Consider the following 72,089-nt stretch of genomic DNA (forward strand, 5'->3'; position numbering starts at 1 on the left):
GGAACACAGAGAGTAATGGCCAAACAGTTGTCATTCAAGTACGTTGTTTAGGAATGCGAATCTGAGGTAACTGTGATTGACGCATTTGTCAACTGGCTTTTTGTAGAATAACCTGGCACTTAATTGCTTATATATTTTCTGGTGGTTCAGGTTTGCTCTCTCTTTCACATGGATATATGGGATACATTTCTGCTAATTTTTTACCTAAACTTTATGTATATATTTATAATTGACCAGTCGCCAAATTATCGATCGCTCCCCCCACATAGTCACGTGGTCTAGTGATTAGAAAACTCCGACAAGCAGATCGCAATTATAGCGCATTACGTGAGTGAAATACTATACTTTTAACAATGTATCATGCTCTTTTTAAAGAGCACTAAACTAAACTGCTTTGTACTACTTTCATACAATCATAAATGCTTTAGAGAGAAATGGCGTAATCAAAATGAATGAGTTAACTATCAGAAACGTTTCTTATACATATTATAGGAAGTTGATGAAAAATCAGTGGTAAAAATATTTCATATTGATTTTGAACTTGTATTTAAACCGTCTGGCAGTGAATCCGGTTGCTATTCATATATAATTTTGAAAATATTTTTATTAAATGCAAATGACACATCCATATCATGATGGGTTTTTTGTTTATTAAAAATGTTTAGATCTTTGTTTATTGTGTTATTTTTAAAAAGACACCGATTTTTTTAAATTTAGATATAAATGAAATTTTGATTGTAACCATAATATAATACAGGCCTAATTTCGTGGTTTCATTAACAGATCTAATGTGCATTTTATTTCATTTATGTTTAATGGGAACCTGCTACATTTCACTATCGAAAAAATGAAATTTTGGTATTACGGTGCTGTTCACGAACATTCGAATTAAATACATTTAGCATATTATGCATTTGTTTATTTATAGCAAGATGGCCCATATATGTTAATTGCAATTTTCACATTTCTCCCCGTATCAATATATGTTGTATTAAAAATGTTGTTGTTGTTGTTGTATTATAAGCCTTACATTTTACACTTGAAGTCGCTTTAAGCTAGCTAAGCCTCGTTGAATTCACCTTTTTGTTGTTTTAACTTTAGTTTAAACAATATTTAAGTTAACAATTTATAATGATTTCCATTGTTTATGATCCATAGAAAATAAATATATAATTGGAAATCATTTAAGTAATTAAATATTTCTTTTCTTGTGTACAGTACCTAACAATGCCTTAATGTTCATTCATTCTGAGATCCACGCAACATACTGTCATTTATTAATCATCGACAATTACGCTGAGATTAATAAGCACGTGTGGCAATTATTATGTTGCCCAAATTGCTTAATAATATTGTGCATCAAACGGTATAACACGTTTTATAGAACACACAACTGGTGTGGTTACACTATTTATTGTGTTTGTTTTCTCATTACTCGTTCATATGTTCAAGAAATAAAGATAAAATAATAACCTTTTATAAAGTATGTATAGCACCTACAATTTTGAATAATGATCGAACAATAATGATCATGCATTTGATATAAAATCTGTGTAAACCCATAAAAATTACGTCCATTCCATATGTACAATACGCTTTGTTTGTCGGACAAAATGGCGGCCAGATAAGCGTTGCTGAGGGGTGTGCGAAAACTCGCGATCTGATTGGCTGATCGACAAAATGTGGGCGGAGTTGGCGACTGGTCAATTGTGATTTGATTGAAATCTGCGTGTGAAATTAATTTCTTCTTATTTCAGAATTGGAAAGAGACTGGCTTAGATGATTAGGAAGCTAACTTGGATGAGGATGAAATTAATAAGAGAGTTGTATTGTATTCTAAAGATTGAATAAATGAATGCTTCTTTGGATGTTTTATGTTATGTTTATATGCATTTTTAACAAAAATGTTTGGGCTAGTAAAATCTGACTCGGGCTTGTTCAAATTCCCATAGTACAAGCCCGACTTGCTTGTAGATTTAAATTTGAATTTCAATGACTGTCACTAGGTCAAAGGTCAAGGTCACAGTGTCTCGAAATAGTGCAATGGTTCCAGATGATAACTGAAGAATGCTTAGGCCTAGGATCATGAAACTTCATAGGTACATTGATCATGTCTGGCAGATGACCCCTTTAATTTTCAGGTCATTTGGTCAAAGGTCAAGGTCGCAATGATTCGAAAAAGGTAATTGGTTTCCAGATGATCACTTGAGAATGCTTCCGCCTATGATCATGCAACTAAATAGGTACGTTGATCATGACTGGCAGATGGCCACTATTAATTTTTAGGTCACTTGGTCAAAGGTCAAGGACACAGTGACTTAAAACAGTTAAATGGTTTCCTGATGATAACTCAAGTATAATTAGGCCTAGGATCATGAAGCTTCATAGGTACACAGTCAAGGTCACAGTGACAAAAACGTATTAACACAGTGGCTGCCACTACCACTGACAGCCCATATGGGAAGGGGGAATCATGTTTTACAAACAGACCTTGTTGACTTTAATTCTAACCTTTGGATTGTAGGTTTCTTTAATTTACACTTATTGTCAACTTGCTGCAAAACTGTACTAAATGTTTTGCAATTGTTTAGAGAACTTTCCAAAGTATTGTTCCAACCTGTTGACTTATTACTTTTTTAAAAATAAACTATTTTAAACTGATAACCCAGATTTTGTGTGACTTTTCTTCCCCTTTGTATACATTTGTCATCTTTGTCAAGTCGAGTTGAATATGTGATCACTCGTGGCGGGAGGGTGTTCAGCTGTTGACCACTCAATAACTAAAGTACCCTTGCATGTATGGACACCAAAATTGTGTCTAGATAGATGGTACAAAGAAAAAGGTCCCTACCTGCTGAATTTGGTCAGTCAGGTCAAAGTAGTTAATGCTATAATTAATGTCTGTTCAATTACTTCAGTCAAAGCATGTAAGTGCATTAAACATGTTGTATATGTTGTTTTGTAAATCATTATACCCCAAAAAAACTTGTGACAATTGGAAAAATTACACAGCATGAGGTTTTCGAGTATTGTTTTCAATTATACAAAGATGCATAAATGTGTCTGCAAATACCAGAGAGTTAAGTCATAAGCTACTTGTCCCTTTGAAACCGGTAGTCCTGTTTTCAAAACGAAAACAAACTCTTCATAACGAATTATGGTCTATTGGAAGTTAGAGCATGACTTTTGGTACTTAATCATCCCATAAAGGAATTAAATTTATATGCTTTTTTCCGTTAATATGATAACCATCAGTTCAAAAGCACGATCGAAAAGATTCCTGCATATGGGCAAACCAGTCTAAAGACGTTGTTTACATAATTAGTTCCAAGGTAACCAGTGATTTTTTTACATGCGAGGCCCGAGTCCTGGACTCACACAAATCAGGGAGGATGCAAAGTTTCAAATTATGCGAGTCCCAATGATGCATGGACATTTCTAACAAAATTTAATTTTAAAGATTGCAGAATATCTCAATATTAGTAATAATAATCAGTATGTGGGTTTTCAACAGCGTTAAGTGTAAAGAGGCCAGTTTTACACATTTCTGTAACAGGTTACTTTAATGTTGTTTTTTTTAAACTGTTTGGACTTGTTCTTTCAATTTTTGGACTCGTACATTTACCAGTCATTCAGTCCCAGGACTCGTTTATGGCAAAAAAATCATTAGACTATATTGGTCTACGTCATGAATAAATGGATTAAATTCATCAATGGACTTTGTGTGCCATGTGTCCCCACCCCACACCCACTATATATCTCAACGGGGGTAATTAAATTTGAAAAGATAAAATGGTTGAACATTCAAACAATATGTTTTTGTTTTTTTTGAGTGTCATTATTTTATGATTTATAAACAGATTGCAAACAATATTTGTTCAAGATAAACTTAACAACATTGAAATAAGTGATTTTAATATTCAGTAGCAAAAAAGTAAAAAATATTACTAGCATCCTATCAGAGAATAGATCAGATACCTTATTTCAATATATGACAATCCACAGGAGTTTGAAATTCTATCCATAAAGCTAATCTAATGGCTAAATAAAAAAATACCCCTATATAGTATAAAGACTACAGGAATAAAACGCAGCAGACGCCGGACCCGCCCATTTTCCAGTAAACAAGTAAAATTACTGGAAAAACAGGGTACCCTACAACGACCCATGGTATAATAATCAAAAGGCAGGTGAAAGAAACTACGAACACTGCTTACCGTGAACTACCTTCCTCTTAATTCACAATTATTCAACACTTTCCGCTCATCGTCGGATCCATTGCGTGTTGTTGTTGTTTTTTAGGCTAGATTGCACTCTATTGGTACGCAGTTGTTTACCACTATCGACAAAGCGGTGGTTTGGGGGCGGTAGCTCCCGATACTAAGGAAATATATAGGATAAAAAAGGATTATTAGGTGTTGCGTAAGGTGTAAGGTATTGGGCGCTTAGCAAGGATACAATTATACGCTTTTCCATTCTTTTTTACATACCGGTAACATGCAATCTTCCCATTTTTTATTCCCATCCTAATATTTATACATATATCACAGTGTGTTGTCATACATGTGTTAATCAACTCCATGTTGTCTGCTAAAATGTCTTAAGATTTATGTTTTAAGTTTTTTTCCAAGTTATCTAAATTCAGAAGAATTATTGTTAAATCTTCAAACTGCTTGGAACCTGACCAGATCCCAGTAAAGGCTATAATGATTGACCTCAGCAGTTAGTTATCAGTTTGTCTACGGCAGTTTAGATGTGTCGTTATTTTATGCATTTAAACATACATGTTGCTTAATCAATTAGTACAATGTCCGATGATGTAGACCTTACGATTGTGTCGTTACTTTATGCATTTAAACATACATGTTGCTTAATAAATTAGTACAATGTCCGATGATGTAGACCTTACGATTGTGACGTTACTTTATGCATTTAAACATACATGTTGCTTAATAAATTAGTACAATGTCCGATGATGTAGACCTTACGATTGTGTCGTTACTTTATGCATTTAAACATACATGTTGCTTAATCAATTAGTACAATGTCCGATGATGTAGACCTTACGATTGTGTCGTTACTTTATGCATTTAAACATACATGTTGCTTAATAAATTAGTACAATGTCCGATGATGTAGACCTTACGATTGTGTCGTTACTTTATGCATTTAAACATACATGTTGCTTAATAAATTAGTACAATGTCCGATGATGTAGACCTTACGATTGTGTCGTTGCTTTATGCATTTAAACATACATGTTGCTTAATAAATTAGTACAATGTCCGATGATGTAGACCTTACGATTGTGTCTATCTGGTTTAAGTACTGGTGTAACCAAGCTGAACGATCAGCGGTTCTAGGGAAATGTCCGATCGTGCTTGGAATTATATCCTCTGAAGACAATATATGCCAATAATAATATCACAGGAGTTAGCCTATATAGTCTATAGAGACTATATAGGAAGGGAGGGGTCTATTTTTATTATTTAGCCATTACATTAACTTTATGAATAGAATTTCAAACTCCTGCATCAATATACATGTACTGTTTAGTGGCTATAAACGCTTTGTTAGACAGGATATACTCTATATGTTGATGATGCATTATGTACACGAATACGAGTACTAGTATGGCCAACATTGTTTTATTAATTGATTTACGGGATTTTTTTTTAAAATGTAGGGTCGGGGGGTCGAAATAAAAATAAAAATAAAAGAACAAAAATCACAGAGTCGACAAAAAAAATAAAAATAAAAGTTTAAACTTGTCATTTTTTTTTTATTTTTATAAACCAACTTTTTATGTTACTTTTGTACTATATATCTTAATTTAGGCCTAAATTAAAATTGAGTTTGTTTGCCCTTTACCGACCGACCCACTTTTTACCCCCCGACCCAAAAATTTTTATTGCGATTTCTGAAAACGTATTTTTTTTTATTTTCTTTTTTTTCGACGATGATAAAAGAGCCGAAAGCAATATTTATTCATGCGCGTATTTATATCCCTGTCTATTATTATCGCCCCTGACCGATCTAGGTCGCTCCGATGGTTGGATTTTCATACGCCCCAGAATAGACAGTAATGCAAGCGTCTATAACCAGCATCGCGATCGGCGGTGTTCCGTGAAAATGGCCGAACGACATCATACTTAACTATTGGTTCGCGAAAGTAGTTGGACATATACGAGTTTACGTTCGTTGTACACATGTTGTTAACGTGATCCAAGATGGCGGACAATTAAAAGAAATAACGATGCTCAGCGAGGACAAATGACTATCGAATTAACGACGGAGATCATATAATTAGTATCGATTAATGAAAAGAGCGTGTCATTCTACGATGGAGCATAGGTTTTAGATACAAATAAAACTCTCTTTTATTTGGAAATGTATGAACTGAATGTCACAGAACAAGTGATGAAGTGTTTGAAAATTGGAATGCAGTCTACTCGCAAAGAAAAATACATCTAACAGTTACAGGATTATCTTTCGAAAATGCAAAATAAAAGACAAACATGATTTGATTTGTATGCAAGTGGATCTGTGTTTAATCAGATTCATGTGCATATTCTGTTTTATTATGTTTGCCACACATAACAGTTTACTGTAATGGCATGTTAGTGAAATGGATATGTAAAGGTAAACTTATTTAATTTATTAATGTCTCTTAGCTTAATACATCGACAACACTCAAGTATATATGTTCTAGGTTGGCGCTAAGGAAAAAAACTTAGTCGCCAAATCTAGGGGGGTCCGGCGGCATGCCCCCCCCCCCCCCCCCCCCCCGGATTATTTTTTGATCCTAGATTGTCTGTGGTGCGTTTTGGGGCTATTTTCTGAGCAAAATTAAGACTATTTGTTTCTGAAATTAGCTCTTTTTGCTTGAAAAGTTTTCTTTGCTGGTGAGCCACTTGCTGACATTTTGCAGCCAATTTATTTGTTTACATAGACACCAGTGGCGTAGTGATAATGATACACTAACACCGTTAAACAGTTTTCGGTACATGTGGTATTTAGGTTTTAAACCACTAAAGCAGCCCGCCCGTCTCGGAAATAATTATACGACATTTTATAAAATCCAAACATTTTTTTTTTGTTTTTGAAGAAATGCGTTAGAAATTACTAAGTCAGCATGAGACCGCCATTGCACGTCAAAAACCGTGAGACTCACGACGAAACCGTGAACCTTGACAGGTATAGACGTTTCTGATTCTGCATTCACGTCTGCACTATTTTAGACGTCCTCCGATCGCGAACCTAACATTTGGTCATTTCCTGAGTTTACATTATTCTGTCCGCTTTCTTTTCTAAAGAATTGTGTTAATTTTATGTTGCTTCGACTTTCCATTTTCGCTCGCAGCATCCATTTTTCCCAGAATCTGCAACTCACTTTCTAAATCGGTCTTTCAAGTCGCATAGCGACCGTAAAGGGAAGTAACTCTTATCTACTTTTTTAGCCAAACAAAATCGTTGTGTCTTGGGAAATTAGTTTATAGTGGCTATGTCAATGCCATAACTCCGCCCATCTGATTAAACGACAATTCCGTACTGGTCGATTCGATAACGTTGAATCATAAATTCATAACATCTATAGCATAGGTCATACACGGCACGCTTCAATGATTCAGTCATCGCGTAAATAGCCAAGTAACCCAAATGTTAAAAAAGTCTGGTCGCAGTGTAAAGCTTGACCAATTAAGACATTAGCCATGTGGATTATCGACCTAGGCGGTCGTCATTATCCCCTGGGGCCTTTCCGGTAAGGATGTTATCTGTGTAATCTTAGCGATGTTTCTGGCGATTGATACGGCCTGAAAACAGGCATTTAGAGTGTGCATTTGTAAAGCATAGGGTCTATTTTTTCTCAATCGCCAATTTCATGAAAATCTTATTTTTAATCGCCAGCTAGGAATTGTAATCGCCAATGGCGATTTCGGCGATCGGTAACGCTAACGTAGTATAATATATAATGTTTAAAGCGTTAGTATATCCACAAACTGAAACTAACACCCTTAATTTATTTCCCCAAATCAAGTTTTCATACTTATGTTAGTTGCAATAATACAACTCCCAGCTATTGACCCTCTGAGCTGTACGTATGTAATCATTAAAGCTCAGAGCATTCAAGAAGAAATAATGCTTTATAATAATGTTCAGTTTGCCCTTTTATGAATTTACTTTGCCATGCTGAGACTATGCACTAACCAGTCAAACACTTAAAATTGAGGCCTGTAACAATTTCAACTGGCCTGTGAATTGTTTCTCCTGGTAGGCAAGTCTGGCCTGTAAAATGTGACGGTCTTTCGCCATGTCTGAATTTTTCCATTAAAGGCTTTGGGCTGTCTTTCTACACTCCTTCAATGCTTGTTGCATGCTAATTAAGCCCAATTTAAGGGAAAGGTTTAAGTTAAAAATAAAAGCTGTCTGGCTGTTAAATAATTACAAATGCATTTGAGCAATTAACATCATATAATGAACAAATATTTGATGTAATAACACACAAGCATGCATTTGATATTAATATATGCAAGAAACAGCAAACAAGATAATGTTAAGCTACATAGGGCTTCGTACACTGCAACAGTGCTTTAATAAAAGAGTTTTAAATATTCATAGACTATTAGTGTATTACAAATATAATTTCTCATATAAAATAAAATAATTTTCCTACCTACCTACCCACCTGTAAAATTTAGGGTCGGTAAAGGGCAAACCAACAATATTTTAATTGTGGCCTTATATATAATATGAAAACAGTTAGTCACTAGAAGCAATAGAACTAGTGTTATTAATGCATTTTTCAAGAGCATTTCTTTTTAATCTAAATTCTTGTGGAATGTCTTCATTGTCTGCTATTGAAAAAAAATTGTACATTAAAACATTATTAAAAGAAATCACTCAGTGTGTATTTTATATCAAATAAAGTGTAATCTAGCAATTTATTGTTTAATGTCCTGCTTCAAAAACCTTTCTTGAGTAAAAATCTATGTTTAACCCATTACCAAACAGTAACCAAATTTTACGGGTTTGTTGCAGACGACTCTAGAAATCATTAAGATAAAATGAGAAATTGCTCAAGTTGAGCAATATCTCCTTTTATCACAATGATTTCTACCTTACCAAATCAATTTCTTCATATTCTATTTCAATTATATTTGTCGTCTGCAACTTCTTTCAATTTAGGACAGTCCAAAATTTGTCGTTTGGTAAAGGGTTAATACTACCGGTAGTATAAATATTCATGAAAAAAGAGTCCAACACAAGACAACTTTAAACTGTCAAATTTACTAGAACCTAAAATGTCATATACATAAACACAACAGTATAACACCATAATTATGTATGTTTCTGACTAGACTGTTTAATATATTACGGAGGAACCCTTAACAGTATAACACCATATGTATGTTTCTGACAAGACAAACTATTATATCCCAGAGGAACACTTAATCCGAGTCATGGTCACTTTTGGAGGAACAGAACAGTCACTATTTTTGTTTTTTCACTTTCTTCGCATTTCTAGTTTTTATCGGTTTAATTTCTTTGCAAAGTTTGCAGATTGGTCTTACTATCCCGAATTCTTCTTTTAATCTTTTCACTTCATCAGTGTCCAGTACTTCCGAATCGCCACAATAAAAACATACGTCATCAAATATCACCGTTTTACCTGAAATATATGCCAATGATACAAGTTTTATCTGTCAAAATATTTTCATTTTGTTAGAATTATAAGGCCCCAGGTCTGCCTTCTAGCATATTTCACTATAACCACAATCAAACCGGGTCTGCTTTTATTTTCTTGGGTGCAATTTGTGCTTCCAAATGACCCATTTTTTCAGTATGTATTTCCAAAGGATCTACTTTTCAGATTTTATTTAATATATATTGCACCAAAGATAAGACGAACTACTACCATATTATTAAATTTATTGAATTTACTTTGTGATGCTGAAAGACCAGAAACTGTCAACTTTGCAAACTTCATACATTCAGAATATAGACATTTTGATGTCTGCTGTGCATTCTTGAGGGTCAACAATTAATGAAACAATATATTCAATATTTAACCCATTACCAAACAGTAACAAGATTTTACGGGTTTGTTGCGGACGACTCTAGAAATCATTGAGATATAAGGAGAAATTGCTCATTTTATCACAATGATTTCTACCTGTCCATGTCAATTTCTTAATATTCTATTACATTATTTTTTGTCTGCAACATCTTTCAATTTGGAAAAGTCTAAAATTTGTCGTTTGGTAAAGAGTTAAATAAAGCTTGCAAACCTGCATAATAGGATGACTCCATATCTGAACTACACGACAGCCCCTCCTTGACAATCATGCGATCCCTATGAATCCCTGCATAGAACAGGGGGTTTCCACAGATGTACACCAGCTCTTCCTCTACTCGGGTGACAGATCTCAGTTCAGGAGTTGTCAGTTTTGCTGCGCTATAAACCAATCTCCGTTTTCTGCACTCTCGACATGTGATAAATGCTCTCACTTTAGCTAAAAAGCAAAATGAAAAAATGTACTGTTTTCATTGGCAGCACAGGGCTCAACATTAACAGTTGTCCTATTGCCCCTGGCAAGTAAAAGTTGGGTTCGGGCAAATTACTTCATAACAAATTTATGACTGCTTTACATTCAGGGCAAGTACATTTTCTATGTACTTGTCCGGCAGGGCAAGTTGGTTTTAAGGTTAATGTTGAGCGCTGCAGCACATTAAACATATTAAAACAAAGACACAAAGTAGAATGTTTGAAAATGAAATAAAACATTTGTTGCAACGAATGAATATAATCATTGCCACCATTACCCTTGGCACCAGATTTAATATATAACTATTGTTAATATTTTTGTTGAAAACAATGATCCCCAAGTACCAAATTTAAGCTATTACAACACTAAATTAAATAACACACTTTTCATGGTCCCAATACAAGCATTTTGTAAGGACTTCTGTTGAGACCGATCCTTTATAGCACAGAATGCAACCAAATTGTAACAGGCTTGTTTTGTTTTGGTCATAAAAGGTGTAACACCACTGGCACGGGTTAAACCCTTTACCAACAACAACTTTTGGACTGTCCCAAAATGAATGAGGTTGCAGACATTAATTACAATTACAATTGTAATAGCATTTTAAAAGTTGCTTTAATAGTAGAGTAGAAGTCATTGTGATAAAAGGAGTAATTGCTCAAGATGAGCAATTTCTACTTATATCTCAATGATTTTAAGAGTCGTCTGCAACAAACCTGTAATATCTTGTTACTGTTTGGTATAAATGGGTTAAGTAGAACTATTTCTCAATTGATATAAAAAAGCCTTACTTCTATTGCCATATAATTTTAGACTGTTTAATACTTTATTAAAATGAAGAAAAATATAGAGACATACTTGCTACCAGAATTTTTTTAAATTCCTTATCCCTCTCAGATGTTGGCTGAACATTCTGCAGACCAGGCCTTGCAGAATCATCAGTCTCTGTTCCATAAATGTCATCAAACACTACATATTGCCCGTCCTTCATCACTGGGTCAGGAACAAAGTGAAGAGACTGGAAGATGTCTTCTGGTAGTCTAGGAGGATTGATCACACAGTATGCACACTCGTCTGATGTACACTTCTTGATCTGATAAAATACCATATTTAACCCTTTTAAATACCAAACAATAACGGGATTTTACGGGTTGTTGCAGACGACTCTGGAAATCATTTTGATAAAAGTAGAAATTGCTCATGATGAGCAATTTCTCCTTTTATTGCAATGATTTCTGCCCTACTAAATGAAAAACTTCATATTCTATTAATATTTTAACTGTCGTCTGTGACCTTTTTCAATTTGGACCAGTCCAAAATATGTCGTTTGGTAAAGGGTTAAATTTGTCGAGTATACACAATTGCTTAAAAAGTTGAAAAATGCAAATTACTTGTCTTGACCTTGACCTGGTTGATCGATAAACTTAACACTTTTATCTGAAGAAAACATCACAATTTAATATTGCTTTTTTTAAATTGGATTCTCTGGTATAGTCAATGTCCACAATACGACAAAATCTTAAAAATTATTACATACTGCACTGTTACAATAGCGGAACCTGAACAAGAACAATATGTATATCACACCCTATTCAACTGAAACAGAATTTATCATAACAAGATGTGTTTGTGAAATACTATGCCCCCAGTAGGTATTTGACCTTTGATCTTGACCTTCAATATTGCAAAAGTTATGATCAAGGTTAAAGTTTTGGGACACACACATACAATGACAGACAGACACACACATACAATGACAGACAGACAGGCCAAAAACAACATACCCCCGATCATTCAATCCGGGGGCATAAAAACATTATTAAAACATAGTTGTCAAAATATTTACCTGAAACATATAATGACGTTTCTGAGTGTGATTGTTCAAGAACGATTGCAGCTGTAGAGAATTCCAAGTTTTTTGGTTGTCAATGGTAACTTCTGGGTCGATAACTTCAATTAGCCTACCAATATCCTCCATTTCGTCGGTCGAAGCTGCCTCATTTAGGTGAAGGTTTGCACCTTTTCACTTCAGTTTTTTGAATCTGTCTTTCACAATTGTTACTGGTTTATCCATGGACTCTATATATGCTTTCTTGAGTGATGGGTTCTTCTCTGAAGCATTTCTCAACGATTTCAAGGAATTCAGTGACTTCACCTGCATCTCAAACTCAGGTCTCATACTTCCTCTGTCCAAAGCAACATTCTGAAGACCCAGATTCAATGTACTCATAATGCGTTCAGCAGGGTTGTGATAGCTCTGTGAGGGTGCCGTTCTCGCTGCAACAAGCATGTCCAAGTCAAGAGCTATAAATTCCAAGAGACAAGCCATCTGAACACTTTTGTAGTTTGTTCGATGATCAGGTCCGCCATCTGTATATCTAACCAAAATTGGAGCCGCAAGACTAACGTCATCTTCACTATGAAAGGTTCTGAGGATCTTGACAGTTTCGGCACTGTGCCGCAAAGGTGATGATGGCTGAAAGACTTTATCTTTGATTGTCACATGAACCGATCCATTATAAAAGCTATCATATACAGATTCTGGAATGTCTATTGTAAAGAGTACGGAGGGCACAATTCCAGCTACATGAAAGTCATGATCTAACGCTACAACTTTTCCTGCATTAGCAACAATAGCCCCATGGTGAGACCTTACTCCAGTAGACACCGGCTGATCAGGATTCCCTACAGGCACTACAGATTTGTCATCGAGGCTCTCAAAATGACATAAATCTTTATACTTAATTGCAAAGTTCTTCAAAAGTAAAAACTGTTGTCTGCAGTATGCAGCATCAGCATGCTGGACACGAAGTAGGCGCTGTTGAACTGTGTAACGCAGTTGAAACTTTCCCGTATAGTTTTCAGCATTTTGGTTATAGGGGTTTCTTGGTTGGAAGTTTAAGCGAATCCATGATACTGATGGAGCTGGTGTACCACTGGGCAGTCTCTCTAACACCTGGTCACGAAGGTCCTCCACAGAAAGAGCCAAGGGCATGTATTGGTGTTCATTATGCCTCCTTTCATGAACTGCAGATGTTTCATCGATGAGTTTCTGTAAAGCCTCCCAAAAAGGTTCAAACTTCGGATCATTTGGACGTCCGTTGTCCTTGCGTAAATCATAAATTAACTCGCAGTCCTCTGCCTCCACTAAGAATTTCATGAATCTGTCGTCTACTTCTGACTGATCCTCGGTATGCGGGGTATACTCAAAATCTGTTAGAAAATGGTACATATTTCTAAGAACTACAGACTGAACATTGGCCTTGGAGTACATGTCAATGAATTCCTTCATCATACGCCTTGTTGCGAAAGTCATGATATCTTTCTTCAAAAGGTTTATGTTTCTTGCAACTTTTCTGGGTTTCTTTCCGATTGTTTTGCTGGTAGTTTCCACGCTATGTTCATGTTTCCAAGATTGTTTCCGTATTTGTATGTGTAAATATTTATACAACAAGAAACAGATAGATATTTTAACCACTTCCTTCTATCTTCTTTTCCTCTATGTTCAAAGTTTATAAGGTCTATAATTTGATAATCTTCTGACTCATTTAGTGCCTGGTCTATAGCACTATATTCAGATTTGACAACACCAGTTTCTCTTTCTATGGTATTCAACAACCAATTGTCTTGAAGATTTCTGACGGGTTCTGCTTTATTTTGATTTGCCTTTGTTCGAGATTTCATGCCATTTAAAAAAGACACATACTTCTGCATGCCTTTGAGCAGACTTTCAATGCTGTCCCTCAGCTTTCCATTACTATCACTTGTTATTCATGGCAGCATCATTATTTCGGACAGTTTTTCTAAGGTGTCCTGTAGTTCAACAGCAGTCACCTAAAAGAGATATTATTTTCATTTAATATTTCATAAAATGTACAACCTTTAACCCTTTCCCTAATACAAACGCTTTCTGACCCCTTTGCAGCAGACGGCATTTGAAAACACTGTGTCAAAAGGTGAATTTGATCATAATGAGCAAATTCACCTTTTGACTCAGTGTTTTCAACTTAAATAAATTATATAAACGGTTTTTCATAATCATTATCAACATATTGACTCTTCAGTTTTATTGTCCTGTGTGCAAGTACTGGTTATGTATCCAGAAAGCAGAATTGAGAGTGATTAACCCTATACCAAACAACAACTTTTGGTCTGTCGCAAATTGAAAGAGGTTGCAGACAACAAATACAATTGTAACATAATGATAACATTGATTTGGTAGGGTAGAAATCATTATGATAATCCCAATGATTTCTAGAGTCGTCTGCAGCAAACCTGTAAAATCCTATTATTGTTTGGTAATGGGTTAATCCAAGTTGTAAGAACTTGTTTCACAATCAATGTTAAATAAATACGCTTAACCCTTTGCATGCTGGCGTCTGCTAAAATGTCGTCTGCTGAATTTGTAAAATAAGCATTTTCTTAATTTTTTTTCAAAGAATACTATCAGAATAGCAAATAGTAATAGCAAACAGTTTTGATCCAGATGAGACGCCACGTTCTGTGGCGTCTCATCTGGATCCAAACTGTTTGTAAAGGCCTTTAAAATTCGGTTCCCGCACTGAAAGGGTTAAATGAGAACATCACATACAGATGTATAGACACATTTAATTTCAGTCACAGTTTAATTTTGAAAATAACAATATTTTTTTTGTAAAATTTTGTTGAATTCTGTAGATTGGTTACGGAGATATAGTTGACGACTGATAAAAAAACGCAAAATTCAAAGACAAAATTGCCGCCAGTCTGTCATTGTGAATCGAAACAAATATATAAAAAATTGGCGCATTATGGTAGGAAACACTTCTGTAAAATGTTGTTGAATTCCGATGATTGATTATGGAGATGAAGGTAAAGATATATCTCGGACAGACGTAAAGATGGAAGGACAGACGGAGGGACAACGCTAATACTATAACCCCCTCGCCTCTGGCGGGGGATAACAAGACTATTGCCGAGCAATAAAAGTCCCCTACCGGTAGCTAGTCTGTTTATTGCCAAAGCAACCAAAATTCTTGACGTAGTAGGAACAAAATTAAATGACGTGCATAATCTCCATATTGCCATCTATCCATGTTTCAAGTTTCATGAGAAAATATGAAGAACTTTTCAAGTTATCACAGGATCCAGACAAGTGTGACAGACTGACTGACAGAGCGCAAACCATTTGTCCCCTCCTGTGAAACCGGTAGGGGACAAAAAACTGTGATCACTTATTTCTTATACCTCTGGAATTTTCTTCTTTTGTGATTTGAGGTCCCTGTATCCCATAAAAGGTTTCATATCTGTTGGTGCAGTGATTCCCCTTCCTTCAAATTTCATCCAAAAAGGATCAAGATACCACATGACGTCTGTTATTGTCTGTACTACGTGTTTACCCATACTTCCCGCTTGCTGTGAAGTGAACCCCCACTTGTTCTTTTGAAACCAGTGCAGAATATGGTTAAACAGCTCATCCTTCTTGTTAGTTGTTTTTCTGTAAATAAATTATTTAAAGTACAGATCAAATAATACTGAATTGTATCGATATTGCATTACTATGCTCCTTTCCGCCTTGTCGAAAGTAATTATTCAATAAATAGTTGATAACTTAAAATACGACCATATAGCCATTTCAACATCGGTGACATTTATAATATTATTGCAGTGTGTAACTGTGTATGTATATCATGTCGAAATAATGAGTGAATATATTCTTAAAGAAGATCCATTAGAGTATTTATTATAACAAGACTATTGCCAAGCAATAAAAGTGCCCTACCGGTAGTTATTTTCTAGTCTATTTGTTGCCATAGCAACCAGAATTATTGACGTAGGAACAAAATGAAATGATGTGCATAATCTCCATATTGCCATCTGTCCATGTTTCAAGTTTCATGAAAAAATATCGCAGGATCCAGAAAAGTGTGACAGACAGACAGACAGAGCGCAAACCACATGTCCCCTCCGGTGAAACTGGTAGGGGACTAAGAAGACAAATTACAGCAGACCTTTGAAATGATGAATATTTAAATGAAAGGTGCTAACACACTCACAGGCTCTAGCTACAACTGTCAAATTATAAATGTATTATTAAAGTAGAACTCTTTTAAATTTCATTTGGAATTATCAACACCTTTTAGTCAATTGGATTGCAAATTATAGTTCAAATTTCTGCTTAATTTATCTTTGGTAAATATGGATTTATAAAAATTGATATATAAAGTAAACACATTTAATACCGTTCTTCTGGAAAACTGGTATAGCTGCGTGATGCCTTCATCAGGATATCAAACACAGACGATTCTTGTTTCTTGTCAACATTTGTCGCAGCCCTCTGGACCTCTATAGAGACAGCTTTGCATCTATTAATGAAATATATATAAATATGAATACAATTTCATAAAAGCAATGAATTTGACTGATGTCCATCATCCATCTTTTTGACTGTTATCAATGTCATCACTGAATTTAATAGTTGATATTTTTAGTTTAAAGACTCACCGACCAAGTCATAATATATGAAAAATTTATCCTTTGGAAGCACAAAATGCAACCAAGAAATATAATAGCAGATCCGGTTTGACTAGGTCTGTTCACTGTTGTTAGAAAATACACCGCAATGCAAGGCCTGTACCACTGCTTTATATGCAGCATTCTATTATATCAATATTGTGAACATTCTGATAGTGATCTCAAAGGACCAGAAAATATAACAACACTGAATCCAAGTATGTGGCGACTTTTTACGGCCACCACTTTAAAAGACTGATGTTGTGAGTTATTATTGATCTGAAAGATGAATCCTTTAGAAGCATATTAAAATTGCAACCAAGAAATATTACAGCAGACCAGGTTACAGTTTATAATACTATTTTAAAAGTGGATCCTTTGGAAGCACAAATTGCACCAAAGAAATATAATAGCAGACCCAGTTCAATTATTTTAACATATATAAAACACCAGAGTCATAAAATGTTACTAATATTTTAAGCCTGTTTTAGATTTCTTGGTAGGGGTGAGCATAAACGGCCAATTGCTAACTAGCTATGCCTCTCACAGTTGCAAGAAAAATCCAGAGAACAAACTAGTTTAGATCGTTTGGGGTCAGTTGTCCTGTGTGTCCCTAAAATAAATCACTAGGCTTCCTCGGAGGCGACTACTATGACATGAAAGGGTCTGTAATGCTGTACTATATCAAGTTCAATTATCATATCTTGATCTGAAAATTTTCCTCTGTTGTTTGCTTGAGACACCAGGTTCAAATCCTAATGTGGCAGTCTTTAAATATTTATATTTTCTAGAAATGGCTTCTTTCTTCGTATAAACAGTTCTTTAATAACCAGAATATTAAAGCACAGAAGCTTGAAATTCTATAAATAAATAACGTCTATGAAAATTATCCCCACCCACCCTACCTCTCTATATAAAAAAAAAACAAAGTGTTTTTTATATATATAGAGGTAAGGTGGGTGGGGTATTTTTCATAATTTTCATAGACGTTATTTATTGATAAAATGTCAAGCTCCTGTGATTAAAAACTAGTGACAGGTGTAAAGAAATATTTTGCAAAAAAAGACCCATAGACATACTGCATTCATTTTATTATTAATTGTCAGAGCAAAATGCACGAAAAAATACGAACCCGAAATCTTTCAGGACACCGAACGTTATGGTCTTGTCTATCTCCGTCCGATTTTCCACAAAAACTTGTCTGATCAGCATTATCTCGTCTTCGTTCCCCGACATCTCGGTGTAAACATCGGCGACTGACATTGACAAGTCAACATTTTTGATGCTTGACTTTACTTTGTTACTTTCGATGATGTCTATTTTAAAATAATGGCGTGCAGGCTGCTCGTTATTGTTATCGTCAACCCGAACTTTCGAGCACGCCATTTTGAATGGGCACACGCAGCTCTTACTTTAAACATGAATACGATTGGTTTATTCTATTTTAGACAGCCAATGAAATATGCCGATAGTAAAAATCGGATGCGATAAAACGCTTGCGAATATAAATTTTGATTGTTGTCGACAGTTTTATTTTTTCACGCGGGACTTAAACACTGTCGGCGGAATTTATGAAAATAAAAATGCAGATAGATACTTTTATTTTTATTTCATTTAGACACAAAATACGGTCGGCGGTCCCGTAAATCAATTTATTTAAATGGTCTGGCCCATGTTCGCAAAGTATTTGCGAGTATAGTAATCATTAAAGCTGTAGTGATATTTACTAAGGGTGTTCGTTATTATTTACTTAAAAATAACTATATCATTTCCCAGTCACTAATCATAACATTCGTGACATATCATAAGGTCAGTTAATACAGTCAAGTTATATGTGCCAAGCTGGAGTGGTCTATGAAGACATCCATGTGACTAGCAGCGGAAGGTCGGTTGTTCTAGTAGACTACCAACGTCGCAGCCAGTCCGAGTCCGAAAGTTGGGCGATTCATATTGTATGCCAAATGTGAAAATCAGGCACCCGTATAAGAAAATGTCTCTTGTCTAAAAAGGAAGCTATTCATATACCTTGGAGCGCACATAGAAAACATACCATATCGCTATGCTTAGATGACTGGCCATGATAAAATACCACTATCTAGGAAATTTCCCAATTTTCCAATTTCCCGCTTCATGATCATTGGGTTACGTGTCTTTTGTTTACGTTAATACAACATCAACAACAACATCTTCGAATATAATAAACATTTTTATTAACTGAAAAATAAAAACAAACACATTCTATTAATTTACAGGACTATTTATTATAACATATAAAATAAAGAATATATTTCTTATGACCTGTGAAACATATCCCGGGCTTTTTAGTCTGTTTAGTTAACACTGTAGTAACGTTTTCCATATATAAAAATGCTCGCCCTTCCAACTTTAAGCGCCCAGTGGGGCAAGGGATGAAAAGAGAAAGTCACTTGCTTGGGTACATTTCAACCCATGCGCATTGCACGCTTTTTTCGCACAAAAAACCAGTGGAGCGATACAGGGCCATCATAGCCCTCTTGTTATATGATAAAGTCCATAATTTTCATCCAATTCTTAACAAACTTGCACAGTGTCTTTGTATCAATGAGGACTCAAACCCTTTTGTAAAAAGAGCAATATCGAAGCAATAAGTCCAGAATGACTTCCCCTTTAATATGTGAAAATTTTGAAATTCCGCTTGTTTACGCAATTAATTCCAAAGTTTTCATCCAATTATTTCCTAATTTGCACTGTATCTTTATATCAATGAGGACTTGAACCGTATTGAATATGAGCAGTATCGCATAAATAAGTACATAATAACCTCCCCTTGATTTTGAGAAAATTCTCCATGTTTGCGGGATTAAGTACACAGTTTCCATCCTATTCTTTCCATACTTGCACAGTGTTTATAGCCGTAGAGCGATTCAGGCCCTCATGTGTCTCTTGTTTTATGTGATGAGTCCATAAGTTTCATCCAATTCTTAGCAAACTTGCACAGTGTCTTTGTATCAATGAGGACTCAAACTCTTTTTTTTTTTTTAAAGCAATATCGAAGCAATAAGTCCAGAATGACTTCCCCTTGAATATGAGAAAATTTTGAAATCACTCTTGTTTACCCAATAATTCCAAAGTTGTCATCCAATTAGTTCCTAATTTGCACAGTTTCTTTATATCAATGAGGACTTGAACCATATTGAATATGAGCAGTATTGGAGAAATAAGTACACATTAATCTCCCCTTGAATTTGAGAAAATTAGCTTTGTTTGCGCGATTAAGTACACAGTTTCCATTGTATTCTTTCCAAACTTGCACAGTGTTTATAGCAGTAGATCAATTCAGGCCCTCATGTGTCTCTTGTTTGACTGATTAGCTTGATACTTCACATAAGCATTGGCCTTGGAAAGTACATTAGCCCTATTGGGGTCACTAGGTTAAAGGTCAAGGTGACTATTACACTTAGTGTGAAAATGGTTTCCAATCAATAACTCATCAACAAATTAATCAGTTGGCTTGATACTTCGCTTCTGCATTGGCCTTGGACAGTACATGACCCCTTTTGAAATTGGGATCACTAGGTCAAAGGTCTAGATTACTATAACACTTAGTGTGAAAAACGTTTCCGGTCAATAACTCTTCAACAAATTGACCAATTGGCTTGATTCTTCACATTTGCATTGACCTTGAACAGAAAATGACCCCTATAGAAATTGAGGTCACTGGTTCAAAGGTCAAGGTCACTATCACATTAAGTGGTTTCTGATCAATATCTCATCAACGAATTGACTGATTAACTTGATAATTCACATGTGCATTTGCCTCGGACAGTAGATGACCCTTATCAAAATTGAGGTAACTAGGTCAATGGTCAAGGTCACTAGCCTACTTGATACTTTTCATGTACATTGACCTTGGACAGTACATGAGCCCTATTGAAATTAGTTACGCACTAAATGTGAAATAGTTTGGAATTCAAAACTGGTAAACTGGCTGGATACTTGTCATGTGCATTAGCCTTGGACAGTAGATGACCCCTCTCAAAATTGGGGTCACTAGGTCAAAGGACATGGTCACTGGCACAATAAGTAGGAAAAGCATTTCTGATCAGTAATTCGTCAACAAATCGACCGATTGGCTTGATATTTCCCATGTGCATTTGCCTTGGACAGTAGATGACCCCTATCGAAATTAGGGTCACTAGGTCAAAGGTTAAGGTCACTGTCACAATAAGTGGGCATATGTCTCCGACCGCAGAACACTTGTTTTTATTGTGTGTAGTATAAAGTTAATTGCAAAATATTATTCATACATGTGTATTACCCAATTAAAAAAAAATCACTAGTCTTGCTACTGTAAGAAATGTCAATATCACAAATCAATATACAGTAGGCCAATCTCTTGGATCCTCCTTTAACACATTTTTATAATGGCGTCTTTTCTTGTCCACGAATAGATCAAGTGACAGCAACAAAAGCAAAATAATCACAATTGGTTAAATTACAAATAAACTTATTAGGAGATAGTAGACCAGGTTGCATGTCAAAAGCTGCTCAACGCAGGCTAAATTGTTAATACTGACACTTTATTTAGAAATAGAGGACCTCCTCTAAGATTTGGGGTTATTTTAATTCGCATTTTTTCTTTGGTCTGTTTGTTGATTGGACCTACAGCCATGCACATTTTTATCCCCCCCCCCCCCCCGCACACACATTGCACATTTCGGTAGGTCGGTCCGTCGGTCCGTCCACCAGATGGTTTCCGAATGATAACTCAAGAACGCTTAGGCCTAGGATCATTTAACTTCATAGGTACATTGATCATGACTAGAAGATGACCCCTTTTGATTTTCAGGTCACAAGGTCAAAGGTCAAGATCACGGTGACTTGAAATAGTAAAATGGTTTCCGGATGATAACTCAAGAACGCTTTGACTTAGGATCATGAAACTTCATAGGTACATTGATCATGACTCGCAGATGACCCATATTGATTTTCAGGTAACTAGGTCAAAGGTCAAGGTCACGGTGACTCAACTTAGAAAAATGGTTTTCATATGATAACTCAAGAAAGTTTACGCCTAGGATCATAAAACTTCATAGGTATATCGATCATGACTGGCAGATGACCCCTATTGATTTTCAGGTCACTAGGTCAGAGGTCAAGGTCACAGTGACTTAAAATAGTAAAATGGTTTCTGGATGATAATTTAAGAATAATAAAGAACATTTTTAACAAACATATGGAGTTGCATACGCTTACCTGACCATTCAAACATATATCAATTGCGTCTTCATCACAGGCTAGATTGTACATACTGAGTTTGGGAATAGACATTAAATATACGTCATGCTTGTTGTTTTTGTGGGATGGAAGAGCATTAATGATCTTTTTTATTTGCATGTGTTATTATGGATAGTGTGGTCAAGGTGTACAATGATACTAAAACTGAGAACAATATAAACTACTAGAAATGTATTCTAAGTACATGGATACATCTACAATCCAATTTGTCCCATAACTGCACTAATGTCAAACAATTATGAACAAATATATGGAGTTGCACAAGTTAACCTGACGATTATGTTACTGTTGAAGTATCCCTCTATTTGAGTAACGCTTCTCACAATTGAACAAATATCGTTTGGTTAAAGGGATTGTCACATAACTCTTCTTATGTAAAATAAAAAATAAAAAAAAATATCAAGGTGCATAATTTCACATGGTGGGTAATGCTTTAAGATTAGTTCATCCCTCTATCAGCTGTACTCTTTGAGTTACTCACAACACAATTTTAAATGTGATTTCTTTGCTAAACAGGGACCATAACTCTGGGTATGTTGAAAAAAGACATATCAAACTAAGCATGTGGGTAAAATTACACAATGATAAATATTTATGTAAAGTGTTAGTCCTCTTCTAGCAATACTGTTTATTTTACACTCTACACATATTTTAAAATGTCATTTATGTATAAATATGAGACATTACTACAATTATGATAAAACAACACAAACAACATATAGAGGTGTGCATTAGCTCACATTACTGTTCTTGTAAAGTTGCAGGGATACATGTTGAATTATATATGACAGAAAAGTCACACAGATGGATGGAAAAGTGCAAATCTATATACCCCCATATTAAGCCCAAGAAGCGTTAATTTATTGTCCATGTATGTTTTTATTTGACACTTTATACTTGTTTGAAGCATTACATAATATCACTGACTATTTCTTGGTATGTACATGTATTAATTGTTTATTTCAGCCAGTGCAGAGAAGTGACGCAGATTTCGGAGCTGACCAACTCGCAGCCCTCAGGCCTAGAGGGGCTGTCAGTGGAGCTGGAAACTGTCTTGGGGGAAATTAAAACCCTGCAGATCAGTCAGGAGGCCAGCATTCAGTCATTGCAGAGAACATACAATGAACATAGGGAAGTTATGATAGAGCAAATGTGTGGCAATTTAAATACTTATATAGATAAATGTGATAATAATTCTGTGGGAACATCAGGCGGAAATGAGCAATATTTAAAAGAAGAGATGTGTAGGAATGTTGTTTCTATCTTGAATGAATTCGATAATATTACTGCGAAGGAACTTAACGAGATGAAAAATGAAGTTATAAGCATAAAAGGGTCAGTTACAAGTTCTATTCATAAATGCACCAGTCTTCACAATGACTTGTCACATTTCCATGAAATTGTTCAGAAAATTGGAGATCATAAGCAGCTCTGCCTTATAGCCAGCATAAAATGTAAGCATATAGTACAGCAGGCATTGACTCTGCTAGGAAAGTCAGGCAAGGTGTTTAAGGTCCAGCGGAAGTCTGTGCACAATGTGAGAATACCAAGTGATTCAAATTCATGTCATATCACAGGCATGTGTGCTCTCCCAGATGGACAGGTCCTGGTTGCAGACAGGGATAATAAGAGAGTCAAGCTTCTGAGCCAGCAGTACAAGGTGGTGAGTCATTGGGATGTGAATGCTGAGCCACAGGATATATGTCAGATCACACCCAGTGAGGTTGCAGTACTGGCTGTGAATATTAGCAACATACATGGGGTCCAGTTTATCACTGTCAACCAGGGAAAGCTTGTTCCTGGCAGGAAGTTTCAGTTACAACATGAATGTAGATTTATTGCACATCACCAAGGAGACCTTTTTGTCACATCTGTTCGAGAACTGTACAAATACACACTGAATGGCAAACTGATCTGCAGACTCTATGAAGATTTTCATTATGGAGGTAAGAATCATGGTGAATCCATCCTGATAACATTTATATTATGTTTGTATGGAAAAAATCATTAAAACAAGCAAATTCGTTGAATTGATAGCCCACGCCAATATGCTTCTGGACACAAAATTATTATATTTGACACTCAAAACAACATTGTTACAAGATACAAAGGGCCACAACTCCGTTATTAACAGATGGTGTACAATGCCATTTGGCGTGCATCATCCTCTTATCCATATATATACGCATTACAGGTTTCAATAATATCCGCCAAAGCACTTCAAAAATATGGCTCCGAACACACAAAAAGCATTTTTCAAGATACAAAGGGCCATAACTCTGTTGTTAACTGATGGTGTACAATGCCATTTGGCGTGCATCATCCTCTTATCCATATGCATACTCATACCAAGTTTCAATGAAATCCACCAAAGCACTTACAAAATATGGCTCCGAACAGACGGAAGGAAAGACGGACGGACGGAAGGACCGACAGACAACGCCAAAACAATATCCCTCCGCCTATGGCGGGGGATGATAAAAAGTAAAGAAACTCGTATTGAGCACCTCTTAACTCACAAATTCGCACTAAAAGAAGCCCAAACACGTTTTAATAATATTATATTTCTTCTTCGATATAGCATATAAGAAGTTTACAGTATATTTACTGTATAATGTTATATAAGTAACTGTTATTTGCTCTTCAAAGCCCTTTATAAATCTAAGCATCGACAATGGAAGCCATATGTCTTATCAGGCATTATTATAATAATTTTCATTGTTCAAACATTTCTATGTAAAGGATCGATCTAAAATTTGGCATGCACATTGAGGATAGATGAAAAATGATAAGGAAGTGCATATTTTTTGCGTTTTAAACAGTTCAGGTTTTCTTATAGGTAACATTATACTAAATAATCGTTTTATGTTGGGCTGTTCTCAATAAAAAAAATCATATTTTACTCGAGGCCATGTTTTACACTTTAGACTGGTGTTCTGCCTTTATCTCTTGGATATATTGGAAGGGAAAGAAAAGGTGCTCACTACTTAATCCCTGACATATGATAAAAATATATAAGCGAGACGTTATAGCAGTACTTATGGTAACGCTAACAGTTAGCGCTAACAGTTAGTTCTCACTGTGGACATCACGAAGAATCTCACGAAGAATGAAACGTTGAATAATTTGTTTAATTCTTTATAAGACAGCTATATATTCAGCGAGGAACGGGAGCAAATCAAGGAACAATGGAGACGATTCATTCAGAAGAATATCTGCTGTAGATAGTTAGGACAGTAGTAGCGTTACGGACTGTCCTCAGCGCACAATATATTCATGTGGTGCACCTCAGACGCAAATTCCTCCATTATTAAAAACAAGTTGCTAAAAGTAAACACGTCCGGTTTTGCACTCCGAGCCCAAACGGCATCGCATTGAATTGAGACTAAAGGAGGCTTAAAAACATGACACCAGTTTTGTTGTAAGGTACGCCCTTCGACTCTCAACCCGAAGTTTATCAGAACTCAAACTTGGCCCTTAACAATATCTGCAAAGCCAGCATATCAGCTCAGCTTCTGAGCTTCAGGTGAGACCTTACAGTGTTATTAATTTTGTCAAAGATTGGGCCTAAATTCAGCCCCATCCCTCAAAAACTCTATAAAAAAATTAATATTTAATACTGGTTAAAATTTACAATGCAATATTTGCCAAAAAAAGTGTTTGATAGGTTGCAACAATGATTTACTTGCCTTATTAAGCTGTATAAGTTGAAACTTAGTACAATTAAAATACAAATAAAAAATTCTAAATTGTTAAGTATTTGTGTTCACGTATAATTGATTATAATCTAATATGATTTTTATTTAAATTAGAAACCGGATGTTTGCAAAGACAAAATCACTATACTGCTTTCATATCTTTATGCACACACTTTCAACGCCAGTGACTAAACTTTACATCTAAGGTCTGTCTTACAAAAACAATGGCATAAATGTAGACATCAACTAGTATCGATTCAATATCACGTACATATAATAGATTTAACCATAATAGGCTATAATTACTAGTATAATGGCCCCTGGTAGCAAGACAGAGTATCATATACTTAATTCACCATAGACTTTCATCTGTTTTTGCATTTCTGTCTAATCCATAGGCAATACGTGTTTGATCAAGTACTCATAAACTTACAGTATTGTGTCTTATGACTTGTTGTATTGTCTATTGCAAGTTGTTTAGTCTCCCGTAATAAGTTGTGCACATTTAAATATGTACAGTCTCATATTTTAAGTTGTTCAGTGTCATGTTAAAAGTTGTATTGTTTTACAGTTAAAGTTGCAGAGTATCAAATTAAAAATTATGTAGTCTTTCATTTTAAGTTGTTACGTAGGCTTATTTGGGCAGACACTTTGTGCACAATTTATAAAGCCCTGTTTTCTCGGTATGAGGCTCAAAGTAAATCCCCCTACAGTCTGTTACAGAGTTGTACAAGATGATACCAGGTGATCCTTGTTATGGTAAAAGGGTGCTTAATGCATGTTATGTACCATCCACAGATTAGCCTGTGCAGTGCGCACTCTGAATTATCAGGGATAATGCTTTCCATTTTTGAGGAAATTTTCGCTTTAAAGAAATTATTTCTAAACAAAAATCATGTCTTGGTGGAAAGTGTCGTCTCAAGTTAGCCTGTGTGGACTTCACAGGCTAATGTGGTACTATACATATTCATTAAGCCCAGTTGTCCTGAATATGGCTCAAGTTTAGTCTGCTTCCAGTCTGTTGGTATTTGTAAATTCTGATTACAACAAATATGGTATAAACACCACTATGATTAAAAACTGGTAATTGAGACATCGGTGTACATATAAATGCAAATTTAACATACACATTGAGCAATTCTAATAGTAGCTCACAATTTCCCAATTTAACATAGTTTGCCATTTGTAAAGAGTTGGCTACTCATTTTTTCACAAAATTGAAAACTTCGATCCGTATTTTGTTCATAAAATATCATATCAAACACAGTTAATGTTTAAAATAACTTGGACAAAATATTGTTTTGTTATTGGTAACTGTGATAATATAGATTTATGGGCATCAACAAAGTACAGACAAACTAGTATTGTAATATGATAGTTATTAAGGGCAAATGGCCTGTAACATAATTTTTACTACAAGGTGTATGTGAAAAAAAGCCTTTTCTTTCCATCTTTATAAAGTACACGTAATAGGCACTTCCTTATATGCATGTGGACTAATAAAATGAGCACTGAAACTGAACATTTCAACAAAAACGCATGTCAAAGAATATATTTTAATCGGATTTGTGCAATTAAATTCCATGCAATTAAAAATACATATAATTCCCAATTTAAAAGATAGAATTTTCCCGATGTTTGATATTATTATGCTAATTTTCCTCATTGGTGTGGTATAGATACTTTTTTCAATTTGGCAAAACAATTGCTGTGTATTACTAATTTACTAGTTCAAAAGACTTCATATTGGTTTTCTCAATGTTACAGCACCTGCTAAGCATAGAAGACAAAGGAGTAGTGAAAGGCTCAGCCAAATCAAAGTCCAGCGATGTGAGGGGGAGACAGCCTTACCATGTCCTCGTATTGCAACATGAAGGACATTTTAGCTGAAACTAACAAGGGAGAGAACTGTAGATCTGCACCAGCAGTGAGTTGTTGCCCTTAAGTTGTTTAATGTTTTATTTATTTTTATTATGCCTTACAACTTACTTGTTGATTGACTTAAAAAAAAATTCTAGTGTGAATTTAAACAGATTTTAACCATCAAAGATCTGTAAAGGCATGGTAATATAATATGTGTGTGTGTTTTTTTTCAACATTGGTGAGACATTAATATTATTATTAAATATTAATATTGTTGCCTCCCATTTATTGAAACCTATATTAACAATAAAACATATCTAATGGCATTTTAAAAGTAATGTGATTAATAGAATAAGTACAATTAAAAAATATTAAATTTTTAACCAGATGGATTTCCTTCTTTGTGTTATGCAGCAAAAAATTGTCTAATAGATAAATAAGCTGTGATGTTGAAAAATGGGGCCTAATGCATGTGCTTAAATTGTTGTCGCAGATTAGCCTGTGCAGTCCACACAGGCTAATCACGGACAACATTTTCCTCTTAAAGGTATTTTTCATTGAACAAATAATCCTCTTTATGAAAATCCAGTCTAGTCAGAAAGTACCCTCCCTTTTTAGCTTATGTGAATTTCACATGCTAATCTGGGACGACACTTTCTAACATCAGTTATACGCATATTGGCTTATGAAAATACATAAAGATTAAAGATATAAATTTACAGATAAGTAAAGCATTAGCCAACACTTTTCTTGTTTTAATACAAAATGACTTAATTGTTTTTACGTTCATGCTATTAAGGACAAGGAACCAATAAAATGCCAGATTAGAAATTCATGTTGTTGAAAACCTTCACAACCTGTCAAGAGGCATAGTTTGTTATAGATTGTAATATAATTTGTTACAAGTTCCTATCACCCACTGTGTTGTTGTTGTTTTCAGCAGAGCACCAGCATTGATATCAAGTTGACCCAGCAACCGCACAAGTCCCGCCTGCAAGAGACCCAGTCCAGAACCACCCTTCCCCGCCCCTGACTTCTAACTCCTCCCCCTTGACCTCCTGACTCAAAAAGTCAGCAGCGTTGAACAACTCCGTTCTGCCGGAAATTCTGAGCATAATTCTGTTCTGAACAAACGCAATGCCCACGTCAAGTTGTCCACACATAAGCCTGGGTAGTTTTGTTAAGCTAGAGTTCCGCGTGGGCCTGAAAGGGACGAGTGTTACAGACACGAAAAGTTAAAGAAAAAAATAGCGGTAGTTATGGTTACGCTAACAGTCGGTTGTTGCTGTTGGACATCACAACAAATATCATGAAGAATAAAAAGTTCAATAACTTGTTCCAATCTTTATGGGACAAACGGAAATTGAACAGGAGAAAATCAAGGAACAATAAAAGCATTAGCTTTCCTATGGGATACTTCGACTGCTGTTGATAGTTTGGACAACAGTAGGGTTACAGACTGCCCCAGATTGTCCTCCCAGCGGCCAAAATATCATTATAGAACGGACTTTTGGCAATGTTACTAACAAAGAAAGGCAATAATGACTTGGTTGTGAATACCCAGAGCACGATACATCCATGCTGACAAAGAAAGGCGGTAATGACTTGGTTGTGAATACGCAGAGCGCGATACATCCATGCTGACACATAAAGGCAGTAATGACTTGGCTGTGAACACAGAACACAATACACCCATGCTGACACAAAAAGGCAGTAATGACTTGGCTGTAAAAACAGAGCACAATACATTCATGCTGAAACAGAAAGGCAGTCATGACTATGCTGTGAACACCCAGAGGATATATTGATGCTGACGCAGAAAAGCAGTAATGATTATGCTGTGAACACCTAGAGCAAGATATATCCATGCTGACACAGAAAGGCATTAATGACTATGCAGTGAACACCCAGAGCAAGATATATCTATGCTGACACAGAAAGGCAGTAATGACTATGCTGTGAACAACAAGACCACAAAACATCCATGCTGACACAGAAAGGCAGTAATGACTTGGTTGTGAACACCCAGAGCAAGATATATCCATGCTGACACAGAAAGTTTGTAATGACTATGCTGTGAACACCCGGAGCACAATACATCCATGCTGACACAGAAAGGCAGTAATGACTTGGTTGTGAACACCCAGAGCACAATACATCCATGCTGACACAGAAAGGCAGTAATGACTTGGCTGTGAACACAGAACACAATACACCCATGCTGACACAAAAAGGCAGTAATGACTTGGCTGTGAAAACAGAGCACAATACATTCATGCTGAAACAGAAAGGCAGTCATGACTATGCTGTGAACACCCAGAGAACGATATATTGATGCTGACGCAGAAAAGCAGTAATGATTATGCTGTGAACACCCAGAGCAAGATATATCCATGCTGACACAGAAAGGCATTAATGACTATGCAGTGAACACCCAGAGCAAGATATATCCATGCTGACACAGAAAGGCAGTAATGACTTGGTTGTGAACACCCAGAGCAAGATATATCCATGCTGACACAGAAAGGCAGTAATGATTGGCTGTGAACACAGAACACGATACACCCATGCTGACACAGAAAGGCAGTGATGACTTGGCTGTGAACACAGAACACGATACACCCATGCTGACACAGAAAGGCAGTAATGACTTGGCTGTGAACACAGAACACAATACATCCATGCTGACACAGAAAGGCAGTAATGACTTGGCTGTGAACACAGACCACAATACATCCATGCTGACACAGAAAGGCAGTTATGACTTGGTTGTGAACACAGAGCACAATACATCCTTGTTGACACAGAAAGGTAGTTATGACTTGGTTGTGAACACAGAGCACAATACATCCTTGTTGACACAGAAAGGTAGTTATGACTTTGCTGTGAACTCAGAGCACGATACATCCATGCTGACACAGAAAGGCAGTTATGACTTGGATGTAAATACCCAGAGCACAATACATCCATGCTGACACAGAAAGGCAGTAAAGACTTTGTTGTAAACACTAAGAGATCCATATATCCATGGGGTATGCCACAGACGCAAATTACGCCCACTATTGTGAACAAGGTGCTTAAAGTGAACATGTTTGGTTTTGTTATGAGCACTTAGCACTCCGAGCCCAAAAGGCCTCGCATTGAATTGATGCAAGAAAAGGCTTTGAAAAATAACAGCAGTTTTGTTGTGTGGTCCAGTACGCCCTTTGACTTGCAACCTGAATAAAGCAGAACTCAAACTCAGCTCTTAGCAATATCAGCAAGATCAGCATGTCATCTTAGCTTCTTGAGCACAGGTGAGACCTTACAGTGTTAATTATTTTGTTGAAATTGGGGCCGAATTCTTATCTCAAAAAGTCAATATCAATGATTACTGGCTTAAGTTCTCAATTCATGGTTTCCCCGAAAGAAAAAGAATGTTTTGATAGGTTGCAACATTGAGTTAATCAGAACTCAAATTCAGCCCTTGGCAATACCAGCAAGGCCAGCATATCAGCTCAGCTTCTTGAGCTTCAGGTGAGATCATACAGTGTTATTCATTTTGTCGAAATCTTGGCTAAAATTGAGTCCCAGTCGTAATCTTAAACAGTTTATTTTTTCCATAATTACTGGCTAAAGTTCTCAATTCAAGGTTTGACCCCAAACAATGTTTTAATAGGTTACAAATTGAGTTTGTTTCCTTATGAAGCTCTATAAGTTGAACCTAAGTGCAATTCATCTTGATAGCACTTATTCTCAATTTTTAAATTATGTTTAGCAAAAACTACAACCATTTTCCCAATTTAATTCAAAACACTATGATTTTTTGCGAATTGTCCCAATCCAAAAATGGTTAAAATAAACTCTGCACAGAGCTAGCCCCTAGTTATAGCACATTTTAAAGGTTTTTATCAGAATAATGGCTTAAATATACCCCCCACAAACGTAGTTTAGGGGGGTATATAGGAGTGAACTTGTCTGTCGGTCAGTCTGTTGGTTCGTATTAAGTGTCCGCTCTCTAATTCAAGTAGTTTTCATCCTATCTTCACCAAACTTGGTCAGAAGTTGTATCTACATGATGTCTAGGCCAAGTTCAAACATGGGCCTTGCCGGGTCAAAAACTAGGTCACGGGGTCACTTAGTGAGTTTTTAAACATTCAGCATGGTGTCCTCTCTCTTATTCAAGTAGTTTTCATCCGATCTTCACCAAACTTGGTCAGAAGTTTTATCTAGATGATCTGAAGGCCAAGTTCGAACATGGGCCATGTCAGATCAAAAACTAGGTCACATGGTCACTTAGTACGTTTTACACATTGAGCATGATGTCCGCTCTCTATTTCAAGTAGTTTAAATCCGATCTTCACCACACTTGGTCAGAAGTTGTAACTAGATGATGTGTAGGTCAAGTTCGAACAAGGGCCATGCGGGGTCAAAAACTAGGTCACGGGGTCACTTCGTGTGTTTTAAACCTCACCATGTTGTCCGCTCTCTAATTCAAGTAGTTTTCATCAGAGCTTCACCAAAAATTGGTCAGAAGTTATATCTTGATAATGTCAAGGTCAAGTTTGAATATGGGTCTTGTTGGCTCAAAAAAAGGTCACGGGGTCACTTAGTGCGTTTTAAACATCACAATGTTGTCTGCTCTCTAATTCAAGTAGTTTTCATCAAATCATCACCAAACTTGGTCAGAAGTTGTATCTAGATGATGTCTAGGTCAAGTTTGAATATGGGTCATGCTGGGTCAAACACAAGGTCACGGGGTATCTAAGTGCGTTTTAAACCTCACCATGTTGTCCGCTCTCTAATTCAAGTAGTTTTCATCCAATCCTCACCAAACTTGGTCACAAGTTTTATATAAATGATCTCTAGGACAAGTTTGAACATGGGCCATTCCGGGCATAAAACTAGGTTACCGGATCACTTTTTGTATTTTTTAACATTCAGCATGGTGTCCGCTCTCTAATTCAAGTAGTTTACATCCCATCTTCACCAAATTTGGTCAAAAGTTTTATTGATGATCTTAAGGCCAAGTTAGAACATGGGCCTTTCTGGGTCAAAAACTAGGTCAAGGGGTCACTTAGTGCGTTTTAAAAATTAAGCATGGTGTCTGCTGTTTTTTGTGAAGACGACATGCAAAATATTATGTTTCAATGCGGTATGTGGGGGTATTCGTCACGTCTGTGACACAGCTCTAGTTTGCTTATTTCACTAAGTTTAATTACTATTTTGAACTCACATCTATTGTTTCATATTAAATGCCATACAGTTGTATTGTCTCACATTTAAAGTTGTTAAGTCTCAGGTATAAGTCATAAACTGTCACATTTAAAGGTGTGCAGACTCACACTTAAATATGTAGATTGTAACATTTAAAGTTGTGTTGTCTCACATTTTAAGTTGCTGAGTATCACATTTAAAATTATGTAGTCTCACATTTAAAGTTCTATAGTCACACAATTAAAGGCGTACAGTCTCACATTCTAAATTGCTCAAGTAATGCCTGTTTTTGATTTACAAAAAATAAATATTACACCCTTCTACAAACCCAAAAATTCCAATTTCAAGTTGGTGCGCGTAAAACATTGATACTACGTTATTCTGAGTTCTAATTGGTGAAAAGTTAATTGCAATATTCTAACTATCAATTATAGGCACAATGTTTGGCATTTAAAAAAACAGGTCTGTAAAGTAAGGTGTTGCAAGGCTTATTCATGTGTCACTAAACAATCCAGTTTTAGTTTACTTTCCATTTCCTTTTCAGCAAACATGACAAACGTCATTGAAGTGAAAGTCGATGACAACCTCCTTCTTGCACAAATACTACAACTCGCTTAAGAAATTCAGCACGAAGACATATTGCGTCAGACTACCAAGCCTCCTATCAATATCTCCTCCCATGTTGGCTACATCAACACTTCCAACAGCAGAGCCTTGGTGAGTTTGACTTCCATCTCAGCATCGATGTCGCTTAGCAACAATTGGATGATGGGCGTCAACAAATTAGGCCGAAGAAGTCGCTCGAACTGAAACGATCTGATCCAACAGGTAGAGCAGGCATTGCGTGACACGTCTGTTAATGTGACTGACCTCGATATGTTGTTCTCGAATAATGTGAACCGTAGGCCTGGAGAGCAGTATGCGATTGACGCCATTCAACAACAGTTGTTGTTGGCAGTTCTCGGGTTTGGGTGGCAACTTCGGCGTCGGGACTCGCTCCATCTCTGTCTATGGCCCAGTTGCAGCAGCAGCAGCAACAATAACAATAAGTAGTATCTTAGCGGTGTTCTGGGATATGGGGCTTCATGTATGTGCTTGAATTGTCATCCCAGATTAGCCTGTGCAGACTGCACATACATTAAGTCATATTAAATTGTCATCCCAGATTAGCCTGTGCAGACTGCACATACATTAAGTCATATTAAATTGTCATCCCAGATTAGCCCGTGCAGACTTCACAAACATTAAGTACTATTAAATTGTCATCCCACATTAGCCTGTGCAGACTTCACATACATTAAGCCCTATTAAAGTGTCATCCCAGTTTAGTCTGTGCAGACTGCACATACATTAAGTCCTATTAAATTGTCATCCCAGATTAGCCTGTGCAGTTTTTGTACCCCCACTAAACGAAGTTTAGGGGGGTATGTAGGAGTGAGCTTGTCTTTTGGTCAGTCAGTCTGTCGGTCGGTCAGTCTGTCCGTGTCCGCTCTCTAATTTAAGTTGTTTTTATCCAATCTTCACCAAACTTGGTCAGAAGTTGTATCTAGATGATGTCTAGGTCAAGTTTGAATATGGGTCATGCCGGGTCAAAAACTAGATCACGGGGTCACTAAGTGCGTTTTATACATTCAGCATGTTGTCCACTCTCTAATTCAAGTAGTTTTCATCAGAGCTTCACCAAACTTGGTCAGAAGTTGTGTCTAGATGATGTCAAGGCCAAGTTCGAACATGGGTCATGCCGGGTCAAAAACCAGTCACTGGGTCACCTAGTGCGTTTTAAATATTGAGCATGGTGTCCGCTCTTTAATTGAAGTAGTTTTCATCCAATCTTCACCAAACTTGGTCAGACGTTGTATGTAGATGATGTCTAGGTCAAGTTCGAATATGGATCATGCCGGGTCAAAAACTAGGTCACGGGGTTACATACTGCGTTTTAAACATTGAACATGGTGTCCACTCTCTAGCTCAAGTAGTTTTCATTTTTATTTGATCAAACATGGTAAATAAATATCAAATAAAAGTTTATCTTATATCAGATTTAATCATAGGTCAGGGCATAGTTTTGTCTATTGTTTGGCTAAATTTTTGCCCCTGACCCAAAGTTTCTCCTTGCAATAAAAAATCCGCTTTAATTTAATAGAACTTTTAAATTTTATTCAATTTTCGTAAAACAATTATTTAAATGTCTTTAGCACATTATGCAAGTATTCTCTTCATTTATTTTCAATATTTATTGAAATTCCTGGATTTTGTTTTAAAAGCCGGTTCCTACATTACCCCATGCAATCATAGATCGATAACCAGCTGAACAACAGGCTGTCTGGTCAGCTGGGCCCAGACTTCCAGTGACACTTCCTGGGCATGGGGATGATTGACTCTTGATCCAGGATCTTAGGGCAAGAGCTCTCGTGTTTGGGTTATATATATATTGATAGGGCATAGTTTTGTCTATTTGTCTGCTTAAATTCAGCCCCTAAACCAAATGTTTCTGCTTGCATAAAAATCCGTTTAATAGAATTGTTAAATATTATTTAATTTGAGTAATTATTAAAATGCCTTCAGCACATTATACACATATTCTCTTCCAATTTGCAATATTTATTTAAATTCATGGATTTTGTTTTAAGAGTCGTTTCTTACAGGACTTCATAATAGCCGTCTTGTTGTATTGCCTTGAAAGGGCGCAGGGGGGTTGTATAGATTTGCCCTTGTCTGTAAATCTCTCTGTCCTTCCTTCCATCCTTTCTTACATCCGTCCCACTTTTTTATTGTTGCTCATAACTAAATAAATATTGGTTTCAGAGGGTTGAAATATGTGTGTATCAATTGTACATTTTATATAGTAGGTTATGTTTGTATCAAGTGTTTAGTGTATATCCCATTTGTATCAAGAGCCTTTATCACAGTGTATTTCATTTATTATTTAATCAAACAAAATTGATTGACTTCCAATATAACTGATACCATTTCAGAATGCATCGAATTATTCGGTTTACAGGAACTCATTTGTAGGACGGTCCTTATCATCACAAGGTGAGGCCCAGAGAATGATGTTAACCAATTCGGACTCAGCCACTAAATCTCAATAGGTAAGTCCCCTTGCCATTGTAAAAGGGTTCACTGTGGCAAAGCATTCAGGAGACCCAGTCTTAATAGCCTAAGACTTAAGATGCATTCAGGCTTTAACACATAGGTAAAACCCAATGCAAACTGGGGTTTCCGCTCTTCATTTAATTGACCAGTTTATCTTATTTCAGATAAGGGGTTCAGCGACAAACGATTGTATCTTATATCGAAACGAGAAGAAAATAAATGCATTTTAAGTTTCAAGCTTAACACTCAAATTTGCATTTTAAATTGAACATCCAGAGCTATATTACAACTAAAAACAACAACAATAACAAACAATTTATTATCAGGTACCAACATATCTCACTATTTAACTCTTCACGCGATCAGGATCTATTTGAAATATAAGTATGGGTTTTAAACTGCTATTGACACATTAGAGGACTCAGTGATGTTTGGAGCGTTGCAGAACATGAATGTTTCTTTTGTGGATATCATTATATCAACTTAAATGACCAATTATGACCTATCAACTCTGTGATTATAATTTTAATGGTAAACAAAAGCACATGATAGCAGTGGTGTTAGTAGCTTTATTGATTGCATCAAGAATTTCCCATATTGCTATTGCCCCCAGAAGACTCATAAGTGATATGTGTTGCAAATTAACACATTTAAAGATCTTTTTATGCCCCCCTTCGAAGAAGAGTTGGTATATTGCTTTGCTCATGTCGGTCGGTCGGTCGGTCCACCAGGTGGTTTTCAGACGATAACTCAAGAACGTTTGGGCCTAGGATCATGAAACTTCATAGGTACATTGATCATGACTTGCAGATGACCCCTATTGATTTTGAGGTCACTAGGTCAAAGGTCAAGGTCACAGTGACAAAAGTTGTATTTATAGGTCGCTGTGGTGTAATGGATATGGTGTCCGCCTAGCGACCGGGAGGTCACAGGTTCGATCCCCACCGTGGGAGCATTCTTTAGATCTTCCCCAAAGACACCAATTACTGGTTCTAGGCCCAGGAAACGGACTCGAGAGCATTAATATAAGCCTTAGGCTTTCGATGCAATCGAGCTAAAAATAAATAGGTTTAAACTAAAAGTTGTATTCACACAATGGCTGACAGTACAACGGACAGCCCATATGCGGGGCATGCATGTTTTACAAACAGCCCTTGTTATTAGCTGACTTAAGCACAAAGTTCTCAAAGTGAGCAATTGTGATCACCCCATGACAGGAATCATGCTGTGTTCCCGTGCAAAACATTTCCTGAGATATCTTGGGCTTATCCAAGGAATTCTCAGGAATTTTCCCAGGAAATTTCCTTGGAAATATCCAGGTAAATCTCATGAAACCAGAGGCGGTAATTGTGACGATGTTTCCATGTTCTGAGAATCTAATCTTGGAATTCCAGGGAAACGACAAAAAAATCCTGGATTCCTAGAAAATCATGAAATTTCCAGAAACTAGGGGCGGAAAATGGGATGCCCTAGTCCTGGAATCCCTGGATTTTCTGAGGTCCTGGAATCCCAGAATTTCCTGAGATAATCTGAAATCCCAGAATTTCCTGAGATAACTTGGAATCACAGGATTTCCTATGTTAGCATGGAATCCCAGGATTTCCTGGTATCTCAGAATTGTTTAGCTATCCTTGAATCAATACATGATTAGAAAGGGCTCAGACCCGACTTTACGAATATATATGTATCTTAAAACATATTTTTATGTCCCCCACTAGTAGTGGGGGGACATATTGTTTTTGCCCTGTCTGTTGGTTGGTTGGTTGGTCTGTTGGTTTGCGCCAACTTTAACATTTGCAATAACTTTTGCAATATTAAAGATAGCAACTTGATATTTGGCATGCATATGTATCTCATGGAGCTGCACATTTTGAGTGGTGAAAGGTCAAGGTCATCCTTCAAGGTCAAAGGTCAAATATATAGGACAAAATCGCTCATTTAATGTACACTTTTGCAATATTTCAATATTCAAGATAACAACTTGATATTTGGCATGCATGTGTATCTCATGGAGCTGCACATTTTGAGTGGTGAAAGGTCAAGGTCATCATTCAAGGTCAGTGGTCAAATATATGTGGCCAAAATCGCTCATTTTATGAGTACTTTTGCAATATTGAAGATAGCAACTTGATATTTGGCATGCATGTGTATCTCATGGAGTTGCACATTTTGAGTGGTGAAAGGTCAAGGTTATCCTTCAAGGTCAAATATATGGGTCAAAATTGCTCATGTAATGTCACTTCTGCAATATTGAAGCTAGCAATTTTATATTTGACATGCATGTGCATCTCATGGAGCTGCACATTTTGAGTGGTGAAGGGTCAAGGTCAAGGTCACCCTTCAACGTCAAACGTCATATACGGGGACATAGTGTTTCACAAACACATCTTGTCTTAAAATCATTATGCCCCCTTCAAAATAGAGGGGGTATATTGCTTTGCACATGTCGGTCGGTCTGTCGGTCCGTCCACCAGGTGGTTTCCGGATGATAACTCAAGAACACTTGGGCCTAGGATCATGAAACTTCATAGGTACATTGATCTGACTCGCAGATGACCCCTATTGATTTTGAGGTCACGAGGTCAAGGTCACAGTGACCCAAAATAGAAAAATGGTTTCCAGATGATAATTCAAGAACGCTTAGGCCTAAGATCATGAAACTTGATAGGTAGATTGATCATAACTCTCAGATCACCCCTATTGATTTTCAGGTCACTAGGTCATAGGTCAAGGTCACAGTGACCAGAAATAGTAAAATGGTTTCCGGATGATAACTCAAGAACGCTTAGGCCTAGGATCATGAAATTTGATAGGTAGATTGATCATGACTCGCAGATGACCCCTATTGATTTTCAGGTCACTAGGTCAAAGGTCAATATCACAGTGACCCGAAATAGTAAAATGGTTTCCGGATAATAACTCAAGAACGCTTATGCCTAGGATCATGAAAATTCATAGGTACATTGATCATGACTTGCAGATAACCCCTATTGATTTTGAGGTCACTAGGTCAAAGGTCAAGGTCATGGTGACCCGAAATAGTAAAATGGTTTCCGGATGATAACTAAAGAACGCTTATGCCTAGGATCATGAAACTTCATAGGTACATTGATCATGACTCGCAGATGACCCCTGTCAATTTTGAGGTCACTAGGTCAAAGGTCAAGTTCACGGTGACCTGAAATAGTAAAATGGTTTCCAGATGATAACTGAAGAAGGCTCATTCCTAGGATCATGAAGCTTGATAGGTAGATTGATCATGACTCGCAGATGACCCCTATTGATTTTCAGGTCACTAGGTCAAAGGTCAAGGTCACGGTGACCCGAAATAGTAAAGTTGTTTCTGGATGATAACTCAAGAACGCTTTTGGCTAGGATCATAAAACTTCATATGTACATTGATCATGACTGGCAGATGACCCCTATTGATTTTCATGTCACTAGTTTTGATTTGCGACAATGTGTCTCCAGTTAAGAAAGTGCTATTATTCAAATATATTTGTGTAGACCTGTGAATAAGTCGAAAACGTTTTAATGACGCCACGAATTTCATGACGCCATCGTGTCATTGATTTTGTGAATGCTACTAAACATGTACAAATCATTATTATTCATAAAAGTTCATGAAAAGGAATAAACAAGAACGTGTAAAAACGCGCGTCTTAAAATGAAAAGATAGCGATATGTAAGATTGACAAGATAATCTGACTTATCTTCTGTTTTATCATCAATGGATACTTTATTTAAACTATATGCATTTGAAAGCAAATTTAATGCTTATTAATGTGCAGTATATATATTTAACCAGGTTTTCCAAAGGAAAAAACTGGTTATTAGATTGGCGAATGCGGGCGGGCTGGCTGGCCGGCTGGCGGGCGGGCGGAACAAGCTTGTCTGGGCCATAACTGTGTCGTTCATTGTCAGATTTTAAAATCATTTGGCACATTTGTTCACCATCATTGGACGGTGTGTCGCGCGAAATAATTACGTCGATATCTCCAAGGTCAAGGTCACACTATGAGTTCAAAGGTCAAAAATGGCCATAAATGAGCTTGTCCTGGCCATAACTATGTCATTCATTGTGAGATTTTAAAATCATTTGGCACATTTGTTCACCATCATGGGACGGTGTGTCGCACGAAAGAATCACGTCAATATCTCCAATGTCAAGGTCGCCACGACTAAAAATAGATTTTTTTTTAAAACAAACTTACAAAGGGGGTTAATTTTGTTTGTTCATTTCAAAAGTTCAGTTTGAGTTTTCTCCTTTTATCAGATTTTTTTTTCACAATGAAAACCTGGTTTTGTGACAATTTTGTCCCTTGTTTTAATTAGATTCAAAATCTTATAATGAAGAGTAAATTAATTTTCTGGAATGACTATATCACTGATGAGCTGATAAGCATCTTGTCTGCCGGGGTTGCTATATATAGTATTTAAATGTACAGGATTGAACTTAACCTTAAGACCACATTCAGATTTAAACAGATACAATTAAAATAGGTAAGTCACTATCAGTTTAGTTTAAACTTTAGTGATATGGCAAACATAATTGATTTACCCAAGTCTGTCTGTCAAACTTGACTTTACGTTCACACTCCAGTAACGATAATTGCCTGATCTTCATCAAACTTGGTTATAATGTTAACCTCAATTAAATCAAAGTGAGAACATGGGCCAATGATCTTCAAAAAAGGTTAATATGTCAAATTAAAGAAAATCTAGGTCAAATTTTGATTTGATCTTCATCAAACTTGCTTACCTTATTAATATTGAGGACAATTTCGATTATGGGTCACTTGACTTCAAGAGCTAGGTCACAAGGTGAAATTAAGTAAAAGGCTTGTCTGCACTCTGGACAGTGGTCGCAATTTTGGTCTGATCTTCATCAATCTTGGTCTAAATGTTTATCCCAATACTATCAAATATTGATCTGATATTTATTAAACTTGGTCAAAATGTTTATCTATGAAATTTGTATTAAACACTCAGATAGTATAGCTGTTGTTGGAAAAAATAACTCTTTTTATAAGACCAGCTCTAGTTTTGAGCTTCCATTCAGTAATCTGTACCTCATTGTCAGCAAAAAAAAGGTGAAAGGATTTACCAGTAGGAAATTTGAAACACCAGCTGTAGTTAAAAAAACAATGCTATAAACGTCTGCAGGAGCAGTGACACTGGCCTCGCAGATATTCCCTCAAAATCGAATGAAAATAATCTTGTTCCAAGTTCCAACTGTTACTGAAACAACTCAATCTGTATATCAATCAATCTCCAACAGAATTAGAGTAATCTTGTTCCAAGTCCCAACTGTTACTGAAACAACTCAATCTGTATAGACTCGAACCGAATTAGAATTCAACCATCCATGAGACCTTTTCATAGCTCCGTGGACCTCGTGAAATTCGTCGTGTTTTATAATTTCATTGCTAAATTATTTGTTCTTGTGTCAACCTAAGCAGTGTTTGGTTACTTTCGGCAAAGTCATGTCAATGTTAACACAATGGCATTCATCAAAAATGCTAACAAAAACAATACACATTAAAACAAATTAGAAAATACAGTTTACGTTCACTTTGTGTTGTAATTATAAGAGTTAAATAGTAGTTTTTAAAACATATATGAGCCTTGCCCAGGGAAACTGGTTTTATGCATGTGTGTATTGAGTTGTCTCTGCCTAGCAGTCCGCAAAAGCAAGTCAGGGACACCACATTTCGCCTAAACAGGATTTTAATTAAAAAAATACTTCCTTTTAACGAAAAATTCAATAAAAGCGAAAAGTGTTGTCCATGATTACCCTTTTTTGCAGCAAGTCTCCTGAATTATAGAAAAACCTGTGATAGCTTTATGTGGGCTGTTGGGTAGCTGGCGTCACCTATAACCTCTACTCTCAAGACAATTAAAACTGGATCATCATGAAAGACATGAAACTTGTCTTTACCGGGTATTGTGGGTGGTGTTAATATTGTGTACAAGTTTAGTAACCAGACAGATCACCTGCAGCATTTCAAAAATATGTTCTTGTTTATTGAAGACACATTGACCGTTTAACATGTCTGCCATTGCACTCGTGATCAATGTACCCAGTCTTATGAACGGGTGTATTTGATTGACATTCTTATTTTTTATTTCATTGGTGTATGACCATTATGAAAAAATGCTACTTGACTAAGCATTAATTTCATCAGAATTTATGTGATAAGCGTAATTTTCTTGACATTGTATACATGTTTAAGTGTGCTGCTCAAATTGCAAACTGTATAATGCTTTGTAGAGCTTGTCCTGTGTCTAACTTCATGTCACATGGTGACTTGCCTTAAGTAAAAAACCGTGTAGTTATGAATAGAATGATCTCCTGCTGATGCAACTAGAGTTTCACTGTGTTGACATGTTATTTTACAGCACAACTTGTCAATGAACAAGGAACCTTTTTCTGAAAATCTCACCCAGCTAATTAACTGTGCGAATGCGCCAAACGCTTACCCTTCAGATAAATGTGATTACAGGCCAAAAGTCAAATTGGTACCAACTGGGCAGCATCCTCAGTGGTGTGGGCAGGTTCATGATGCACCATTGTCTCAATATATCTATGAACATCCCAATATCACAGTATAAGTACAGCAACATGACCTGCAAGATGGGGATGTGAAACAATTATAATTAAATCCCACAAATCAAGGAGAGGTTATTGTGTAAGTTGTTTAGTCAGAGGTGCGTTTTGTCTACGTATAATGTAAAAAGATGTGTATCAAACCCCATCTACAGTTTTTTCAAGGCATTTGATTGGGACTTCAATTTTTTGAATCCGTTGCACTGTGGTTAAGTGGTCATTTTGTGACAAAGCTCTTTCTTTTCATTGGCCAAGTCTCTATTTTGCATTGTAATGATGCACTGTCTCTGTATCTCACCAAACATGGGAAATCAGGAGCTGTCTTAGTTATACTATTCAGGGTTATGACTACATTTTGCCCAAAGTTGCGCTGTAACTTATATTATATTCAGGGTTATAACTAACACAGTGCCCACAGTTGCGCAAAGTTGTTAAAATAGTTGTGTCTAAAAGCAAAGAAAGGATAATAATTTGTATCACTTGCAATCAATCATGTTCATAAAGGAACCTTCGTGAAATATGATGTTGCATTATGACAAATCCCCAGTATGTATGTCTTTCGGTTGTACGTTTTTAGTGTCTGGCAGTATCCTAGCAACTAACCCACGTGGACACAGCACCAAAAATAGAATCAGCAGCAGTCTAGTACGCTGTCAGCTATGTTTGAGCTACCTAGTCATAGCAGTTTGTTGCAGTTGCAACGTTGACACACTATGAATGGTTTTAATAAAACCTAAGGAGTTATAGAGCATAATTGCTGATTCATGTGTAAGATCGTAATTTTATAATGCACTTAAATCAACAATACGGATGCATAGGCATGACAGCCAATACACGTATTAATGCACACACTTAAATATGACTTAATCTTATCTTAATAGTTTATTTTATCTAAAACATTTGCATCAAAACATAGTTACAATGTAAGCATATATTGATATGTTTACTTTACTGTGATTAATTGTTTGATTTTAATCACTCTACCACTCTTTCTCTATCCAGGTTGAGCATCCTAGGGTGCCTAGAAATTAATTCCTCCACTATGACCTTGTCCTTACCCCAGCACTCACCTTTCGGTCAGGTTGGAGGTCACATCGGCCTGGGTGGTCATGGCAGTAAGAAAGTTTAATATTTTTACAGAACATGTTCACCATTTTTATTAGCAGTTTGACTGACCCGAATGACATAATTAAATCCCATTTACAAGTGGCAAGATATTTAAATAAACAAACATATAATAACTTCTAATATAACCCATATATTGCATTACGTATTTTATGGTATTACAACATGCTTTAAATGTAATCCCAATTTTAAAAAAACCACAAGAATACATTCTGTTTTTACTTTCGGAACTGTATATAATACTTATTTTAGGATATTACACAAAATCCTGTACTGTTGTTTAAATAATGTTTGTAAAAATACATTGAAATCTTTATGATCCAGTTATTCAATAATTTATATCTATGTATTATATGTTCATTTATTGAAAATAAGTCGGCGGGTAAATATAAACCTGCATATAAAATTGATTGCACAGTTAAACTTAAATTTATATTGCTTGTTTATTGGAGAAAAAAAATGAACTTGTGACCTCGAAACTCATTCAATTATATTGTTAACATTCACCACTTGTGAAATAAAGATTGGTCACACACCCAATAACACAAATTTAGATTTCTATTTATTAAGCTTGATTGCATTGAACATCTTAAACAATAGGACTAGCTGTCGAAGTCTGGAACGTAGTTGCCACAATTAGGCTTAACTCAAATATTTTAACTTATGCTTGTATTTTGAAAGTTCATTGCGTTTTTTGAGAGACTATCAAGTGTGTTGCCAGGGTTTAACCCGCATTTTGATCCTTGACAATTTTTATAAGATGCTTGTAAAGTCTTTAAAATTGTTGTCGTGATTGACACATGAAATGCTTATTTCCAGAAATCTTGATAGCAGAGCGTTGAGTTTGGTCTGGAAGCATTTGCTGTCACAGCTCTATGGTGCAGGACCATCAGTCTATGAACATCTTGCAGAGCGATCCTTTGGTGAGTTGTTAAGTAATGTGCATGCTTTATAAACATCTTGCAGAGCGATCCTTTGGTCAGTTGTTAAGTAATGTGCATGCTTTATAAACATCTTGCAGAGCGATCCTTTGGTGAGTTGTTAAGTAATGTGCATGCTTTATAAACATCTTGCAGAGCGATCCTTTGGTGAGTTGTTAAGTAATGTGCATGCTTTATAAACATCTTGCAGAGCGATCCTTTGGTCAGTTGTTAAGTAATGTGCATGCTTTATAAACATCTTGCAGAGCGATCCCTTGGTGAGTTGTTAAGTAATGTGCATGCTTTATAAACATCTTGAGAGCGATCCTTTGGTCAGTTGTTAAGTAATGTGCATGCTTTATAAACATCTTGCAGAGCGATCCTTTGGTGAGTTGTTAAGTAATGTGCATGCTTTATAAACATCTTGCAGAGCGATCCTTTGGTCAGTTGTTAAGTAATGTGCATGCTTTATAAACATCTTGCAGAGCGATCCTTTGGTCAGTTGTTAAGTAATGTGCATGCTTAATAAACATCTTGAGAGCGATCCTTTGGTCAGTTGTTAAGTAATGTGCATGCTTTATAAACATCTTGCAGAGCGATCCTTTGGTGAGTTGTTAAGTAATGTGCATGCTTTATAAACATCTTGAGAGCGATCCTTTGGTGAGTTGTTAAGTAATGTGCATGCTTTATAAACATCTTGAGAGCGATCCTTTGGTGAGTTGTTAAGTAATGTGCATGCTTTATAAACATCTTGCAGAGCGATCCTTTGGTCAGTTGTTAAGTAATGTGCATGCTTAATAAACATCTTGAGAGCGATCCTTTGGTCAGTTGTTAAGTAATGTGCATGCTTTATAAACATCTTGCAGAGCGATCCTTTGGTGAGTTGTTAAGTAATGTGCATGCTTTATAAACATCTTGAGAGCGATCCTTTGGTGAGTTGTTAAGTAATGTGCATGCTTTATAAACATCTTGAGAGCGATCCTTTGGTGAGTTGTTAAGTAATGTGCATGCTTTATAAACATCTTGAGAGCGATCCTTTGGTCAGTTGTTAAGTAATGTGCATGCTTTATAAACATCTTGCAGAGCGATCCTTTGGTGAGTTGTTAAGTAATGTGCATGCTTTATAAACATCTTGCAGAGCGATCCTTTGGTGAGTTGTTAAGTAATGTGCATGCTTTATAAACATCTTGCAGAGCGATCCTTTGGTGAGTTGTTAAGTAATGTGCATGCTTTATAAACATCTTGCAGAGCGATCCTTTGGTGAGTTGTTAAGTAATGTGCATGCTTTATAAACATCTTGAGAGCGATCCTTTGGTGAGTTGTTAAGTAATGTGCATGCTTTATAAACATCTTGAGAGCGATCCTTTGGTGAGTTGTTAAGTAATGTGCATGCTTTATAAACATCTTGCAGAGCGATCCTTTGGTGAGTCGTTAAGTAATGTGCATGCTTTATAAACATCTTGAGAGCGATCCTTTGGTGAGTTGTTAAGTAATGTGCATGCTTTATAAACATCTTGCAGAGCGATCCTTTGGTGAGTTGTTAAGTAATGTGCATGCTTTATAAACATCTTGCAGAGCGATCCTTTGGTGAGTTGTTAAGTAATGTGCATGCTTTATAAACATCTTGAGAGCGATCCTTTGGTCAGTTGTTAAGTAATGTGCATGCTTTATAAACATCTTGCAGAGCGATCCTTTGGTCAGTTGTTAAGTAATGTGCATGCTTTATAAACATCTTGAGAGCGATCCTTTGGTCAGTTGTTAAGTAATGTGCATGCTTTATAAACATCTTGATAGCGATCCTTTGGTGAGTTGTTAAGTAATGTGCATGCTTTATAAACATCTTGAGAGGGATCCTTTGGTGAGTTGTTAAGTAATGTGCATGCTTTATAAACATCTTGCAGAGCGATCCTTTGGTGAGTTGTTAAGTAATGTGCATGCTTTATAAACATCTTGCAGAGCGATCCTTTGGTGAGTTGTTAAGTAATGTGCATGCTTTATAAACATCTTGAGAGCGATCCTTTGGTCAGTTGTTAAGTAATGTGCATGCTTTATAAACATCTTGCAGAGCGATCCTTTGGTGAGTTGTTAAGTAATGTGCATGCTTTATAAACATCTTGCAGAGCGATCCTTTGGTGAGTTGTTAAGTAATGTGCATGCTTTATAAACATCCTGCAGAGCGATCCTTTGGTGAGTTTTTTTTAGTAATGTGCATGCTTTTTTGCATGCCCCCAAGTTCAGAGATGTGTGGGTGCATGTAGATTCACCCTTTTCTGTCCATACATCCATCAAACTGTCAGATGTGTGTATCTAGTCTAATATCAAAAATAATTGCTTCTTGTGTGATGAAACTTTTTTGGTTCATTTTTCATTGACATAAGTAGAGTTTTAAAATAAAAGTAAAAAGTGGGTGCATGTAGGCAAACCATTTTACCTACTTCACACAAATCATTTGAGTTTTCTCAGAAATAACTCTTGCTAAATGCATGTTTTGGGGCAATCAGCAAGAAGGCCCTCACCATAATAGTTTGGTACTATTTTTCTAATTGCAAAAAAGCATTTTATCAAATATCCCAAAGTATTTGGTAAGAAAGCGAGTATCCTTTACCATAATTTATGAATATTAATTGTTATTTTATCAATAGTCTCCGGACTAGCATTTCTTTTATGGATTCAAATCAGATAAGTTGTAACACGCAATGGGAGTATGTGCGTGTTCTTGTTTGTTTTAATCAGTATCAAACATATAATGTAATAATGACATTTACAGTCACAAGTCTTTCTATTTTCAGATGCCAATTGACACAATCAAACACCAATCCCCAACCCCAAACACAGCCTGTTGTAGCAGCTGTTACCATATTGACCCAGGTCAACCCTAAGAAGCTTGGATACAGATACTGTTTTATAAATGCTAGTCTCTTCGTACTTTGTGGTCTGTTAAGCACTAACTCTAACAAGTCTCTTCTTTGAATTGTGTGGCGGGTGGACAATGAATTACCTTGTTCAGATTGAAATGGCAGAATGACAAATCACAACAATTTCAGTGGAAAGCCAGAAAGTCATGTGGCCAGCCACGTTTTTTATTTGACCAGTCAAGGTGTGTTATGTGACCAGTCAAGGTGTGTTATTTGACCAGTCATGGTGTGTTATGTGACCAGTCAAGGTGTGTTATGTGGCCAGTCAAGGTGTCTTATGTGACCAGTCAAGATGTGTTATGTGACCAGTCAAGGTGTGTTATGTGACCAGCCAAGATGTGTTCAAAGAAAAACATTATTACATGTATCATGAGAACTATGATGCTGTCAGTCATTTAATGTTAAAGGCTTTGGTTAAATATAGTATGTAAAGTTGTATTATAAGCACACATATTACTTCATCTGTATTATGAAACTTTCACTACAGATTTTGATACTGATTATGATAAATGCATGGGAAAAAATACCCTAGATTTTTTGTAAATGATTTTAAGATTGTCAAATCTGTTCAAATGATGCAGGTCACTTGAGCAAAATTGGGGAAAAGGCATTAATTGCATGTAATAAGGCAGTTTCAGGTTTATAAGCTTTTACAAGTAATAAAAATGTGCTTTTTAAAAGAATTGTTCAGAAAGGTTGAATTTTTAACGCTTCAGTTTTGATCGGTCTATTAATTTTCTGAATACAATACTCAACAGTTTACTCTATCAGGTCGCTTTTTTATCGAGAATCTTGCTTATTGTCGTACTTTTTCAAGAGAATATTTACAAATTGTTGGCAAAATTGTCAATTCTGTATTTACTACCATTACTTTATTGAATTGAATGGATATGGTTTGTTACTGAAGTAGAAAATGACCCTTGCGTTATTTGAGATCCTTTAAATGAAAATGAGAAATTAAACAAAGAGTTAATAAATTAGTGTTATGAATCGTTGCAAACGTTATTATTGTTAATTTGTGTTCATAGATCATATGCTTGCATACTCATAAGTGTTCACATTCGTTGTTGGATAATATAACTTATTATCCTTTATATTTTTGTATACACATTTAGAGCACCAGATTGTATCATCTTGAATCAGTGAGTAACTTAACCTAAATTTCTTGATCACTGTATGTGGGTATATTATGCCATCTATATATAGATCACCTGCAAACAATTGTATCTTTGATGTAAATTTTTCATTTATTTTCGTCATGTTTATTAGAAAAAGTCACTTTGTTCATTCATTTGTACAAACCATTACTATTAAAATACATTAATTGTGTGATTGCTTATGTTTGTATTAAAGAGTTTCAGTAATGCAGCATAACATATTTCGAAGAGACAAATATACAAAGTGATATAGAAACACCTTGTTATATTCTATTTGCTAAAAATAAATTTGATAACAACTTAAAATGTGTTTACTTTTAGTTTTTATTATCTTAAGAAAAATTCATACCTCGATATTTGAAATCAGTCACTTACAAATAAAGGTGGATCAATGTCATATGTTAACAGCTGTCAAGAATACAATTGTCTCTATTGGTAATATATGAGAGCAATATTATTTGCTAAAGAAATACGTGTCCTTTGATAGATGATATCTGTGTACACAACTGAACATAACAAAGTAAACACATACAGAATTTCAAGTAAAGTAAAAGTCTACAAGGATTTTGTGGAATAAACCAATTAAAAATATAGGCAAAATGCATCAACATTGACATTTATTAAAATCTATTAAATTTGGATGATTATTCAGTGCGTAAAATTATGTAATTGTTAGAAGTGAATGTTCTGCCTAAAATTAATCTTTATGACATATTTATATTTCAACGATGATATTATACGTGTACTTGTATTATAGTTGATTTATAGTTTATAATGAATAGTAAAATTGTTTTAGTTTTATCACAGTTTGTTACACGTTGAACCTTCCACATAAGATATCAGTGGAGCGCCTTCACAGGGGCCAGTGGCTAAGGTGTGGCTGTTTATGTTAAGCTTTTATTGAATGCATGAAACATATTTGTTTTGTTGTTAAACAGCTGAAAATTACTTTGTGTTTTAAAATTGTTTGACATGCTTTATGTATACCATATTGATATATAGAACACACAATAAACATTTTGCGATAATTTGTATGGTTTTTTTTTGTCTATCCGTCCCTCCGTTAGTCGGCCATATCACTTGTCGACCATGATGACCCTTAACAATTTGAAGAACTGTTCCATACAGAGAAATCACATAATGCACATGGTGATAAATCTTCATGCACTATACCACCTTTTGACTTTAGAAACAAAATAACGACGGGATATGCAGGCTTGTCGTTTGTTGTAATAAACGAGCTAAAACCCATTGTTTCCTTATCATTCTGCCTGCGATTTAAGTGTTAGCTTTCACCAATGTTTACCATCACGAGACAGAGTTTGGCTTGTTCTCTTCTCAAATTTGAAAGTCACACTCAAGAGTTCAAATTCAAGTCAAAACTATTACTTCTTTATCATTGTGCATTTTTTTATTACCATGTCAGATATATTTATCATGCGGAGATGTGTATATGACCCTTGTCCCCAGCCCAAAAGTTGCTTGTCAAATGAGCAATATTTAGCGTGTCCAGTGTGCAACTTAATTATTCCTCATGAACTTTCAAAGTAACTCGCACTAACTGTTCAACATCTGGTGATGGCAAAGACTTACCAATATACATTGAAAAGTCTTTGGTGATGGCATGTCATGCATTAATCCTGTGCCCCTTGCGAACAGATCAATGTCACACTAAGTGATGTGCGATTGGTCATTGTCGTCTTGGGTACTACTTACATGTACCCCGGGTACTTTTAAAGTAACATTACTACTCAAAATCAACGGCCACTTTGTACAATATTTCGTTAAATAAAGTTAAACAATTAAAAACCATTGTTCCTTATGACAATTGCCGAAATTTAAACGCCAGGTGTAGTCTAGTAAAATAGATGTGTGTGGATACAAAATGCTCGTTTTTATTATGGTTTTATTATGGTACCATTATAGTGTTCGTGTGTCGTATGAATAGATATATTCGCAGGAAATTAGCATGGAATTTATTGTGGCCACAAATAAATAAAAACTAGTATTTTGTATCTACAAAAATCTATTTAATCATACCACATCTAGCGTTGACATTGTGGCTATTGCTATAAGGAACGCTGATTGTATAGGTGTTTACTTCATTTTACGAAACACTTTATGAAACTTTCTTTGATTTTGAGCGTTATAGAGACTTTAAGTATACTTACATGTAAACCGAGTACGGTAAATATACTAAAACGTACCCGATGATTTAACACTAAATCGGTCGTTGTCTGCTTTAAAAAAAAATAAGTATGTTCACTTTCATGTCAATTTTCTGTGTAAAGGCCTTTATATTATCTGAACTCATAATCAAAAAGCATGTTGATGTAGTTTTTTGTTTGTTTAAGATAAACAATATCGTTTTAAGTCAATCGGTAGCGCGTTTTACGACATGGGATTTTGGGCGGGAATACAACTCGAATATCAACCGGGTACATTTAAGTATGTTTACCTTACCCGGGGTACATGTAAAAATACTTAAGAGTACCTGGGGTACATGTAACTAGTACCCAAACCGACAATGGCCATTCGAGCCTTAGTGATAGAAATGTCAAACATGGGCTTCCTGCAGTTTGTTGAATAATTACACGAATTGTTGGCCATGTGATTTACATGTTACCGGCTATCATCTAGCACTTTTATCTGCTCATCATTCGTACCACTCTTTGTTATGTATTGTTTGGTATTTATAGTTAAAACCAATAATTTTGGAATTTTTCTAAGGAAACATAAGCGAGCATTATGTTACAATATCTTAAGGGGACAGTTTCACATATTTTTACATGTATTGAAGTTTGTCATTAAAAGCTTTATATTGCTAAATGCAAACATTGATTTTAAAAGCTCCAGTTAAAGACTAGAAAAAAAAGCAAAAATAGAAAAACAGTATTTCACTTACGTATTTCGTTTGGGTGCACATATCTTTATCCCTTCCACTAAGTAAGTTTAACACTTTCCCTTTTAATTGATAACACATGTTTGTATGTTTTCCAATTTATTAACAAAAACGATACAAACGCTTACATATATTAAACGGAAGATTTAGCGATGTCAATGGTGAAATTACGTGCACAGCAAATGATGGATCAAGCGTAGTGGACTATTTCATAGCGTCATCGGCACTTTTCGAGCGAATAATTGACTTCAAAGTTGACAGTTTGGACATTTCGGACCATTTCCCTATAGTCTGTAAATTCGCATTGGACACAACAGACCTCGTCGACGCCGATCCACTAGCAAGAACAGATATACACCTAAAGCTGTTTGACACGTTCAACTGGCAGGAGTCTGCAGAAGCTGTCTTTGTACAAACGTTCGAAGAATTATTTGACGTGTTTATGAGCACCATTGGTATGGATATTGGCAATAGTTTGAATGGTTTTGTGGCACTATTTAAAAAAGCTGGTCAATGTATGAAGCGCTCTCATCCAAGACCTAAAACAAACAAACGAAACACTACAAATAAACAACCTGAATGGTGGGACGAGGTCTGTACTAAAGCGAAGTATGACAAATATCATAATTTACGCCGATACCGCCGCACAAACTCTAAGAATGATTTGGACATATATCTTACAAGTAAAAATGTGTTCAAAAACCTCTGTCGTGCAAAATGTTTGTCTCTTAAGAAGCAACGGAGAAATTTGCTAATTGAAAATAGTAAAAACCCAAGGTGTTTTTGGAAAAGTATTAAACATGCTAGTGGCAGAGATAACTGTAATACTAACGTTATTGATGCAGATAATTGGCGGGAATATTTTGAAAAATTGTTCTCTGACACTAATGATAACCATGTCTACGAAAATATTTTCCCTTCTGTAAGAGACATTAGAGACAATGATATATTAGACTGCGAAATAACTGATAATGAAATTATGACCAGCCTAAAATCATTACGCAGCGGATGTGCTGTAGGACCAGACGGGACATGCATAGAAATGTACAAACATACAATACACGTTACACTACCGTACATAAAGATGCTGTTTAACTATGTTTTATCAACAGGACATTTTCCAGTGGATTGGTGCGAGAGCCTGATTACTCCGATACACAAGAAAGGACCTAAATCGGATCCAAATAACTATAGAGCTGTGTCGGTGGCAAATAGCTTGGGTAAAGTTTTCATGAAAATACTTAGTTCTCGATTGACACGATGGGCTGATCAGTTTGAAGTTATCGACGAGTCACAAGCGGGATTTAGATCTGGCTATAGTACAACGGACAATATGTTTAACTTAAGCGCTGTTATTCAAAAATATATAACAAAACGACGAGGAAGAGTATACGTATTTTTTATTGACTATTTTAAAGCGTTTGATAGTTGTAAGCATCAGCATCTATGGAGCAGCTTAGTGCGAAAAGGGGTCAACGAAAACAGCCTGCTGTTGGGTGTTTTTAAATCTATGTATAGACAGCTTCGCTCGTGTGTTAAATTGTCAACAGGCCTCACTGAATATTTTGATTGTAACATCGGAACAAAACAAGGATGCGTCAGTTCTAGCGTAATTTTTGCGCTCTTTATCAGCGACCTTGTCACTCACTTGAAGCAGCATTGCGGAAGTGGAATCTTTATATCCAACGAAATAGATGAAATACAAGCACTGATGTTTGCAGACGACATCGCAGCAGCTGCCGAGACCGCTAGCAAACTGCAGATACAAATCAATCGAATACAGGAATTCTGCGAGGCCACGGGTATGCAGCTCAATTTGGACAAATCGAAAATAATAGTGTTTAGAAATGGTGGCCCACTGAGACAGTATGAGCGATGGTTCTTTAACAATACGCCTATTGAAGTCGTGTCGCTCTACAGGTACCTTGGATCATTCTTTACTACTAAATTATGCTGGACGAAAACCAAGGATACGTTATCAATGCAAGCGAAAAAGGCAGCGGACTCAATATTTCGTTACCAAACATATTTTGGCAGCTTCCAACACCACGAAGCTTTTAAATTATTCGATGCAATTGTCAAACCAATATTGCTATACTCGGCGGAATTATGGGGACATCAAATGTGTGATAAAATAGAAAGCGTACAAATCAATTTTTGCAAACGGTTAGCATGTTTGAATCAAAACGTAACAAACAGCTTTGCATTAGCAGAATGTGGACGCCTCCCACTTAACGTTGACTATATGTTCAAGTGTGTCAAATACTGGGTGACTCTGACACAGATGGCTACTACCAGATACCCTAAGCAGTGCTACTTAATGTTACGGCGCTTGGACGACGTTGGTCGAGTAACGTGGGCAACGCATATAAAGCATTTACTTTTTATGTTCGGGTTTGGCCACGCATGGATTAGTAATGAACTTGGAAACAGTGTTACTTTCTTAAACATATGCCATACCAGGCTAGTTGACTGTGCGAAGCAAACCCTTTTAGGGGATATAAATTCTCGTGCAAAAGGTTTACACTATAAACTGTTTAAAAGCTTAATTGAGCCAGAGCGCTACTTATCTACACCATTGTCATATCGTTTAAAACACTGTCTATCTAATTTTCGTTGTTCTGGCCACCAACTTATGATAGAAAAGGGTCGTCATCTCGGTATTGACAGGGAATATAGATTCTGTCCATTGTGTCTACATAGAAATGTGTATAGTATCGAAAATGAGTTTCACTTTTTATTAGTCTGCCCTGTTTATAATCATATAAGAGACCAATGTTTTATGAATAACTGGTTGGAATGTACTATATCAAAACATTTATTTGTGTTAATTATGTCTGACACTAGGCAACAAGCTATTTTTGCATTGGGCAGATATCTTGACGTTGCATTTAAGTTACGGGAGAGTTTACTTTAACTGAAGGAAAACTCGCATATAGTGTATATTTTGTGCGATACTGCTCCATTCGTAAATGTGCTACTTAAAAATTGATAACACCTGTCTTCGATAGTATTTCAAATACATTTAACTAACGCTTACGTGATTGACTATATATCTATAAGCATTATAATTCTTTTTTTGTTTTTTGTTTTTACTTAACACGTCTTACCATTATTGTTGTTAATATTACATACCATGTCACTACTTATGATTACTGCATGTATGTTTGTATTTTGGGCCGGAGGCCTTTCAGTACAAATAAACCTATTGTCATATTGTCATTGATCTACCTATCTAGAAACAAATTGTCAAAAGTTTTGTTTCGTTTGTTTAACTATATTGAATACTATCTTTATTAATAAACCACATTTTATTTGCTGCCTCATTTGTCTGTGAACGAGTCCCATTAAGCAGGGACAAAGTATTGAGTCTTCGATTTAGTTCTTTTATCAATGTTGGCCCATGCGTTTTAAGTTAAGACCGTTAACTGTTCAAGGTCATTTGTGCATGGCAGGCACACATGGAAGTGTGGCGCTTCCGGTTTGGGTGGCTCTTGTTCTGTGGTCCCTCCGGAACCACTCTAAAGAACCTCGTTCCCGGACGCGCAGCAGACGGCGCTTCATCCTGGATATGGCGGAAAGTCTGGTACTCACACCCAGCATACCTCGTTGTCGCAATGCAAATCGCCGGCTCCAGGCTGCATCGTCTCGACGTGTAAAACTGGGATAAATCATTTGAAACATTCTATGAGTAGTGCGTTTGACCAGCGCGATGATAGCGCGGAGAGACTTGTGACCCCCTGCTCCAAGTTGTTTGGGCGAGTAGGACGCAAGACGCGTGGACATACTTATTTGTAAGGGAAGGGATATGAGGCGAGTAGTGGGCGAGTAAGAAACCAGACGCGGTGACGTGATTAAGTGTTAAAAGAGTTAGCGATGGGAATAGGGGCGAGTAGGTTCCGAGTGGTACACCGGGCGCGGAGACATAATTCTATGTAAGGGGAGAAAGGTGGGGGGGGGGGTACATAAAAGGAAGCAAAATATAAAGTTACAGATAACGCATTGCAGTTGTTGAATCTTAAACTTAAAAAACACTAATGAGAAAAATGCGCTGAACACAACATCTAAAAAGTTGCGCTAACATGTTATCAATAAAATGCTGTAAAACAGCATATTGCCACAAATATACATTATAAGTATTCGATGGTTTAGCCAGTCGCTTTTGCGACAATAAAGAGAGAATGTTTTTGTCTTCTAAACCTTTCTATGCACATAATTACTGTTATTGTTAATTCAAGATATCTATAATATATTGTCCATAAGATAATTAGTTGTGTGGCTTCTAAGTAAGCCCATTAAACATGTTAAGCTGTATCACTTTGTGCGAGGTCAATAAGAATCCGTTTTATGAATTTATTTAATCGAGTACCTTTCTTACTCCAGCATACAACGCAATAACATGACACACGCTAGCCTTACTGTTTAACGTTACTCACTGAGGACAGATTGGAGCTAGCGGACCGTCGTTAGGCATGAACGTCGCGTTACAATACGGGAAGCTCGGCTCTGAGTCTATTGATAGATCTTCCACGAGGAATGTTGACCGCTTAATTCTCGTTGGCGAAGTCTTGTTAATGTTGTTCAGTGCACGTTTCATTTTGTATATGAAGGTCTCAATACATTTGCGGTTAAGAAGCTGATTAGATAGTACAACGCCTTATGATATCACTTTTCCTGTGAATTTGATATCCGGAATCACTTAGAATGATTATATGCGATAGAACAGTTTTATAAATAGTTTGTGTGTGCAGATGCGCCGCGCGCGCAGTGATTAGATATGTATGAGCTGTTATTTATACGGGCGAGTGAATATCTACCGCTAATTACAGGTTGTTGGATGTTAAACAAGGAGTGCTAATCGCCTTAATCCGAATTATTATTAAATGGGGGCACTATATATATATATATATATAGTCTATTCTTACGCTTAAATGACGGAACGGTATTGAGTAGCAATTAGGGACCCTGTTTTGCGAGCTTTGTAAACTGTTGTTTTCACACGGTATATCCAAAGGAATTGTTAAAAAATTATATTATGATTAGATGATTTATATTAGGTTAAGACGAGGAAGGTAGAAGGTAATCCTAATAAAGCAGATCTAAAGTCAAATTCGGATACTGGATAGAACTAAAACTTAGGGACCCTCATTCTCATTCTTTGCGAGCTTTGTAAACTGTTGTTTTAACACGTTATTTCCAAATGAATGTTTAATTATAATTTGTAATTATGATTAGTATTAGTTCGAGATGAGGAAGATAGCAGATAATTCTTATTAATCAAACCCAAAGTCAAATTTGGATACTGGGGACATTAAGTAGTATACATGTAAAAATAACTAAAACTCTGCTAACGATTTAAAAGTTAGCCGTATAGGCCAGGGAGTGTATAAATTGTAAGTAATAACACTTAACCAGACTCACTTCTTTCTACAGCCCTTCTTTTTTTTTTTAAATTCCCCCCACAATAATGGAAAACACTTGAGAAGGATTGCACTCAACATGCTATTTATCCGACGTAGGCTACCTCATTTATTTACCTTCCACTAAGCACTGTATTTACTTACAATTCACTGATTTTCATATAACCATTACATTCTCGTGATCGAAAATGAACAATAAACTCTGTATTAAAACTTAACTCGTAAAATGGCTTTGATATTCTAAGCGATTTAAATGATTTTCTCTTTTAACTAATTCCACTTAAGCACTTTTGCTAATAAAGCACTTTCCCCGAAGTAAGACTCCAAAGGATAGACCCTGACTGAAGATTTCGATTTATTTTGTATAGCATTTTTAGCCGAATAACACGATTGTAGAGATGTAAATTAATTCAGGAAATACATCCGATAATCCAAATAATCCGACTACGCAAAATACACGCCCGCTCGACACGAGATTAACGGTCCGATGTCTTTCCTATTCTGCACATATATACATATATACTGATTTTGTTAATGCAAGGCTTGTATCATGTTTTGTCGGATGAATTGCAAGTACAACGAATTATTACTAAGCCCGATATACATATAACTATGTGCATACATCGTTCCAGGCCAGTTATCAGCCGTAACATTAATGTATTTGATAGATTACCATTCTTTCTCAATCATCAACGTAACCACATGACTTACATAAGATATACCCGACTTTATAACGTGATGGTGTTTATTTCCGTTACGTCATTCAACGTTTCTGATTGGATATCAAAAGCCGCCTGTCATATATATATATATATATATATATATATATATATATATATATATATATATATATATATATATATATATATATATATATATATATATATATATCATTTAACATACACAAAATCCTATTTGACGTAAATTAACGTTCATTGAGTAAATTATCTTAACTGTCGGTATACCGGTATAATCGTAGTTTAAATTAGCAAATCCAGGTCAAATGTACATTTTGTTTTCTATATTAGGCAAGTTGTTTTTTATAAGCAGTCAGTAGCAGTAAATGACCTCTTGAAAGTAATGAAAACGTCGAAATGACGTCCTCATTAAATCGATTGAACGTAATCGACCTCAAATTAATCGGAATATCCCTGATAATTATTGTGCAAATCGTCGATGAGAACATTGACAGATCGTAGGGATTTATTTTTTTCCAGTAAATTCAATCGGTCCAAATTTCCAAAATTACGAAAGTTAAGGTGTCCGTACGCAGCATGTTCTTACTTTGGATTAACGTGTTACTTATGCTGCATGGCCTTTACATTTCATTAAAAACACAAATGTAAATTTGCGTACGTAGCCAATTATTGCACCAAATATCGAAAAAAATATTTGCACAATGCTTTGTTACACCATAATGCGACAATGTGTTAAAATAACCCGTTTATTGTTAGACATCATATAATTTTAGTGAGGGAATTATACTTATATTAAGTGTGTAGTCGTTTGTAAGAAAAATGTCGGTTTCAATATGGCGCCGCTTAAATATGCCTCAAGTATTGAGCCATTATCCGTCGTATGACATTTTCAAGATTTTAATATTAATATTTTTCTAAGACAAAGAAAAAAACTCTGAAAAAAAGATTTGTGCGGAAATGCGTCATCTTCTGAAAACACTGGATTTTAAGATACGACTGACATTTTGCTTACAAAAAGAAACATTTAAAATCAATTTGATCACAAAATGAGCATTCGGAAGATGGAAATTAAAGCGTACGATGAAGCGAGAGTGTTTATGGCGCTTGCCTTGTCGCCCCTTGAGAGTCTAGCACGTCAACTCGTGCACATCCGCCCCGATTCACGCTGTCAAGACGTAAATAGAACTCCACATTATAGACGTTTACGTCATAAATCATATTGAAGTCGTCGTCTAGGTTTGTGTCAAGTTTCTATCAAGGTGCCTATACCACGTTACTTTTTCCGATCTGTGTTGGGAGAATAAAGCGCGACCCAGTTATCATTTTTAATGATGTCTTTTTAAATATTTCACCATTTTTAATGGGATAAAGTGGAGAGCCCACTCATTCGTGAGAGTTTTCTATAGGTGTCATGATCGTTTTAAACAAATAAGTATTTTTCAGTAAAGTGCAACCGCGCGTTTGTAATATGAAGTCCCCACACAGATCCGACATTTTTCTTACCGTTCAAACGCGCGGTTGCAAGTCACGTGGTATAGGCACCATGTCAATGCAAGTTTAAGTTTCGAATTTCGTGCCTCACGATCCGAATATGCCTCGCCGCTTTCTACGATGCCTGTGTGTTGGGACGGGTTTAACCCGTTGTATATCTTGTTATGGTGTTTTCTTTAGCCTCATATGACGCATGCGACTGTTTCGATGGTACATTCCCGGTAGAGAATAATTACCGTAGGCATTGCTGTGGTCTATCACGGAGCGTATACCATCTAGGGTCCGTGGGTATATTAATCATATTTGGTTGCAAATGATATACTACTGTAGTGCTTTCTGACATGCATAAGGAGCTATTTTGTAATTTATTTGTGCCATCCATTTACGAGTTATTTAATTGTTTCGTGTAAAGTTATACCGCAAATATTAGTCTTCCTTTTTTCGTGTATAAATTAAACATGCTTTTTGCGATTATGGGTGTAATCGTTTATCTTATTTATGTTCACAAGTTGACCGCTGTTACGAAAAGCTAAACTTGTTGTCTGCAAACCAGAGATATTGAGTAAGAGAACTTATGCTTTAAAAATATGTGTCGTTGAATGTTGAATGGGATGATTACCAACACTGGCTCGACTTGCCGTGGCCGAAATAGGTTCAAGCCGTCTGTATTCCTCAAACCCCCTATGTAAACGAATACCGGGGTATTACGTGCGTGCACTCATCAATAACATCAATAACAAGTGTATACTATATTAATACAACAAACATCATCAACTCATTTTTTTATTGTTAAAACCAGTTTAAAATTATTGTAACCTGATTTGTTTCGGTCTCTATACTACGATTTTTGTCTGTCCATGATATCGAACAGTTGTAGTAAGTTATAATGCACGTGCTCCTCGAGTATATCGCTTTATAGTGAACTGGAAATTATGTGTCGCTGATAATGTGTTAGAAAAACTGATGTAAAACTTGTCATTGTATGCATATCTCTTTTTGTACGCCTCGAAAGAGACTGTCTCGATAGTTTTATTTTTAACTGTTTTACTCATCTGAATCTCAACAATTTCGCAATAAAACCATATTTATATAAATAACGTATTCTTTGAGAATGTTTCGTTAAAACATATTAAAAAATAACAGCAATAAAATGTATTCAGAACTCTACTAATCCCGATATAAAAACAACTTTTTTACCGTTATGTGCCTTGTGTCAAATTAATAGTCTGCTGTTAATAAATGATTTTGAGACACTTAAGTTTGTAATAACAATGCGCGATCTCGCAGATTTAGGTCAGTTTTAATTAAACTTCATTAGTGGTATAATAAAGATGTATCGCATGGGCTGTTACTATTGTGAATTAATTTCAATTAGTTCTCCTTGTGTGATTTATGGTTATGTATATATGCACATGTGTGTATGTTGTTGCAAATCTGAATTCATATATATATATTTATATATATAGGTGTGTGGGTGTATGTATATATAGAAATATAAACGCATATGTGTAAGTGCATTTGTATGCGTGTATATATGTGTGTGTATGCTCGTATGTGTATGTATGTATGTGTGCAAAAAGGCATGCATACAGATTATAATGATATTTTAGTGTATGTAAACGAGTAAGTGTGTAAAATGAAGGTCTTGTGTCATGCTTACAGTTACGTTTGTCAAAATGCTCATTTTAGACCAAGACATCAAGAAGCCTTTCTGCTTTCGTTTTTTTTCGTTTTAAGGCTCCTTGTTGTCTTTTTTTAGTTTCTTTCCAATTCGATGAACAGTGGCCTTGGTACATCTTTAAACTAATAAAGGTGTATCGCACAGGCTGTTCTTATTGCTAATTAATTTAAATTAGTTTATTTGTGTGATTTATGGATATGTATATATGCACATGTGTGTATGTGTATGCAAATCTGAATGCATGTATGTATATATAGCTGTGTTTGTGTATGGGTATATAGAAATATAAGAGCCTATGTATATATAAATGCTGCAGTGCATTCAAAACAAACATATAGAGTAATATGGCACCTTTTTAATTTTTATACGCCCGTCTATGACGGGACGTATTATGGTATACCCCGCGTCCGTCTGTCCGTCTGTTAATGTCGTACGCTACGTCAAATATCCTTTGACAGATTTTCTTCAAATTTTAACACAATCTTAATATTGATAAACCCTGATCCCCTTTCGTTTTTGACGGAATTCTGAATTGTCGTTCCAGAGTTATGGGACTTTGTTCGTCAAAATTTCGTGATTTCATTGAATGTCCTACTGTAGCTCAAATATCCTTCGATGGATTTTTTTCAAATTTCAACACAATCTTAATATTGATAAACCCTGATCCCCTTTCGTTTTTGACGGAATTCTGAATTGTTGTTCCAGAGTTATGGGACTTTGTTCGTCAAAATTTCGTGATTTCATTGAATGTCCTACTGTAGCTCAAATATCCTTCGATGGATTTTTTTCAAATTTCAACACAATCTTAATATTGATAAACCCTGATCCCCTTTCGTTTTTGACGGAATTCTGAATTGTCGTTCCAGAGTTATGGGACTTTGTTCGTCAAAATTTCGTGATTTCATTGAATGTCCTACCGTAGCTCAAATATCCTTCGATGGATTTTTTTCAAATTTCAACACAATCTTAATATTGATAAACCCTGATCCCCTTTCGTTTTTGACGGAATTCTGAATTGTTGTTCCAGAGTTATGGGACTTTGTTGAATGTCAAGGAGACGGCGCTCCATGCTCATGTACTTATAAAATAAACCATGTATTCAAATACAAATAAACTGAAGTAAAAAAATGATTCAAAGGGTTATTTATTACCTTACTACTTCATTGGCGAACGACGGGCGTATCATGCGCTTATGGCGCAGCTCTTTATTTATAATTGCAAAACATGAACTACATTGTACTTATGTTCGAGTTCTACACTTGCGTAACGAGTGTTTTAATATCACTATCAAAATGCACTAAATAATGTTTTAGAATTAATTGACCGTATTTCTAATAGGCAGACCCCTGTTAACTGTCTAGTCAAATATACATGTATTATTATCTCATGTTTATTTGTTCTTTTTTTTTCTTTTCAACTTATTTCTTGATGTTAAGCGGAAAATATCTTTGTTCATCTTTGTGTTCAACTTATTTTTTGGTGTATAGTAGAAAATATCTTTCATCTAGGATGTTTTTTTGCTCATTTTGTTTCTTTTCAACTTATTTCTTGGTCTATAGTAGAAAATATCTTTGTTCATTTTTGTTTTCAACTCATTTTTTGGTGTATAGTAGAAAATATCTTTCATCTAGCATGTTTACCCCAATTCGATGTCTTAGGACAGTAACCAAGTGGACAGGCGCACAAAAGATTGCAATTTACTTAACTCTCCTTTTGTATGAGTATTAATATATGTACTCTAAATGTAAAAGGGCTAAATAACAAAGACAAACGCACTAAAATTTTCAAATGGTTAGACGAAAAAAAATATAACATATGTCTTTTACAGGAAAGTCACCTAACACATACCTTAGCACAAACATTGAAAAGTGAATGTGACGGAGATATTTATCTTAGCGGACAACATACAAATAAACAAGGCATCGCTTTTCTGATCAAAAGTAATACAGGAATAACAGTGGATAACTTTAACGAAATAATAATTGGCAGACAAGCAAGTATAGACATAACAATACACGAAACACAATTAACATTAATAAACGTTTACGGCCCGAACACAGATGAATCGAAATTTTACGAAACATTACAATCCTATATAATAAATAACCAAAACAAAAACATTATAGTCGGAGGTGATTTTAATGTTGTTCTTAACCCATTATTAGATAAAAGAAATGGAAATCTTTATACCCACTCAAACAATAGAAACATTTTAAATAACATAATTGAAAACTACAATTTAATAGACATATGGCGTACAGTTAATCCGAATGAAAGAAAATTCACCTGGCACTCAAACACAAAACCAACAATATTTTGCAGATTAGACTATTTTCTAGTATCTGAGTCACTTTGCAATATTATCGACACATGCAACATAAAACCAGGATTTATGACTGATCACTCGACAGTTGAACTTAAACTGCATGAATTACAACCTGAAAGAGGCATAGGATACTTTAAACTTAATAATAGCATATTATTAGATACACAATATCAAACACAAATAAAACAGGAAATAACCAATACTGTTCAATATAACAAAGATGCAAATCCAAACACCTTATGGGAAATAATCAAAGGAAATATACGTAACACAACAATAAGATACACGTCTTTTAAAAAAAAAGAAACACACAAACTTGAAAATGAAACCATAAAAGTCATTGAAGCACTTGAAAAACAGTTGCATAAAACAAACACAAACGATACCACCGCCATTGAAAATGAAATTGCTTCAAAAAAACAAATATTAGAAGGAATTTATCACACACACCTCAATGGCATAATACTTCGAGCACGGGCACAGCATGTTGAACACAATGAAAAAAATACAAAATACTTTGCAAATATTGAAAAACGTAGAAGCGAACAAAAAACTATACACAAACTTGTGGTCAATGGCAAAGACATAACAAATAGAAGTCAAATACTAGAAGAACAACGCCTATTTTTCGAAACGCTCTATAAACGAAATAATGTCGAAAATAACACCCTCTTTAAAAATACGCATCATGCTTTAAATGAAGAAGAAAAACAAGTATGTGACGGATTACTAACTGAATATGAATGTGGATTAGCTCTTAAAGAAATGCAAAATAACAAAAGTCCGGGATCTGATGGCATCACTACCGAGTTTTATAAAATATTTTGGAACGATATTAAAACACATTTAACTAATTCACTGAATTATTCATTCAACAACGGAGGTCTAACCATGCTTCAAAAACAAAGTATAATTTCACTCATTCCAAAACCTGGAAAAAACTTAGAATCCCTGTCAAACTGGCGCCCGATTAACTTACTGAACAATGATTATAAAATAGCAGCTAAAAGTATAGCAAACAGAATTAAAAAAATATTACCATCAATCATTTCAAGATCTCAATCCGGTTTCATAAAAGGACGTTACATTGGTGAGAACGTTCGTCTTATACAAGAATGTATTAACTATTTCAACAACTCAAATAATTCTGGTCTAATTTTTTTTGCAGACTTTGAAAAGGCATTCGATTCGCTTGATCATTCGTATATGTTCGCTTGCTTAGAAAATATGAACTTCGGTGAAAGTCTCATCAAATGGGTAAAACTGTTCTATACCGACATTAATAGTATAGTTACTAACAATGGCTTCTTCTCAAACAGCTTTAACATTGAACGAGGGGTTCGACAAGGGTGTCCACTTTCATCATCGCTATTTATTATATGTATCGAGTATCTATCACATCACATCCAATCAAATAAACAAATAAAAGGCATATCGCTAGAACCTGACGAAGAAATTAAACAGTCTCTATTCGCTGACGATGCAACTTATTTCTTAAATGACAATTATGACTCTTTCCATAACCTTATAGAGTCGCTAACCCTTTTCGGAATGACATCGGGTCTTAAACTTAACAAAAGTAAATGTACTGTGCTACGAGTAGGTAAATCAAAACAAAGTAATGTTCATCATAAAAAAGAAATGAAATTTAATTGGACATCCGATGAAGCCACTACGTTAGGAATTACATTTACAAATAATGAAAACGATACAGTTCTAAAAAACATACTGCCTAAATTACAGAATTTTAAAAATTGCTTAAAATCATGGCACCACCGTAAACTAACACTTATCGGAAAAAACACAGTATTGAAAACATTTGCACTTCCTAAATTAATATATGTATTAACAGTTCTCCCAAATCCACCAAATGATATTATTAACGATATTAATTCAGCAATATTTAATTTCATATGGGACGATAAACCTGACAAAATTAAACGAACTCAGTTAATTCAACCCGTAGAAAATGGAGGTATCCACTTAACGAACATTGACTCATTCTTGAATGCAATCAAATGCAGCTGGGTTAAAAGATACCTAGATAGTACCAATACGAGTAAATGGAAACTATTCTACCAGAAAATTTTAAAAAAATATGGTGATTCCTTACTGTTTGAATGTAACATCAGCAATAATATCTTACATGAAATTGCCAACGAAAACATATTTCTATATAATGTTCTATCAGCATGGAGTAATGTTACTCATAACCTAGACTACCAAACCAACAGTAAAATTATTTTATGGAACAATAAAGACATAACTTCAAACAATAACACGTTTTTCTATAAACATTGGTTTGAACGAAACATTAAATATGTCGACCAATTATACGACGACAGAATTAAGGACTTCTACTCTTTTGATAATATATGTTACATATACGGAATACCTTCAAGTTATTTCCTGAAGTACTACACATTAATCAAAAACATACCCAAACATATCAAATCTAAAATCAATACAAATAACACACCATGTACTCAAACAACATTCGTAGAAAACATACTTTCAAGACAAAAGAAAACGAATAAAATATTTTACACACTACAAATAAAAAAACCTACAGAAAACTCCAAAACCCAAAATAAATGGCAGGTCCTTTTTCGAGATCAAGAACTTAATTGGAAACACATATTTATCATGCCATATAAAGCAACTATTGAGAGCACACTGAGAAATTTTCAATATAAATACGTCCATAGAATTATAGCTACAAACAAATATCTCTTCAAATGCAAATTGTCTAACTCCAATTTATGTGACTTCTGCGGTGAAAACATCGAAACTATAGAACATCTATTTTGGGAGTGCAAACACATCCAGCCTATTTGGAATCAATTAGCATCCTTTCTTGAACAACAACAGCTAAACGTTAAACTATCCTTATTAAGTGTTAGTTTCGGAATTAACTCATTAAAATCAATACATGGTAATAATATTGTGAATTTTATTCTTATATTGATGAAATATTTTATCTTTCACATGAAATACAGGAAACAAATACCAAATTTTAATTGTTTTATCCATAGTCTTAAACTCAAAATCCAGATTGAGAAAGAAATAGCCCTCAGTAATGACACTTTGCAGATCTTTGAACAAAAATGGAATCGAATTAAATTCTCATAATGCTTGTCCACTTATATACTAATCACTCTTATGTAAGTTTTGCTTTTCCATGTATTTTTCTTTTCATTTTTTTTTTTTTAAGTATTATTCACACCAAGATTTTTTTTTTCTAAAAACTTTATCAGGCATAGTTTATGTATACTTTGTTAAAACCATTGTTTGCAAATGAATAAAACATGTATGTATACAATATATGCTTTAAAATGAATAAAAAAAAAAAAAAAAAATATGTGTCGTAAATTTCATATTTATGTTTGGTATTTTCATATATATTTTCTAAACTTTTCTATGTTCGCAATTGTATCACCGCTAAAAGGAGACTTCATTTAAACGAACATTAGAATAAAAGCGTAGAGTCCTTTCTGATTAGCGTGTGCGGACTGCACATGCTTATATTGGACGACAACTTATACATGTACTTTAAGCCCCATTTTCCAAGAGTGCGGCTCCTTGTTGTTGTTTTAAATAATATACTCGGCTTCTCTGCTGGCGTTATTGCGACGAGAGGAAACTGTTTGTCGATCACTCTTGGCGTCTGGGCGGAATGCCAATCTTAGCCGGCCAATACACTCCCGCTTCTTGTGGTGTTCCGAAAATAATAATGAAGCGTTGAATTATTCATATCTCTGTCAATGACAAATGTCTTATAAAAATAATTATCAGGTAAATAACCAGTTGTGATATTACTAAATCGTTCATCTTGTTAATTTATATCGTAATATTTATTGATAGCGCAATCATATATAAGAACTTTTCTTTTGAGGCATTTTTTAATAGTGTTTGTTTTTTTAGGAAATGTATATATGCTTACACTGGAAAACATCACACAATTATTACTAGTACGCTAGTAAATGAATTTGATACTTTACAATGTTTCATAATATATTACATATTTACTATTTGTTAACAATCGTTTAACGTAATGAGAAGGCTTGTTTGATTCATTACTAAACAGTTAAAGCTGCTCTCAAAGGTTATGTGTTCGTTATTTTAACGCATTGAAGAGTTATGTACATGACTTGTTACTGAATTTGTCATTCGTCAGTGTTTGTAATAATTTAAATCTGATGATTTAAAATCTAAGCATTTTCCCATGTGTCAATCTCATAAACTAAAACTGTAATGTCAATCCAAATGTCAAATCATAACTGTTACTTTCCAATTCAATTTGTTAATGATTCATTCTGTAATATTAATGATGCCGTTCACCAATTTTCTTTTAGCTTAAAAAGCAGTGCAAAATTTCTGCTAAATGTGATAATGTAAATCGTCTAGCTGCTGTAGAAGTGCATGTTAAAACGCACTACTGCACTATATAATCTTGCATATTATACATTATAATTCAAGCGTTTCTTGACTGTTATATTTGTTCATCTAGATTCCCTGTATCAGTCATATATCTTTTGAATGCAGAATGCCGGATTGCCAATTAATGTTGAAACCTGAAACCGGAATATATCAAAGTAATACAATATGCTGTATGGCTTTAAATCTACGAGACGTAGGTTCTCAATATAATGCATCATCCATATGATATATATAAGAAATGAAACTCCAGTATCATAATGAGTATATAATTGTGCGATATTCATTTATTTAATGCAAATGACCTATTCATATGATCCAAACTATTGCAAAAAGGGGATTAAGGCATATGTACAGACTAATCAGAGACGACACTTTCCTTTTCTATGGCATTGTTCAATATAAAGGAAGTCTCTTCTAAACCGAAATCAAGTCTCAGCGGTAAGTGCCGTCCTATATTAGCCTGTGCGGACTGCTAATCAAGTCTCAGCGGTAAGTGCCGTCTAATATTAGCCTGTGCGGACTGCTAATCAAGTATCAGCGGTAAATGCCGTCCTGCATTAGCCTGTGCGGACTGCTAATCAAGTCTCAGCGGTAAGTGCCGTCCTACATTAGCCTATGCGGACTGCTAATCAAGTCTCAGCGGTAAGTGCCGTCCAACATTAGCCTGTGCGGACTGCTATCAAGTCTCAGCGGTACGTGCCGTCCTACATTAGCCTGCGCGGACTGCTATCAAGTCTCAGCGATAAGTGCCGTCCTACATTAGCCTCTGCGGACTGATAGTCAAGTATCAGCGGTAAGTGCCGTCCTACATTAGCCTGTGCGGACTGCTAATCATCAAGTATCAGCGGTAAGTGCCGTCCTATATTAGCCTATGCGGACTGCTAATCATCAAGTATCAGCGATAAGTGCCGTCCTACATTAGCCTTTGCGGACTGATAGTCAAGTCTCAGCGGTAAGTGCCGTCCTACATTAGCCTATGCGGACTGCTAATCACGTCTCAGCGGTAAGTGACGTCCTACATTAGCCTGTGCGGACTGCTATCAAGTATTATCGGTAAGTGCCGTCCTACATTAGCCTGTGCGGACTGCTTAACAAGCCTAATCTGGACACCACTCTACAAACGTGCATTAAGCCCTGTTTTTTCAAAAGGCTTGCTTATTTACACATCCAGGAAATGCATACAATGCATAAAACATAAACGAATTAATACAGCGGATGTGACTGCTTTTGAACAATCACTACATACATTAGTTGTGTTTAAACCGATTGATGACTACGCCATACTTGGCCCAGAATTATCACAAAACGCAAACATGTTAACAAAAATCAACCTGATTATATATCAATTTGCTCCGCATGAAATGTTGTAAGTTCGGTCTGGAAATGTCTCAATAGATTAAATTGGGACTTAAAAGTATGCTATGGCCATGAAGTGTAGATATGCAAAACACACACATGTTTACTGATATGGCTGGAAAGTGAGCGTAATTTAAAAATTAAACATACGAAATAAAGGGTATAAAACGACGGAAAAAATGTCTCGGCATGAACGTCGCCATTTTGACTATCGCGTCATATAACGCATCCGCTTCACATTTCATGACAGTCAAGTAAATTTAACACGACAATCATACATTAAATGTGCAATGATTCAGTTATATTAAATTTATGTATTAATTATATTAATGTCCTTTACATAAATAAAAAACATCAAAAGTGTATGAAGAATTTCCTGATTAATTAACGTAAACAATCATTAAACGCCTCCACAAATAGACTTGTAGAGTTATTAATACATAAATTTACGTATAATATATGAACACAATGTGAATGATACATTTTACAATGTAAGTCGCTTATTTATTGTATAATAAAATAAGCTGCCTTTGGATACAGAATACTCGGTAGTCCTCGGCGTCGACTCTTTGTTCACTTCCGATGACTGAATTCAGACGATTCGGGTCACCAAAACATACGATAAAGTATTATAGTGCTACATCACCAAAAATAGCAGTCTTTTAAAGTGGCCTTCACAGATTTTGGCATATTTTGAAGGTTGTCATTAAATGCTTAATATTGATAAATGTAAACATTGGATCTTAAAATCTCCAGTAAAAAATCAAGAATAAAATTATAAAAAAAAGAAAAACGTAGCCGGTACCAGGGCTCGAACCAGTGACCCCCGGAGTCCTGGAGTTAGTCTGAAGTAGAAACGCATTAGACCTTTCGGCTATTCCGCCGAGTAAACACAATACAAGTATTTTATACCTTATATAAGCAATCTTCGTTGTTTCGTAAATTTAAACGACAACAACAGAACTCTCCAAATTATTCAATCGTTTCGCGTTGCAACGCTTTATAATTTTTAGATTTTCAAATCGTCAAAAGATACATATAATAGCTATATTGGACTATGGTAAATGTTCAGCAATACTGTTTCCTCACAAATATCATAACTAAAAAGAAAATTTGCGAATCTGAAATAACTTTTTTCAATTTTGTCAATTTACCAAACCGTGAAAAGATCCCTTTATATACAGCTAAAAGGGCTTTATAACTAAGCGCTTAACTAAATGGTTATTATTTAACTTTCATTTATAAGAGTCATTATGTAAATGCCTTATTATAAAACTACGTCCGTATACGTGTTACTATTATCACTCTCACTCATATTTATATTGTTTAAAGAGACTGGATATATAGTCGAACCCTACCCGGCGAACGATATCGCGATACTGCGACTGGAACATTCGGCCTTCCTTTCAAACTACAACCGCCCCTTGTGCCTTCCATCGCCGCAAATTCCGGTTAGCGGCGTGTCGCATGTGACGTCAGTGTCGACCGTGTATGATGCTATCGTTGATGCCGAATGTTACGTTACTGGGCTTGGAGCGACCGAAGACAAACTTGATGGGAGATCGTAAAATGGTTTCATTTAAGGATGGCGTAACGTAATTATCGTTGAGGAAAAACCATACAGTTCAACAACAGCGTTATTATCGCCAAAATAGTACTCTTTATGATGCTTATAATCATTATATTCATCAGCAGCGCTATGAACACCATGGTTATAATAAAAATCGTCCTCCTCCTCCTCCTCCTCCTCCTCCTCCTCCTCCTCCTCCTCCTCCTCCTCCTCCTCCTCCTCCTCCTCCTCATCATCATCATCATCATCATCATCATCATCATCATCATCATCATCATAACGTTCTAAGTTTGAAACGGATACACTTTTTTGAAATGTGCGCGTTATGTTCTTCTGCGAAACGGCTTGATAACTGTTCACGTTTGGATGATTCACAATACATGTACTATGCCATTTGGAATGAACTAATTTAAGCCCTTCAAACTAAACAGCTGAAGCCATAAAAATGTATATATAAAGGTGCGACAGGTCATGTACACTTGCTATATTGACAGTTCCATTAAAGTAACACTTACTTGTATGATTATGATGAATGTATGTGAGCCTCGCCTTGTGAAAACGAGAATTAATTGTATTTGCGTACACTGTCCGCAGAGGTTAATCAGGGAAGACACTTTCCACTTTAATCGAATTTATATTTAAAATAATTCTCTTCTCAACGAAAATCCAGTCTAGATGGATTAATATGCGGACTGCCCAGGCTAATCTGGGACGACACTTTTCATTTATCCCTGTTTTCCCAGAGCGAGGTTCAATTTTATTAAGGCAACTCAATCAATCTACATTAATGTACATTTAGGGGTGTTAAGAAAATGTTCGCATGTGACATAAGAGGCGCGCCGCTGGTGTTAACCATTCCATCTTGTTAAACATTATTCTATAACTTCATTCTAAAATTATTTTCAAATTTCCTCGAAACCGTGTTAAAATTGTGCGAGATATTATAATAACACACATCTTTTTCAGACCCGTTTTCGTCCATGGCACCTGCGTGGCAACTTCGACTGAAACGCGTGCATCTCGTGGCTTCAAAAGAACGGCTACTACAACTTCCGCAGTGAAGTCGTCTGCATCGCCAGTGATGGACCGGGAGCGCCCACGTGCTTCAAAGGACGACTGAGAACTGGAGCTAGTGGTTTATCAATCCCCTAAGGCTTTTCCGTGTAAGGTCTGTAAGTTGCGCCCAGAAATAGCTTCAAATGTAAAAAGGGGCTAATGTTTATTTGACGCTTAATACGAAGCTTTTTCGTTTAAGCTTTGCAAGTGAAAATTTGGGAAAGTATTTGCTTCATGATTGAGACTGCCGATC

At 35.7% G+C, this 72,089-nt stretch overlaps 1 long non-coding RNA gene across 3 annotated transcripts; it reads left to right on the forward strand.

Moving 5' to 3' along the window:
* Positions 1 to 25,364: 25,364 nt before the first annotated feature.
* On the forward strand, positions 25,365 to 49,924 carry LOC127871200 (uncharacterized). Of its 3 annotated transcripts, none has more exons than XR_008045208.1 (8): positions 25,365 to 25,842; positions 27,782 to 27,941; positions 28,818 to 31,173; positions 33,618 to 36,165; positions 43,782 to 43,894; positions 44,724 to 44,827; positions 47,614 to 47,943; positions 48,054 to 49,924. It is a non-coding gene; the product is annotated as an uncharacterized LOC127871200 (long non-coding RNA). The 3 variants fall into 3 exon arrangements; XR_008045207.1 differs by lacking the exon at positions 48,054 to 49,924 and having other exon boundaries at positions 25,381 to 25,842; positions 33,618 to 33,901; positions 36,075 to 36,165; positions 47,614 to 48,019; XR_008045206.1 differs by lacking the exon at positions 48,054 to 49,924 and having other exon boundaries at positions 25,366 to 25,842; positions 47,614 to 48,019.
* The last annotated feature ends 22,165 nt before the right edge of the window (positions 49,925 to 72,089 follow it).

Source organism: Dreissena polymorpha, chromosome 3, assembly GCF_020536995.1.
Source record: "Dreissena polymorpha isolate Duluth1 chromosome 3, UMN_Dpol_1.0, whole genome shotgun sequence".
Lineage (NCBI taxonomy): Eukaryota > Metazoa > Mollusca > Bivalvia > Myida > Dreissenidae > Dreissena > Dreissena polymorpha.